This window comes from Camelina sativa, chromosome 4 (genome assembly GCF_030686135.1).
Source record: "Camelina sativa cultivar CO46 ecotype springtype chromosome 4, ASM3068613v1".
NCBI classification, from domain to species: Eukaryota; Viridiplantae; Streptophyta; class Magnoliopsida; order Brassicales; family Brassicaceae; genus Camelina; species Camelina sativa.
Window position 1 is genome coordinate 13493906 of NC_141883.1, and position 67519 is coordinate 13561424.

Consider the following 67519-nt stretch of genomic DNA (forward strand, 5'->3'; position numbering starts at 1 on the left):
GTATTAAACTTATGAAAGCTAAGGTAATCTCTCAACACCACTCTTCAGTTTGATTTTAAGTTTTTGGTATGAAAGCTATTGAAATTGTTGTTCTATGTTTTCAGTTCTCTTGTTTTGTTTGAAGGTAGTGTTGGAGACATGGGAACTGGAAAACGTGTTAGAGACTATAACTTGTATACTGGAGTTCTTGGGACGACGGCTTCTCTCTTGTTCAAGTCTTATCAATTCACAAGAAACGAAGATAATCTTAAGTTATGCTTATGAGAGATTGTTGAGGCTTGTGATGTAGCTTCAAGAAATTTTGACTAAAGTCCTCTCTTTTATTTAATAGCCATATGAAGAGATATTATGGGTAATTTGAGGATGATTGACGCATGATGAGTGTGATTTTTGTGTTCTCTTTTGGATTTAGGATTACCGGTGGCACAAAAATTAGTGGTTCCCACAATTTTAGTTAAGTTTTGGGGTTTTTAATGATTTAATTTAATTAATTTACTTACATAATATTAATTATTTTAATTGATTGATTATCCCATCGGAGTTCGATTCCACTAAATCGCGTTACTGTGCATGATAGGGATTGGCTATAAATTATGCCTTGTTAATTTAATGTTGACAAAAAAAAATATGATTGATAAATTAAAATGAGGGTAAATGAGTGAGAGGTTCACCCAAGAATTTGTTCTATCACAAATAACCTCAATTTATTGTGGACAATTCTTAGGTTCACCCCTATTGATGAACCTTTCTTATTCACCCCCTTTAAATTAAGGAAACAAATCTTAATTAAGGAAATAAATTATATAGATCAATAAATTTTAAAATTGTTAATTCTAATATTATATTACAATTTTTAATTATCACATCTAAATCCTAACCATTTTTTATAAACCCAAACCGACATATAATTTTGTTTAATTGTAAAATCTAAACCCTAACCACTCTTTTATAAATCCAAACTGACATATAATTTTATTTAATCGTATAATTTAAATCCTAACCACTCTTTTGTAAACCCAAACCGACATATCATTTTGTTTAATTATAAAATCTAAACTCTAACCACTCTTTTGTAAACCCAAACAAATATATAAATTTGTTTAATTGTAAAATCTAAACCCTAACCACTCTTTTGTAAACCCAAACCGATATATAATTTTGTTTAATTATAAAATCTAAATCCTAACCATTCTTTTATAAACCCAAACCGACATATAATTTTTAAAATTTTAAATTTAAACCCTAGTCCTTTTATTTTAATTTGTTTTGTCCTTTTATTTTAATTTTGATTTTTTAAAAAATATGATATGACATGGCATATTGTTGTATTATGATTGGTTAATTAAGAGATTTAGACTTTAGTCATGGGTGCAAGATGCCAACGTCGAAGTTTGTCCTCACTCCATTCGGAGCTAGAGGCTTTACTATGGGCTATGGAGTTTATTCTTCCCAGAGACATTGATTGTCAGAGTTTTGAAACGTATTTTGCAGAGCTTGTTGCGATGGTGCAAGATCCGGAAGAGTGGTCGGCCTTGTCTACGCTCCTTGATGAGTTCCATGCTCTTCGTGCCTCCTTGTCTTCTTTTACTCTTTCCAAGATCCCACGGGAGTCCAATGGGAAGACAGATTGTTTAGCTCGTTTTTCTAGAAAGTTCTTGTCAGACACCATTTTTGTAAACAATTTTCCTCCAGTTTGGGCAACCAACTTAGGAGTTTTATTTTAATTATTGTTAGGTTGACAAAAAAAAAATTAAGAGGGAGTGAATGAGAGTTGTTCACCCCCTAGAGGTGAACCAATAATTTTCATTTATTTTTGTGAGTCCTAGTGTATAGACTTTATTTTTAGGAGACCTCTAGTGTAGATACTTTTTTCTTTTTGGTGTATAGATGAGTTGTATGTATATATTTTTAACCTAAATTTAACAAAGTGAGACCTCCTAAAACTTAGAAAACTGAACTGTTTCTTATGTTTCTATAAGAAGCAGTTCTCATCGCCCAAAGAGGAAACAACCAAAAAAAAAGAAAAGAGGAGAAAGAGAAAGATCATCTGTGGATACAGTTAAGGTTGAAACCATTTGTAGAGAGATCATAAAGCCATCAACTCCAACTCCAAATGATCTCCGAACTCTTCAACTCTATTTTATGGATCAGATAATAGCTCTGCAAGCAACCTACTTCAAGTGTGGTGGCATGGCCATCGGAATCGACATCTACCATAAGCTCGGGAATGCAGCCGCTCTCTCGTATTTCATCTAATTTTGGGCTGCCACAGCAAAATTGACGAAACGGAAACCCAGTTTTACATTGATTGATGATGCAGGCATTCAAGTTTCTGGATGAAATGGGATAGTATGGAACTTAGTCTAAGTGACAGTATGAGTGACAGTCCGAGTGATAGTACGAGTGATAGTGAGTTAGGGACTGTCCGGAAATGGTCGCATCGGTGAACGATGGATCGGGCCGATGGGACAGCGTTGGACCGACATGACAATGGGCCAATGGATGGCCTGGGGATTCGGAAATCTTTGCGAAATATTTAGGCCGACCTATGGAAAAGAGAATTCAATAGAATGGAAACTCGCAGAAAAGGCAATTTAGTGGGATAAGGATAGTTGCGAAAAATAAGAGAACTTGGGGCATGATAGGGCTTATCGTTTTGGAAAGGTCAAGGCATTTTATACGACCCTATATATATGGTTAAACCCTTGCCTCTCGAGAGAGCAACGCATAAAATCCTTAAGTCGTAACGAAAAAGAGAGAGAAAAGAGAGAGAGTTCCGTCGAGCCTTGAACCGAGAGATCCTAAGTCATAGTCGAGAAAGAGATCGGTAAGTGATTCTCCAACCCTGGTCCGTCGATAGTTTTATGGTCTTAGCATCGGATGGTTATGATGGCCGATGTGTCTGTGTGTGTGAAGCCGAACCGAATTGAAAACCGTACGCTTAGGAGAAGGGGAAACCGAGAGTTTAGCACCTAGGAACAAATCCGAAGGTGAGTGCGTGACTGTGGCTGAGTTCTTTGGTCGATCTCTTGACCAATGGTTTATTTAGTCTTGATTGCTTGCTTGTCTTGGTTAATGTTTTTATTGCAATAAATCGATGGTTGGTTTAAACGACTTGGACAACTATCCTATGGGTTATTTGACATACATGACTTGATTGAATTAAACCTATGTTGGATTGAACTTAGCCTAGTGAGACGGGATGACCGCTCCACTAAGCAAACTTGTTTGCTTACGCCTCCTTTTATGGACGCAGGAAAGGAAAAGTCTGATGACCAGGATTTATGTGGCTGACCAGCTCGCATGATGAAGGCAAGGGAGGGAGAGGATGATGGCTTTGGGTAGTTTTATTTATGGTCTAGCATTTTAAACGATGTATTAGCCTATTGCATGACTTTCGTTGTACTAGAACCCCTTTGTTTAATTTGGATGCATGTTTTAAGGCTTAAATTAACCCGTTTACTTAACTGCTGTCGCATATTGTTGAACGAATGAGTTAAAAATCAATAGGCTCTAAATTTAATTAACGGACATGTACGGGATGGTACAAAATTTTAGGATCGGGGTCTTACAGCTCTCCTTGGACTTGCTGGACACGATCTGGTGTGTCCGCTACGTACCCATCGCTTCCTATGATTTCTGCTTCTGACATATTTTGATGTTGGACTTCTTTAAAAAGTACCCTTGTTTCAGCCCCATGGTGGATGCCAATTGTTGAACGAGTGAATGGACAAACTGAGAATGATATGAGGAAATGGCGAAACTAAGTACTTTTATTAAGACAGCCAAAGATCAGCAAGATTACAGTAGTTATTACTTAAAGCCGGTCGGCTCGTTACAAAACTATATCCTCGCAAATAATGACACTTAGCACTTATAACTAGAATCAGACTAAATCCAGACTCATGCTCCAGGTTAGTTGCCTTCTTTGCTTATCGATCCCACTATTCATAGTTGATAGGACATTTTACTTTTATACGTTGGGATCGATGTGATACCGCCTCAAATTTCAGCTGCCTAAATAGATTGAGTGTAAGTATGCTAAGGCCGGGTGAAACCTATACCCAACAAATATGTCATGATATCTTGATTTTGCATAAATTATTAGTATATGATTATTAATAATCGATTAAACAATCATGTTTTGTTTCACTATATTAATATATTTAATTAGAACACATTATCCTCACTATCATATAAAATGTAAAAATATATCGGTGGTTTTGATCTCTAGTAATTGATTAATTAAGAAAAACAGATCTCCGTGACAGAAAATTAACTGCCCTTGCATGTTACTAGATTTTCGATAAACTTAAGTCCATTTGTTTTCTTATATAATATAAATCAAATTAACTTGGAATCAAAATTAGTCTTGATTCCAAAAGATAAACAATAATAATCAATTAGATATTTGAAGAAGATTCGTTGTCTTCATCTTCTAAATTTTTCTATAATAAATCAAACATATAGAAAAATATTTTATTATAGAAAAATACGAGTGGGAAGGCCACACGTTCACGTCTCTTGAAGGCAGTGTTTACTCACGTTACCTTGCAAGACAATGAACCCAAATTACATTCATCAACAACAAGTTTAATCACAATCGTAAAATCAATTCATTGTCCAAATGATCCCATGATGATTATTTTGGGGATGGACCCTTTACCAGTGGATAAATTCACAGATAGATAACGGTAATTTCCCACGAAGGTGTTTCTTGTTATCGTACTTTTTATTCACGACTATCAAAATCACTACGATATTTTTGCACATTAATATTATATTTTCCAGCAAATAAGAAAAGTTTACAATACAACCTACAGAAACACCTTCACTCTTTGGGGCACTCACACATTACACCAAGGTTCTCCGTAGGGCCGGTCCAATAAAATCGGTAGTCGGAAAAGGAAAAAAAATGTGACTCTTTTTTATTTTTTGTTGTAATAATACTATATATATATATATATATATATATATATTTAAAAAAAATTAATTCAATTTAAAAACAAATAACTGAAAAAAACAAGTAACAAAAAAAAGATACATAAGATATAAGTATACAACTAAAAGAAAATAAAAATATGTGGCCATACAAATATTTTTAATAAATAATAGTACTATTTTAAAATTGATGTATGTATTTTTAAATTAAATAATACTATAAATAAATTATGTGATTTTGTACTACCTAAAACAATATATATATGTGGCCTTGAAAAACCAAAAAAAGATTGGTGGTCCTAAGCCCAGATTTAGCCCGTCTGTGCTATAGGTCAAACCTGCTTCTGCACCTGTTCATATAAATATCAAGGACGACTTCACATCTGAAATGCATCAGCACTATTTTATTCTTTTCTTTTTTCCACATTTTTATATCGATTTATAACCCCTTTCTATTATGTGGGATAATGTGATTTAGTAGAATCAAACTACAGTGGAAAAATCGTCGTGACCGTTAACCAGTTGACTAAAGGTACATCGTGACCGTTAACCAGTTGACTAAAGGTACATCCGTCAATAGCACTTTTATATATTATAAATGAGATCAAATTAGTCTTTATTTCAAAAAATAAACGACAATATTTAGTTAGATATTTTAAGAAGATTTGTTGTCATTCAACAGCCAATGCTTTTAAAATTGAAAACATCAACATGATATGACTCTAATTTTCTAGATTTTTTAACCTTATATTGTCAACTAAAATTTGATAGAACTAATAATTTTGAAGTTTTTGAGATAAATATAATTATTCTTCCCATTCAAGACATGTCATGTGCTAAGAGTGAAATCACTTTTGTTTTTCTAAACAACGTTTGGGCCCACATTTAAGTTTTTGTCGAGGACAATTTGACGCACTATGTATATATATATTTTTTGGAGACATTTATAAAATAAACTCTCAAGTTGGCACTTATTCACAGGCATGTCATTGTCAATAAATAATAAATTTAATAAACAAATTAACTCTACTTTTATTTGATTTTTTTATAGAAACTAATTGTTTTAAAAGGTAACAAACATAATTGTAAATGTATACAGATTTTATTTTCTTATTTTATAAGGAGGTGAGTGAAGATGTATTGTTTTTTAAAAATTTGAAAAACGGATTTGTGACTTTTAGCCTCACATACTATATTTTACTTTCATGGGTTTCATATAATGAGTTTTTGCAGATTAAAAATCTTTGAACATGTTGCTTGATCCGCATAGCATGGCGGGTTTGGACTATAAAACCAACACTAAAACTATTATTTTATTTCATATACTATAGATTTGTTTTCATATTTTGAAAAATTAACTTATAAATTATTTAGTATATGAACTACAAAATATTACACATACTACAACACAATCTTAATATTCAAAATATATATATATATATACACATAAAAATATATACTAACATACCATATAGGCATATACCTCTATTTAATTATAGAAAACAAAACTAATTGTTTTAAAATTTTATATTCTATCTAATAACAAATTTAATGTAATTAGGTTATAAACTGTATAAAAGGTAAGAAGAAGAAAAAACATTCTACAGAAAAGTATAAATTAATTAGATAAAATTTAATTAATTGGGAATTTAAAAACTAAAGAAATTAAAAATATTATTTAAAATATATTAATTTACAATTTAATTTCGCGGTGTACTGCAGGTGAAAACCTAGTTTAATTTAAGAATAAACATTTTATTTGGAAAATAAACCGACTAAAGAGAAAGGCTATGAAGATGTACCACTTTAATTTTTCTTGTTCTCCACTTTAATACAGCATTCTCAACCTAATAAGTCAACAAAAAAAAAACAAATCTTCCCAGCCAAAAAATAGGAAACTCACGAACCGAATTAGACTTCATCAACTGTTTCCCCAAGACTAATAAGGAATTCTCGAAAATCAAAACCATAAACAACTATATCATAAACTGCAATCCAAGTTTGTACAACCAAAGAGAAAGCTGAAGCTGGAAACGGAGGATGAATGGATAAAGAAAGAAGAAAAAAATAAAAAAACAGAGCAAAGCTAACACCGTCACAGAGAAAAAAGAAGAAGAAAATAATTAGAGAATAAAACAAAAAAATAAATAGAAAACATAAGTAGCAAAAAATCCCAATACTAAAAAAAAAATAGGACCATCAAATGAATAAAAAAACTTTCAATAATTGCCTAAGACATGACCCATTTTAACCAAATGGTAAATCAGACAAAATACTATCGTGTATAATTGTACAACAAAAAAAAACAATACAAAATTAACTTAAATACCACCTTCATGGGAACATGTAATCTCAAATAGATTTTCTAACCCCCTATTTATCATACACTTGATATATATAAAAAAAAGGGTGAATTAGCCTAATAACCAAAACAAAAAAACTATAGTAGTAAATAACATTATATTTAAAAAAATTAAAACATTATGATGAGGGCAATGCAAAATTACAATTGGTGGTGGCGGCAGTGGTGGAGGACAGTGGCCGGCGGCAGTGACCGGAGACCGGTGGCTGTAGGTTGTGGCCGGAGATGATGGCCGGAGGTGGTAACCGGAGATGGTGGCCGGAGGTGGTTGGCCGGCGGGTAGGCCGGAGATGGATGGCCAGCGGTGTCTGGCCGGCGGTGGCTGGCCGGCGGTGGCTGGTCGGCGGTGGCTGGCCGGCGGTGGCTGGCCGGCGGTGGCTGGCCGGTGGTGGTTGGCCGGAAGTAGCTGGCCGGAGGTGGTTGGCTGGAGGTAGCTGGTCGGAGGTGGTTGGCCGGCGGTGTTTGGCCAGCGGTGATTGGCCGGAAGTGGTTGGCCGGCGGTGGTTGGCCGGCGGTGGCTGGCCGGAACGATGGTCGGAGTGGTGGGCGGTGGTGGCTGATAGCTGGCCGGAGTGGTGGTTGGAGTGGTGGGTGGTGGCTGGTGATGGTGGTGTAAGGGTGATGGTAAGAAGGATAAAATTGGCAATAATACACAAAATACACTATATAATCTTTTGATGGTTATAATGATTACCAAATTAAATATAATTTTATTGTGTGTTAATTTTGCCAATTTCCCTAAAGAAAAACAAAACAAAAAAATACATAAAAACATACATTACCATTAGTGCCAACCCCTGTTTTAGAAATCGCTAGGCGCTAGTCAGGCGGTCGGGCTGGGCCTAGCGCCTAATGTAGAAAATCGGAGATTAAACGGGGATTAATCGGGGAATAGTTTTTGGGTTATTTTATTAAATTAATAGTAAATTAAAAATATATAGTACTAAATATATGTATAATTATGTTTATGTGAAAAAAATATCATATAAAATATAAAATTATAGTATTGTTTTTAAAATTACCGTAAAAACATAAAAACGTAATTTTAAGAAAAAAAGTTATGATTTTAATTAAAAGTTTGTACATTAGTTATTGTAAAACATCATAAACTCTTAATTTCAATGTTTAAATAATAAAAATATATATTTGGCTTCAAAAATAATTGGTATATACAAAATTATGCGGGAATTAATCGGATTAGACGGTATAATCGGATAATCGATGCTAGGCGGGGATTAGTCATTAATCGAAGCGGAAAGGGTGGATGTAGCGATTTTACGGAGCGTAATCGGTGCTACGTCTAAAAAAACATGTTAACTAAAATAATTTCATAAAATAGTATATATGTAGGTTTTTTATTAATGATATATCTCTAAGTCTACATAAAATTTAAATTATAATTGATTAACATAACCCCGCGCAACCAACTGGTTCTCATCCCTAGTATATTTAATTAGAACACATTATCCTCGCTTTCATATAAAATTTAAACATACAGTATGTAAAAATATATCGGTGGTTTTGATCTCTAGTAATTGATTAATTATGAAAAATAGATCTCCGTGACAGAAAATTAACTGCCCTTGCATGTTACTAGATTTTCGATAAACTAAGTCCATTTGTTTCTTATATAATATAAATCAAATTAACTTGGAATCAAAATTAGTCTTGATTCCGAAAGATAAACAATAATAATTAATTAGATATTTGAAGAAGATTCGTTGTCCATTGATAGATTCAGTAGCGTGTCTTCATCTTCTAAATTTTTCTATAATAAATCAAAACATATAGAAAAATATTTTATTATAGACGAAAAAGACGAGTGGGAAGGCCATACGTTCACGTCTCTTGAAGGCCATGTTTACTCACGTTACCTTGCAAGACAATGAACCCAAACTACATTCATCAGCAACAAGTTTAATCACAATCGTAAAATCAATTCCTTGTCCAAATGATCTCATGATGATTATTTTGGGGATGGACCCTTTACCAGTGGATAAATTCACAGATAGATAACGGTAATTTCCCACGAAGGTGTTTCTTGTTATCGTACTTTTTATTCACGACTATCAAAATCACTACGATATTTTTGCTCATTAATATTATATTTTCCAGCAAATAATTTTTTTTTATAATACAACCTACAGAAACACCTTCACTCTCTGGGCACTCACACATCACTCTCTGCGTACGGTCGAAAGGGGAAAACTAAATGTGATCCTTTTTTATTATTTGTTATAAGAATATTTTATATATATATATATATATATTGAAAAAAATAGACTTCTAATTCATTTTTAAAACAAATAACTGAAAAAAACAAGTAACAAAAAAATATACCTTTGATGTAAGTATACAACTAAAAGAAAATAAAAATATGTGGCCATACAAACATTTTTAATAAATAATAGTACTATTTTAAGAATGTTGTATCTATTTTCTAATTAAATAACACTACAAATAAATTATGTAATTTTGTATTACCCAAATATATATATATATATATGGTCTTGAAAAAACAAAAACAATTGGTGGTCCTAAGTTCAGGCTTAGCCCGTCTATGCTATAGGCCGGACCTGCTTCTGCGTCTGCTCATATAAATATCAAGGACGACTTCACATCTGAAACGCATCAGCACTGTTTTTATTCTTTTCTTTTCTTTCCACATCTTTATATCGATCTATATGTTGGGTATAATTTTATCTTTTTTATTGAATAAATAAATTTCGTGGTTAGTTAGACAAACCCGATAATTCAGGAGAAGGAGAAAGAATATTTACAAAGATATTGGATAGAGTCAACTCATATTCTACATGAAAAAGTCAACACAAGTCTGCCAATCTAATAAGAAAAAAGTCGTGCGAGTCTGCCAATGGGTTGAATGTCATGTGACTGACTTTGTCAATAGGCCGAGAATCTCGCGATTGACTTTGTTAATGGGCCGAAAGTCACATAACTGGATCTCTTAATAGACCAAGAGTCTAATGAACAACCCTATCATAGATAGAGTCGGCAAGCCCAAGACATATAAAAAAGAGAGCGGCCTCCACGAGAGACATGATCGAGGACAAAGCAAGAGACCTAAAACAAGAGACACACGACTCAAGTCTAAAACACGGCTAGAGTTTATAGATTGATTCATTGTGCCTTGAATTCTTGTATTTGAGCTCGAGACTTTGATCAATAAAAAAACTATTCAACTTTTATTTCTTGTTGTCCATAGTGTCTAAACGAATCGATTATTTTTTTCCAAATACTATAATTCCTCACTACTATGTAGGGTAATATGATTTAGTGGAATCAAACTACAGCGAAAAAATCGTTGTGGTGATCATTAACCACTTGACTAAAGACATCCTTCAATAGCACAATAGCACTTTTATATAGTATTATAAATGAGATTAACTTAATCTTTATTTCGAAAGATAAATGATAACATTTAATTAGACATTTTAAGAAGATTCGATGTCGATTCAACAGCTGATGCTTTTAAAATTGAAAACATCAACATGATATGACTCCAATTTTCTAGATTTTTTAACTTTATATAGTCAACTAAAATTTGATAGAACCAATACTTTTGAAGTTTTTGAGATGAATATAATTATTCTTTTCATTCAAGACATGTCATGTGCTAAGAGTGAAATCACAAGGCCAATAACTTTTGTTTTTCTAAACAACTTTAGGGCCGACATTTAAATTTTTGTTGAGGACAATTTGATGCATAGTTTAAGAATATAGCATTTTATTTGGAAAATAAACCGACTAAAGAGAAAGGCTACGAAGATGTACCACTTTAATTTTTCTTGTTCTCCTTTTATAATTTTTTTGGAGCAAATTTACTAAAAAATGATTCAAAATTAATAACATGTATCAGTATATAATTAATTAATTGATATATGTTTTAGTTCTGTTAATGAATTTTTTACGTATGTTAAATTTTTATGAGAAGATTCAAAATTTAATGTTCATTTTTAGGAGGTAAAAGAAAAAACATATATCATCGCATATGCATAAAATAAAATAAGATGTAGTTTCAACTAAGAATGCAGAGCCAGTTATATTTCCTACAATTAGCAATCATAAAGGTAGACCTGGACGAAAAAACCGGAAGCAGAACTGACTCAAAAATATGGACCCGAATCCGAATTTGGAATCGCTAAAATACCCAATTAAGTCCTATACTCCTAAACCTAAAGAACCGGTACAGAACCAAGGACCGAATCGAGAACCAAATGAATACCTGGCATATCCATAATAAATTAATATACATAAAATATTAGTTATAATTTATTTTCTTATAACATAATTATTCAAAATTACAACTTAAAATTCAAAAATATTAATTTTTTTCTAGATCAAAATAACCAAAATACTCAAAATAACCAAAACTATATGAAAATGTTTAGCTATTTTTCAAAATTTTAATCAATTTTTTAATATTTAGCATAAAGTTTAAAGGTAAAAGTCAGGTATTTCGGTTAATATTATGGATAATCGGGTACAAAATACCCGAACTCAAATGAAACCCAATTTTTCATGTATTTATAGGTTCTGAAATTTTTGATTCGATTAGATAAGATCCGAACCTAACCAGAACCGATATTTTTTATTTATCCTATTAGGTTCTAAACTCCTCTACCCAAAAAATCAAAATCCAATCGGTTCTTACCTGAACCTGATTCGAGTACCCGAATACTAGGCATGTCAATTAGAGCTAAAGCCCGCAGACTGGTCCGGCCCGGCCCTAAAAAACATCGGGCTCGGACTTAAATATATATGTCCAGAAAAAATCGGGCCTTTCGGGCTCAGCCCGTTTGGGTTATAGGGTTTTTCGGGCTCAGCCCGAAAAACCCTTTAACAAATATATTTGTACCTTTTTGTTAACATTTTTGTTTGATTGCAATATTTGATTAATAATTTATTGTAAATGAAGTTTTAAACTCAAATCCTAGTTTTCATATTTACTTAAATTTTTTATCTATGATATTTTATATGAATTATATATTGGTTTACTTGGTTAAAGTATCGAAATTTTATTTAGTTTTAAAATTTTTCTATTAAATTAAGTTGGTTGTAATGAATATAGATGAGTTATTAAATATTTGATTGATTCGGTTTATAGTGCACCTTCAAACACTACTTTTTAAGGCTTATAAGTTTAAATTTTTTGAACGGTAAGATAAGTCCGAAAAACCCGAAAAGCCCTGTAGTCTTGTTAGGACAGGGCTCGGGCTTTGAAAAAATATTTCGGACCGGACCGGGCCAGACTCAAACTAAACTTTCTTACATTGACCAACATTTGTTACATTTATTACCATAAAATCTTAACAACATCTATACATTCCAATTTTTCCAAAAACAACTCTACCCATTAAAGTTTTAACCCATTAAATCTCCAAAAATATTTTATGGATGCTAAAATCTCTCAAATTTAAATGATATACAACAAATTTTCCATAACAAAAGTTTACAATATCCATAATTATATTAACATTAATAAATTTCCTAAACCGAAAATCCAATTATAAAATGTCACATTAAATATGTTGATAACCCCCCCCTCCATATAATTAGGTTTATTTTTTATTTTTTGATGAATTACCAAAAATATTAAAATTCTATTAATTATCATAAACTATATATATTGACATGGAAAATTATAAACTATAAAAATATGCTAATTTGGTAAAACAATTAGCATAACTAAACTTGATAAAAAAAACTTATTTTGATTATTATTTTTTTTACGCAAAAACTTATTTTGATTTTGGTGAGACGGGTTGGCATTAATCCCATATAGGGAGTTAAGTGGAATTGTGTTTTTTAAACACTTTTAGATTTGTACCAGGAGATAAATGTATTACTACACTATACATATACCACACGGGTTAAAACCTTGAAAGACTACAAAAATCTTATACTTTGAATACTTATATCAAATACCTGTAAAATTTTATATTTTTAAAATTAATAAAACAATAATAAAATAATAAATAAATAAAATATAAATTTTACATTTTTAAAATTAAAAATATTGTCCTGCGGTGTATCGCGGGTTAAATCCTAGTACTAAAAACAAATCCCGAACATCTTATTATATAAAGTATATGTTTAAATCTTATACTGTAATGGATATTTTAAATGATAGCAAGGATAACGTGTTTCAATTAAATATAGTTAAATTAATTACTATTTATGAGTGGTTGTTTCAAATAATTATTAAATTATTGTATACTAACAAATTAGGTAAAACTAACATATCATGCCATATTGTAGACCTGTCACAATATGGATTTTTTAGGGACAGAAATTGTAAGAATTTTTCTTTTTTTGTAGATCTCTTTTTTAATATATATATTTTATTATTATTTCACTATTGTTCTCTTTTAATTTTAATGAACATTTTTGTTCTATTTGAAAACTTTTAAATCAATAAATGAAAAACTGAATTTTTTCCGCCAAAAAATTTCCAAATAAAATTTTCCAACAAAAAAGAGTTTCCCACAAAATATATTATGCAAAAAAAAAAACAGTGATTCCAAAATTTATGATTGATTAATTTAATGAGATAAATAAGAGAGAGATTATTCATCTCATGGATTCCAAAATATTTTTTTCTTTCAAAAATAACCCCTAAAATAACCCCTACGAAATCGTGCAAGTTTGTTAGGTCATTTGCAAAAATAAAATTTTCTATATATTTTTACAAAAATACACTTTCTTACAAAAATACTTTATCTTGTTATCTATTTTGATAATAAATAAAATGACTAAATTCTAAATCCTAAAATCTATCGTAAATATGAAATAGAGAATCCAAACCTAAAAAAAATTCTAAAAATTATTTTAACATATTGTAATTTTATAAAATAGGGCAAAAATGAAAATGGTTAAAAAAATAGTACCTTAAAAAAAAATATCTATAAAAGGTATTTCTAATAATTTCTCAAGTTTTGTGAGTCAGTATATATACTTCGTTTTTTTTTTACTGTATAGATGATTTATATTTAACCTAAACTTAATCAAGTGGCCTTTTTTTTTGTTTTCAAACTTAATCCTTAAACTTAGAAACTGACCAGATGTTTGTATAAGAAAATGTTCTCATCGTCCAAAGAGGAAACAACCATGGATACTGTGAAGGTTGAAACCATTGGTAGAGAGATCATAAAGCCATCAATTCCAACTCCAAATGATCTTCGAACTCTTCAACTCTCTTTTATGGATCAGATAATAGCTCCGGTTTACGCCGTTGCATTTCTTTTCTATACCAAAGATGATTTGATCTCTCAAGAACAAGCTTCCCAAACTCTCAAAACTTCCCTGTCCGAGACCTTGACAAAATTCCACCCTTTCGCTGGAAGAGTCAATGGATTCACCATCGACAGTAGCGACGAAGGCGCTGTCTTTGTGGACGCACGCGTTGACTGCACTCTCTCTAATTTTCTGAGAGACCCAGATATGAAATCTCTCCAAAAGTTGCTTCCTGTAGAGGCCGCCGAGACCAATTCGGCATGGCCATTACTTCTTGTGCAAGCAACCTACTTCAAGTGTGGTGGCATGGCCATCGGAATCGGCATCTGCCATAAGCTCGGCGATGCAGCCGCTCTCTCGTATTTCATCCAATTTTGGGCTGCCACAGCTCGAGGAGAGAGTGACTCGGTGGCCAATCCTGACTTTGTTTTCACAAAGCTTTACCCACCAGCAAATGAGATCATTAAAATTGCAGGGGAGGATCAGCTAGGTAAAAGAAAAAGTGTCACGAAGAGGTTTGTGTTTGTAGCATCTAAGATCGAAGAGCTCAAGAAGAAAGTCGCTAGTGATGCCGTGCCTCGACCTACGCGGGTCCAGAGTTTGACTTCACTTATATGGAAATGTGTTGTGGCTGCATCGACAGACACAATTCGTGAGAAAGTTCTGTACCAAGCGAATAACTTGCGGTCCAAGATACCCACCCTTTTGTCGGAAAACCTAATGGGTAACCCCTTGTACTCCACCCTGACCTTGAATGGAAAAGGCCAGATGGAGAGTGTAGAAATTGTTAAGGAACTGCAAAAAAGAAACGAGGAGTTATCCCATTTGATTCAACATAAGGAAGGGTCATCAGGTTTGACAGTAGGTTCGAAATTGCTTGGTGCAATGGCGGATACCAAGTTTAGCTACGAGCTTTATGACATGCACGTTGTAACTAGCTGGTGCAAGATTCCTCTTTATAAGACTTGTTTCGGGTGGGGATTTCCGGTTTGGTTCCCTGGAAATGTTTCTCCAATTCTAGAAAATGTGACTGTCTTAATCGACTCTAAGGACGGACAAGGAGTTGAAGCATGGGTGACACTGCCTCAAGAGGAGATGTTACGGTTCGAGCAGAGCACCGAGCTGCTTTACTTTGCCTCCCCAAATCCACGTTATCTCTTATCTAAGATGTAACTTTCTTTAAAATGCTATCCATCACAAGTGGGACCGACGTACTATTTCCCTCCAGAACTATCATATTGTGCCAGTTTCCCATCGATCTTTGCCTTTTTACTAGTTCTCCTTCGGACTTATAATCTCCACCTATTTCCCTCTGAATCCATACTTCTCCGCCTATTTCCTCATCGAACTGGGTTTACACGGTTTTGGGTCTAAACCGATAGAAATCCATGTCAAACCGGTATAAAATCAATTTAGAATCCTGGTAATAGATTTAACCCGACCCGACTTCTTCTTCTTCTATTTTAAACTCGATAACCCCAAAATTTGCTACTATGAACCCTAAAAATCAAAATTGAAAAGGAAATCCCTCTCTCTCAAAATCATGAGCAACTGTCCCTTGATCTTTTCTTTCAAGAAACAACCATCAACTCCTATCAGTGGTCTGCATGATTTTTTCCATGTTCTTCTAAGAACATCAAAGCAAACATAGAATCGCTTAAACACATCCTGTCCAGCATCGTTCTTCACCGTATCAATCTCTACAACAGAACCTTGATTTGCTTCCAATATCTCAGCTCCATAGTCTCTGAGCCGTTCAAACTGAGTGTCATATTCAAGCTCTATCCATCCCAAAGCCTTTCTCCTAGCAGCTTGACATTGACCCCTAGTAACTGATATCTTCCACTTTTCCATTATTGTCTGCTCCATCTTCAAAGGCATGTAATATTCTGGTTCTTCTCTAATCTTATCAAGAAATAACCTAGCTATGACTGGGACCTTAAACATTTCACACTCTCCATTAGGTACACAAATATGCTTGTTCGTGTAGAGTGTAATCCTCCACATCGAGTCATTGTGAAGAGATGCGGCATACACTTTCCACATGCATTTCCCCTTGCCAGTGAATAGTCGAGAACACACTCTTTAAAAGCGATTCCATTGTAGAAGCTTTGCCCTTTGTTCATCGAACCATCACCACGAACGATTCCACACCCCCTTCTCGCAGCATCACTATGAACACGTTCCTCAGCCTCATCCTCGCTTTCTGGGTACACGTTATGGCGAATCGATTCCTCCGTCTCCGTAAAATCTGTTGCCAACTTGTCCATATGAAATTCATCTCGATCCGCAGCTTCTTCGTCGAAATCTACTCCAATAAGCAGAGTCGTAATGGGAATTAACGCCATCGCAAGCGCCAAGAGAAAAGAATCGAGAAGAAGAAATCACAAAAAAATCTTAGGGTTCGTCGAGAGAGAAAAGGGGAAAATTGATTTGGGGATTTTTTGATTTTTAGGTTAAAGTTAGGTTTACTTATATAATCGGATTGTAATCGGTTAGTAATCCGGTTTAATAGGGTTTAATTTGGTTAATAAGGTTTGTGGTTGGTTAATCAAAACAGTAAACCGTTATAACCAAAACGATGGGAAATTTGAGGAGAAGTTTAAGTTCGATGGAGAAATAGGCGGAAAAATATGGATTCGGGGGGAAATAGGCGGAAGATATAAGTACGAAGGAGAACTAATGAGAATGCAAAGATCGATGGGAAACTGGCACAATATAATAGTTCCAAGGGGGAAATAGTACGTCGGTCTTCAGAAGTGACATTTATTTTTACATGTTTTAATATATAACAACTAAATAAATAAAAAAATTCCGATTGCATGGAATGGATCACCGGAGATATCGAAATGCTTAAAGTCAACAATTGTTTGCTTCTAGGCCTTGTTCATCTTCTCTTAAGTATTTTTTTTTTTTTTTTTTTTTTTTTTTTTTTTTTTTGAGAAAGATCTTCTCTTAAGCTATATTGACTTCAACATAAGATCTATATGTGTTTACTTAATATGCATCACTTAATTTTGCTAGAAGCTGTATTGGAAGATAACTTCAGTATATGGATGCAAGATTTGCGTTTGTGAATCGAGTTGAAAAAGATATATGTTAATGAAGGGCTGACAACATGGAATCAAAAGCTGGATCGAAGCTAGATCTAATTAAATTAACCGAAAATGAAACAAGTGTGTATTTTAATAATGATTTTTGTATCAATAAATAATAAAAGATGATCAAATACTTCAATTATTGGAGATGCAATATCAACTACTATTAACAATTATTTTTATTTTTTTGTCAATCTATTAACAATTATTATTATAGGAATGTTGCTGTTTTTTCACTAAAGAATAGCGAACATATAATAATTGTCAGTTTTATATTAGTTTTTATGGATAGGATACCACATAAGCATTTCTCAATTAATTCTTTTTTTTATCAAACCACTTGCATTCAATATTCAAAAGATAAGGTTCATACAAACAAAAATTATACTACAAGAAATAAGGGCATTCTCCAATGCCACAATAATGAAACAAAACAGAGATAAAGATAGTCGGTAATAGGTTTTTGAGAGCTTTGAGCCAGAACCTGGGAAGGATCTTGGTACATGTGAAATCAAAATTGTCGACAAACTCTTCCATGACCAAGTCAATGGATGAGAGATAGCCACTGTCATAAGACGTGTTGGCGTTAGAGAAGGGGTCAAGGCTGAGCTTCTCACCGGTTTGAGAAGGTCTACACGGAGTAGGAGCTTGACACAATTTTGAGCAAGGATTGGAATGCTCTATCGCTTAAGGATGTCTAGTGGAGTTGCCATAGGTTTAGAATGGTCTTGGAAATATCAAAACCGAAAATAACGCTCGGACAACTTGAGTTCTGGACCCAAACACCATAGACATTCAAGCGATACGATTCAAAGGGCAGAGTCAAACAGGTTACTATTACCAGGGTTCTCAGGAGGAGCAAGTGACGCCAAAGCAACAATGATGAATTACCTATAAGCTTTAATGTAGCATACATGGATTGAAATAGCTTTAGGGTTGGAGCCACCATTGTATGAACTTTTTCCCGGACAAAAATATAATGAACATGATTAAATGTAGAGATCACGGGGTATGGAGGCAGAGGAGTGAGGAATATTCGGTAACCAGCGCTTCGTGGAGGCATGGTCATAATGTCGTTCTTCATCACTCCACAGAGGTAATTAGAGGCCAGAAGCAAAGTTCCCGAGAGCCTAGAGCTTAGATGGAGAGTGCTCATCAATGGATTGCTTTGGATCAGGGATTGGAGATGGCATTCACGGACATCGAACAGAACTAACGAGATGAGATGTAGAAGGTGTCTTCTGCCCTTACAATCAAAAGGAGAGAGTGATACGATATGCCTTTGTAAATACTCGGATTTGTCAAAATTGGGTTTTATCCCTGAGGCTTTTACTGTTTAAACTGTTAATGGGCCGATGAAAGTGTCAAGGCCCACCAAAAGAAGCCCATTGTTCTTTTTGGTTGACCTAGTTGTATTGATAGCACGGCGGCGGTGGCTGGTCGGAGAAGGTGGGTAGATTCGCAGGATAATACGTATCTCCGATAAGCAAGGTTCCAGCAAAACCAAGCCAGAAGAAAGGTGAAAGGTTCGGACAAGGATCCACAAAGACATTTCAAAATTGTAAGGATGAGAGCTTGACCTGAAAATGGAGGTGCCGTGTGCCGTCGACGTCTCCACCGGGTGAGAAAGTAGCAGCTGATCCAAAGGAGGACTCACCTGCTAACCTCGGTGCCTCAGGGGAAGCTTTCTCAGGGCACTACAAGAAAACATGTCATAGCCGACTACATTTTACGACTATTATTCAGTCGCTAAATTTAGCGACTATTTGGTTACTCCGTTACGACTATTTTATGACTAAATAAAAACGATCGTACAGTAGTCGCTAAATTGCGACCAAATTCAGTAGTCGTCAAAATAGTCGCCATTTAACGACTACGTTACGACTAATATATAGAATTATAAATGCAGTCGTAACCTTGTCGTTATATAGTCCCTCAGTTACGACTATCTAGGTAGACGCATACAAGTCACCAAATTAGGCGACTATATTACGACAATATCGGCGGGTCGTACAGGTTGTCGCGTAGTAGTCGTTATTTAGCGACTATTATGCGACACTTTTGGTGGGTCGTAACGTAGTCGTAAAATATCGGTATTATAATTCACGTTTTTTTCGTTTGGGGGGGGGGGGGTTGGTGTACTTGTATTATGCGACTGAATTTTAATAGTCGCTTGGTAGTCGCCAAAATTGCCTATATATACCAGCTTCACCACTTCTTCTCTCTTCACTCACCATTTCTTCTCTTCTCACTCAATAAACACAAACACATTTCCGAAAATTAAAAAAAAAAATCTTCCAAAAAAAAAAAAAAAATTCTATTACTCTTGTATAATGTCTGGGAATTACAATTATAGTAATTCTCGAGAGTGGATGTATAAGAGGTTCGATGAAGTGACGGACAATTTTTCGGCGGAGTTTACAACGAGGATGGAGCAATTCATGGCATTTGCAAATAGTCAATCTCTAGCACAGAATAATGGGGGTATGTTCCATTGTCCTTGTAGTCGTTGTAAGAACGATAAATTTATGTCGGGAAAAAGAATTTGGAATCATCTTTTTAGCAATGGATTTATGCCTGATTATTATATTTGGTATAAACATGGGGAAGAAATCAATATGGATATAGGAACAAGTTATGTTGGTAGTGATCAAGAAGTAGATAATGTAGATGTGGGTAATGTAGTAGAAAATCCATATGTTGATATGGTGAATGATGCATTTCGTTATAATGTGGGGTTAGATGATAACTATCATGAGGGTAGTTCTCAAAATGTAGAAGAACCAATACGTAATCATTCAAAGAAATTCTACGACTTGTTAGAAGGCGCAAAAAATCCATTATATGATGGTTGCCATGAAGGTCACTCACAATTATCGTTAGCTGCTCGAGTCATGCAAAATAAGGCGGAATATAATATGAGTGAAAAGTTAGTGGATTCGGTGTGCGAAATGTTGAATGAGTATTTACTAGAAAGAAACCAGGCAACGGGTTCACATTACGAGACGGAAAAATTAATGCGCAATTTAGGTCTCCCATATTATACAATTGATGTTTGTATTAACAATTGTATGATATTCTGGAAAGATGACGAAAAGGAAAAGACTTGTCTGTTTTGTGGTGCCCAAATATGGAAGCCAAAGGATCCTCGACGTAGAACCAAAGTACCATACAGTCGTATGTGGTATCTACCTATTGCTGATAGATTGAAGAGGATGTACCAGAGCCACAAGACTGCGGCGGCGATGAGATGGCATGCTGAGCACAAATCTAAGGAGGGAGAAATGTGTCATCCTTAAGATGCGGCGGAGTGGAAATATTTTCAAGAACAAAATCCTCGATTTGCAGAAGAACCCCGTAACGTTTATCTTGGATTATGCACTGATGGGTTCAATCTGTTTGGCGTGTCTCGTAATCATTCATTGTGGCCTGTGATCTTAACTCCATACAATCTACCCCTTGGTATGTGCATGAACGAAGAGTTCTTGTTTCTTACAATTTTGAATTCTGGGCCAAATCATCCGCGAGCTAGTCTGGATATCTTCCTCCAACCTTTGATTGAGGAGTTAAAAGAGTTGTGGTCTACTGGAGTCGATGCATACGATATTTCCTTGAATGAAAATTTTAATCTAAAGGCAGCGCTAATGTGGACGATAAGTGACTTTCCGGCGTATGGCATGTTATCAGGATGGACAACCCATGGAAAATTGTCTTGTCCAGTTTGCATGGAAGATACAAAGTCGTTTTATCTCCCTAATGGAAGGAAGGTGTGTTGGTTTGATTGTCATCGAAGATTTCTTCCTCACGGTCATCCATTAAGGAGGAATAAGAAAGACTTCCTCAAGGGAAAAGATGCTTCGAGAGAGTATCCACCTCAGTCGTTGACCGGTGAGCAAGTTTATTATGAGCGGTTGGCTGAAGTAAAACCACCAAAAACCAAGGACGTTGGTGGAAATGGTCATGAAAAGAAGACTGCTGGCTATGGGAAGCAACACAACTGGCATAAGTTAAGCATCTTATGGGAGCTGCCTTACTGGAGGGACCTCAATCTTCGACACAATATTGATGTGATGCATACAGAGAAGAACGTTTTGGATAACATCATGTATACTCTTATGAGTGTGAAGGGTAAATCAAAAGACAACATCATGTCAAGATTGGATATACAAAAATTTTGTTCTCGGCTACAACTACATATTGATAGTGATGGTAAAGCTCCTTTCCCACCCTACACTTTGACAAAAGAAGCGAGAACAAGTTTACTAGAATGTGTCAAACATTCGGTGAGATTTCCTAATGGCTATTCATCAGACCTAGCTAGTTGTGTTGATAAGGAAAATGGAAAGTTTTCAGGCATGAAAAGTCATGACTGCCATGTTTTTATGGAACGACTACTTCCATTTATCTTTGCAGAACTCCTAGACCGGAAAGTCCACCTTGCATTATCAGGGATTAATTTCATATATATACCTATATTTTTTAAGTCATTTAATAGTAATTTCAAAGTAATTAACCCTAATATTTTGCATTGTATATTGTAGGGCTTGGAGCATTTTTCCGGGACTTATGTGCGAGAAATTTGCATAAAAGTCGCATTCAAATTCTAAAACAGAACATAATTCAGATCCTATGCAATTTGGAAAAGATCTTTCCACCATCATTTTTCGACGTGATGGAGCATCTGCCTATACATCTCCCTTACGAAGCTGAATTAGGAGGCCCTGTCCAATATAGGTGGATGTATCCTTTTGAAAGGTTTTTTAAAAAATTGAAAGGAAAAGCAAAGAACAAAAGATATGCATCCGGATCAATTGTTGAATCTTATATCAATGACGAGATTGCTTATTTCTTAGAGCACTACTTCGTCGCAAATATACAAACAAAATCAAGGTAAATTCTAAAATCAATCAAGGTAGATAAAACTGTTATCATTAATTTGAAAGTCATTTACTTTACTCATTTGGTCAGGTTAACACGTTTTGATCAAGGTGAAGCCCATGAATATCATGTCCCTGGAGTACCTCCTATATTTACTCACATCGGCCGTCCAAGTGGAGAAATGAATGAAGTATGGCTGTCTGAAAGAGACTATCAATGCGCACATGCATATGTATTACGAAATTGTGACTATTTTCAGCCAATTGAGAGGTATAATTAAGTTTATATCGATGAAGTAAAATAAATATTATATATATAATCCACACAAAAAAAATCTCATATATTTGTGTTGGTCTTGTATATATAGTATGTTCGAGGATTTTATTGGTGCAAAATATCCGGGACTCTCGGAAAAAGAACTCTCCACCAAAAGAGCTGACGAATATCATTTATGGGTTAAAGATTATGTATGTCTTTCTATAATCCTTATTAAAAATATTTTTATTATATATTATAAATAATTCTAATATAATATTGTGACTAAAATGCAGATTTCTTACTGGAACGCCACAAATCCATTTCCTACCTGGGTTCAAGAGCAAATCCAAATCCATTTACTGGACCTTTGAACAAGGTCAAAACATGGCCAATATATTTTACAAGAGGCTACTTATTTCATACACGTGATCATGGTGTTGGGCGAAAGACTTGTAACTATGGAGTCTGTGTTAAAGGTGAAAATTACACTGATGCATCCGATGCAGCGGATTTCTACGGGACTTTAACTGATATTATAGAACTCGAGTATGAGGGGATGGTCAATTTGAGAATCACACTTTTTAAGTGTAAGTGGTATGACCCTGTTATGGGTAGAGGCACTCGAATGAGCAATGGTGGCGTTGTAGACGTTCTATCACCGAGAAAATATAATAAATCCGAACCATTTATTCTAGGTACGTATATATATATATATATTTGTATATTATTTTTTAATGTCGATAATATATTTATGTGTAACTCATATTTGTGTTGATATTCCTAAACAGCCTCCCAGGCGCATCAAGTTTGCTATATTCCCTATCCATACACAAGGAAGGAATGGCTCAATGTTTTAAAAGTTAATCCGAGGGGAAACATTGCAGGAGAATATGAGAACAAAGAACCGACTCTTTTGCAAACAGAAAATGATGATGTTGTCTTGGTGACAACTATTGAAGATCTGGTTTTCGATAATTTAGAAGAAATAAATGAACCAATAAATCTTGATTATGATGTCGAAGATGCAGAACCAGAAGATGAATTTCAATGTAATTTATCATCTTCAGACGATGAAGTAGATGAAGACGAAGATCCTCCTAACTAATTATGCTTGTGTAAAATATTTGTATCAATTTGGATAATTATGCTTGTATCAAATATTATTAATAATTATGTTTCTATTAAAATAAATAATTATGTGTTTATATTAAATTGTAAATTATGACTAATTAGTTTCAAAATATTGAATTTTTAGTTTCAAAATATTAAACTTTTAGTTTAATTATGACTAATATTTAGTTTCTAAATATTAAACTTTTAGTTTAATTATTGTGACTAATTAGCGACTAATTAGGGACTAATTAGGGACTAATTAGCGACTAAATTAAAAAAATATGAATTAATTAATCTCAGCCCAAATAAACCTGGGAAACCAAAATAATTTCCCCCTAAACCAAAATTATTTCCCCCAAAACCAAAAAAAATTCGATTTTCCCCTTTACCTAAAACCTAATTTTTCCCCCAAAACCAAAACAAAAATCCCTAATCCGAAACTTTACTCTTCTCTTCTCTTCGATAACTCCGAAACTCTCCTCTTCGATAACTCTTCGAAACTCTCCTCTTCCCGATTTCTCTTCTGAATCCCGATTTGCTTTCTCTTCTCTGTCTGTCTTTCTCATCTGTCTCCCGGTTCTCTTCTTCACGATGGCTCCAACACAATCTGTAACGAAGTCTGCAACTAAGGCTCCGACCAAAGCTCCAGTTTAGCGAGGAAGAAAGAGGAAGATGGACCGTAATTTCTTCCAAAGAACCGAAGGGTCGACCCCCATCAAGGAAGCGAGAAGACCAAACCCTCTACCGCCACAATACAACTTTACGCCGGCAGCAGATTTGCCCCATCCTCAAACACCCCAAGAGCAAGACCACGTTTTCCCGAGACCCTCACCGTCAGGAGCACCACAGATCCGCAACTATCCACCGCCACAGACTCTTTTCCAGACCTCGGTGAACCAACAACGTCAAACTCAACAGCCTCTTTCGTCAGAGGAGGTACGAAACAATCCGCGACAGTCTCCAGCTGATCCTCCACTACAAGACGCTCCACCGTCTCCAGTTGATAACTCTCAAGCTCAGAGCCGTCCATCATCTCACGGTAACAACTACCATGAAGGCTCTGAGGCTTCAAATCCGGAGCTCCAGGAGGACACGATTGTCACTCTAAATGCCCTGCTTAGAGTTCCAAACCGTGAGAAGTTTACCACCGTCCTCTCCCCCACACCGATGCCAAAGACGACCTGGTATTAATACATTCTTCTAATGAGCTTGTCTGTTTTGATTGTTTGAGGTGGTTAGTTTGAGGATGGTTAGTTTTAGAACATTAATCCGGAGCTTGTCTGAGGATGGTTAGTTTTGATTGTCTGTGATGCTCTTTGATGGTTAGTTTTAGTACATTGATGTCTGTTTACATTGTTCTTAATAGGTTATGTTTTGTGTTGAGCCGGTTTGTTGGTATAAGTACTCAATCAAACAAACTATAACTGATTTGTTGGTATAAGTACTCAATCTTTGATGGTTCTTAATAGGTTCTGTTTTGTGCCTATATATATGTATAAGTACTCAATCTTTGACATCTGTTTTGTGTTGGACCTATATATATGTCTGTTTTGATTGTTCTTAATAGGTTCTGTTTTGCGTTGGTCCTATATATACATAAGTATAAGTATTCAATCTGTTTTGACATCTGTTTTGTGTTGGTCCTTATCTGTTTTAGAACATTGACATCTTTTTTGCTGTTTTGTGTTTGCAGGTTTACTCGTGACGAAAAATCGCGACTGGTAAGGAGCATTACTAAAAATTTTACAAATAAATTTGATGGTCCATACTACAGCTGGACATGTGTGCCTCGGGACAGACAACAGAGATGGTTCATCGAGTTTGCTGTACAGTTTTCTTCTCTCTTAACCTTTTCACATATAGGTTTACTTGTTGAGTTTCCACTAACATCATTATATTGTCTTTGCTATGTAGAAAACACACACATGGGATCCTTTGATTACTGGGACAGTTCAACAGTTTTTCGAGCTCATCTGCCAACGCCGGATGAAAGACATGGTTTGCAATGCCAAGACTAGTGGAGAGCGACCAAAATGGATCAGAGATACTATTTGGCAAACAATGGTTGATTATTGGGAGACTGAAGAAGCACAACAAAGGAGTCTCACCTACTCTAAAGCTCGTATGTCTGATCGTGGTGGTCTTGGTCCTCACGTCAACTTATCAGGGCCAAAGTCTTATCAACAAATCCATACCGAAATGGTTAGTAACTTTTATATACCCATAAATTTTGGAGCTTTAAATGATGTCATAACCCTTGATTCTTTTGTAACATTGCAGGAAAGGGAATTGGGAAGACCGGTTAGTCTTGGTGAGGTTTTTATTAAGACACATACCAAGCCAGATGGTACTTATGTTGACCGGAAGGCGGAGCAAATCTCTCTCAATTATGAGAAGAACTTGCAGCAGAAGTTGTCCGACCTTGGGGAACATACTTCACAGCCTCCAGAGCTCACAGCAGATGATTACACAAACATATTTATTCAGGTAAATATCACTTTTCACAACCCACATTGAATTATCTTTCGATTTCTACAGCCTCTTTATGTAGTGTTTTTCTCTTTGTTTTCTTGTAGTCTACTCAGAAAGATTCACGAGGAAACCTGTATGGAGTTGGAAGTCTTAAGCATACTCTTCAACCTCTTCTCAATGGCAAGGAAAACCAACAACAAGAGTATGCAATGTTTCAGTCATTGCAAGAGCAAATGAGGGAAACTCAACGTCAAATCGAAGAGCAGGCTGCTTATAATTCTCGTCGTGATGCAGAGGTTGCTGCTCGTGATGCAGAGCTTGCTGCCCGTGAAGCACTACATTTCCAAGCTGTGGCTGAGCAGAAGGACAAGTTAGAGCATTTGTCCTTAGTCGAGAAGTACCTGCGCAAAACTGACCCTGCCTTTATAGAGTTTATGAAGACTCAATCAGCTGAAGCAACCACAGAGCCACTCTCAACCACACTTCCTGCAACAGCTCCACCTTCAAATCCGGTTCCTTCTCCATCTTCAAACAGTGATGCTTTTAAGGTTAACTTCTCACCTACAATTTCATAGACCAAACTAATTAGCTTGTCTCTTTTGTTGAGCTTGTCTCTTTTGTTGAACTTGTCTCTTTTGTTGAGACACATGTATACTTGGTATGCATTTGTCTCTTTTGGTTTGTATATTTGTCTTGTGAGAAACTTGGTCTTTTGGTTTGTATTATAAATCATGGTTAATATGACTTTATTGTCTTAATCTTGTTTTTGTTCTATTTACAATATTGGTTTCATAATATTTTGAGAAACAGGTACCAATTTCAATTTAAAACATTTATAAATTTGTTTTCCACAAAACATTAGTCGCTAAACAAATTAAAATTACATTATTAATTTGTTTAGAATAGTAGCCAAATAGTCGTAAATCAATAAGCATGTTACGACAACGTTACGACTACAAGCAAAATTATTGTATATCATGATTAGTCGTAAATCCGTCGTAACCGAGTCTTCAAATGTTACAACTACACTACGACTCCTTTACAACTGCCTATATAACTGCTGGTTAATCGTAACTCTGTCGTATCGTAGTCGTAATTATTTACGACTCTGTTACGACTATGTTTACGACTACGGAATTTTGTCGTACAGTAGTCGTTAAATAACGACTATTTTTACGACTAATTCTTTTACCGACTAAGGATTTACGACTACACGTTTTAGCCGTAACTGAGTCGTAAACAGCAAATTAGCGACTACTTAACGACTCTTACTGTAGTCGGGAATGGGCTGTTTTCTTGTAGTGGGGGAGGATACACATCCAGATCTGATTGTACGCATGTCATTTGATTGTGGATCCGGTACACCGGCTGAAGCGTTCAGAGGAAAGAGGAGGGAGTTTACCGGAAACCACCTGCGCGTTTTAACTCTGTCTATTAATATTTCGCCAGGATCTGAGGTTTGTGGGGGGGGGATATGTAACCAAAAGAAAAACGGAGAAAAAAGTAAAGAAAAAATAGAGGAAACTTTAATAGCAAAGAAAGTAGATGGAGCGAGATCCCGATGCCGACGAGCAAAAGCTTCACGGACGTTGGAGGAGATTGATATATTTGAAGCCTCGGTAGTAGCACCTGAGAGAGAAAAGAGGTTTAAGAAGATTCACCTTTACAATGGAAAGACAGGTTTTTTATTTCTCAATTGATTCTATAATTTCTTTTTACAGTTTTATTATTAAATACTTCAATTATGGAGATGCAATATCAACTAATACTAACAATTATTATTATGTGAATGTTGCTATTTTTCACAAACAATAGCGAACATATAATAATTGGAATTTTTATATTTAAGGAGTACTTTTATGGATACCACATAATCATTTCTCAATTGTTTCTATAATTTATTTTTACAATTTTAGTTATGTACTCTCTAATGGAAAAAAAAATTTGGAAGTCTTTTAATTATTTATTTTATAACATTTTTATTGAGCAGACTATATTAAAGATCCTTTAAAACATATTTGATTAATATGTAGAAAAATAAGAAAGAAATTTTTTGGTTAATTTGGTTCTCGGTGTGGGATCTCTTTTTCATCATTACTATTACATAGGAGAATAAAATAATAAATATATATATACATATATATATATATATATGAATACAATTTGTCCTTATGCGAGTGCATTTATTTCAGTTTAACTAAAACAGGAATATACAATCCAAATAAACCGAAAATATTATAACCTGCAAATAAAACATTGGATACAAGCGACATATTGAAACATGGAATGTCGTTTGAAATTAAAAATATGTTTCCTCTGAAATTTTCAAACTGTTGAAATTGAACTGATCGAAAGTAACGATGGTCCCAATAAAAATCCAGAAAGAACATGTACAGTGCATATAAACTTAAATAAAAAAAAATTAAACCAATTAAATATTAATTTGTATGTATAGAGTCTCTCAAAAGATACTTAAAAGATCTCATTTGAGAACTAATTCTTAATTATCTTTGCTTATATATATCTATATATATATATATTAGTGAGTATTTTTTAAAAAAGGGAAAACGACTAAAATCAATCCCAACTATTTACCGAACACGTTTTCATACAAAAATTTCAACACCGTGCAAATAACAATTTGAACTGTATTAAAATTTAAACTTGTTATCTGAACTATATTAAATATTGTTAATTTCAACATCTGCTCAAACGGTGTTAAGTTATAATTTAACGGTGCTGAGTCAAATGACTATTAGCGTTCATGTGGCACCGAGACTGACTAAAACTAAGTCCTTTTGTATTGTGGCAAGAAAAAAAGTGTTTGACAAAAAAATAGGGTATTAAAGTCCATTTTCGGGTGTGTTGTGAGACTTCATTTTTGATCATTTATTGCCACAACACACTCAAAAATGACAAAATGACGTAGTTTTGGTAAGTCCCAATGCTATATGGATGTTACGGATCGTCTGACTCAATACCGTTAAACTCTGACTTAACATTATTCGAACAAACGTTGAAATTAACAACATTTTTATAGTTTAGATTGTAAATTTAAATTTTAATACAGTTTACGTTGTTATTTGGGAAGATGTTAAAGTTTGAGTATGGATAATTATTTGGCAAATAATTGGGATTGATTTTTATCGTTTTCCTCTTTTCAAAACTTCCTCGTGCGCTTATTTTTAGTTCTTGAAATTGATTCTAGTGGTTGACATTTAATATAAATCTAATAGTGGTTGGTTGTAGACACTCATCAAGATAAGACCATGAAATTTTATAGCAAGAAGGAAAAAGGGTATAAGTTTGACAAAAAAAAAATGATATAAAATCACAAATAATAACAACTTCGATTTTGTTTTTTTTTTTAATGTCAACTAAACAAGGTGAATTCAATTAAGAAAATATGACTGTAGCAAATATATCCCATATTCAAATTTGGCCACGAAAGCAATAAATTAAATTGGTTGGATGAGTAAAAAATCACCAAAGATCTAAACCAACAACCATCAACCAGCACTCGTCACCCCTAAGCCTGAGTCCTTTTCACTACACATTTTTCTAGATTTTACTCTAATATTACTTGTGATGACCCGACTATTAAATTGTGGGTTTCTAATTCAAAACAAATTGGCAATGAGTAGAGAGGTTCATATCTTATATATACCACTTAAGATCCTATTCAACTTCCAATGTGGGATATTGTATCCCTAATACGCCCCCTCGAGATGATGATTCTTCTAAGCATCAATCTCGGTATGTGCGGGCATGAATCAGCGGACCAAATATTTGGGCCGGACCGATTGTGCATTGGGTTGAGCATCTGCGGACCGGGCTTTGATACCATATTAGATTGTGGGCTTCCAACTCAAAACCAGTTGGCAATGAGTGGAAAGGCCCATATCTTATATATACTACTGAAGATCCTAATCAACTTCCAAAGTGGGATATTGTATCCCTAATACCGATTATATGCTTTCTTAATGGTTCCACGTCCTTTCTAGATTTGTGCGTCCACTTTTATTCGATGGTCTTTATGCAACGTCTAGGAGGCTAAGACCGCATGCTTTCTTAAATACTTATTTACTGATCTCTATAACTTATTACGCCATATTTTCCCTTATTTTGTTTTCATTCACACAGTTCCAACAATCATTTTTCAGAAAGTCACTTTTAAAATCGCTGCAGCTCAAACACGTTTAATTGTGGACTCTCTTAAGATGGTTGATCCAGCTCAAGCACGTTTAATTGTGGACTTCTCTTAAGACGCTTGACTGAAAAGATAATTTTACTTTTGTGACATAAGTGGCAAAATTAATATTTTAAACCTTCTTTGCATTCACCACAATATTTCCTGAAATCTAGGTGATACTATTCACCTCTACTAGCAGATTGTAACGTCCTTGTTGCTCACCAAGATCGTAACCTACTATCAGTGTGAATCTTCTTGGCTCCACACTAGTCTGAGTTTGTTCTGATACCACTTGCGACCTCCACCTTTCTTAATAGGTCCCACGTTTTTTTAGGCCAGTAAGCTTACCTTTATCCATGGCCAGTATGCTATGTGTGGAAAGTTTTCAATATTTTTTTCTATCGTTCGTACAAATTACTATGTGATCTTTTCCGATATTTTATCTTCAATCGTACAATTTTGACAATCACGTTCCAAAAGTCACTCATCTTGAAATCGCTTAAACTCAAATATACTTAATCGTGATGTTGTTTTTGAATAATTGACCGAAAATATAAATTCAATTTCGTGATTCAGATAACCAAATCAATTTTAAAAATATTTTTTTGCTTACATCACCGTATTTCCTGCAGGAAGATGGGGTAATTATCTAATTATTATTTAAGGGAAGTTTTGAAGTTTTGAACTGGTGACGTTATTAACTTAACTCTACACTGATAGGAAGCATTTTAATAATTTAATACAAAAATGCCATTAGAGACCTGTAAATCTTTAAATTTAAGCAACGGTTCAGGACATCACATATTAAATTTCTAATCGTTGATAATAATTCTTATTAGAAAAATTATATAATAACATCAGTAATTTAACTTTTACAGTAATTACCATTAGTGTATAATATAAAAAGTAATTTTAGGTTACACGCCAAACAACATCTAATAATTAAATAAATCAATACAACGTGATGTTTGACAATATAATATATATATATATATATATGTGTAAATCTGCTGAACTTGTAGTTATTTTCTTCTCTATATATATAATATAATAGAGAAGATCGGAACTTGTGACTCTTCAAACTTGAAAGACACAGTAAAATGAACATCATTTGGAACATTTCGATATGTGTTACAGCTTTAGTTGTTGTAGTGATCAGCAGATGGTGGTACCGATGGTCAAACCCCAAGTGCAATGGCAAGTTACCTCCGGGATCAATGGGTTTTCCAATCATCGGAGAGACAATAGCCTTCTTTAAATCTCATGGATTCTACGAGACCTCACCATTTCTCAAAAAGAGGATGTCCAGGTTAGAAGATCAAACTTATCATTTAGCGAGAAGATCCATTGAGTATTTGCATATATGTTTGTAACTGGGTGAACGTTTTAGGTACGGGACACTATTTCGGACCAACATTTTTGGATCCAACACCGTGGTAGTGACAGACCATGATGTGATGTACGAGATTTTACGGCAAGAAAACAAGTCTTTCATGTTTAGCCTTCCGGACGGGTTTTTCAAAGTCTTTGGAAAAGACAAGTCATTAGTCGATCATGGGAAGACCCACAAGCATGTCAAACAAATCACTCTGAACTTTCTTGGCACCGAGGGTTTGAAGTGGAAGTTGATTGGAGACATGGACCGAGCGACCTGCGAAGATCTTAAGTCAAAGGCTAGCTTGGGGAGCTTCGATATTAAGGAGACAGTTGCAAACGTATGTACATCAGGTTTTTTTTCTTTTTCTTTTTCTCTTTTTTGTTGATGAATTAAAATTTGTTAACAATAATTTTGTATGTTACTTTTGTAGTTGATAATAAAGCACTTGACCCCCAAGTTGATAAGTGACCTCAAATCAGAGGCTGAAGATAATCTAATGGACATCTTCATGGCCTTCAATCTTGACTGGTATAAGTCATCTTTTAGTCTTTCTACCTGGAAATCGTTTTACAAAGCTATTGTGGTAAGTACTTTGTCTCTGTTTTTAAGAATATCTTTTATACAGTAAAACTTTTAACAATTAATAACATTAGAATTCTGATATTTTATTAATTTTTAAAATTTAGATATATATTAGACCATCTGCACTAAAGCAACTCATATGAGTTGCTTATAATTAAATTAATTATATAATTAATATTAAACTAATCAAAGTAATCTACTAACAATTGTAAACAAAATCACTATTCCACTAGAGAACCATTATCAAGGTTGCGTATGCAATTCACCGTTATATAATTAATATTAAACTAATCAAAGTAATTTACTAACAATTGTAAATAAAATCACTATTCCACTAGAGAACCATTATCAAGATTGCGTATGCAATTCACCGTTTTGTCGAGAGAAGAAACAGAAATATATTAGTGAAAAGAAAGAAGAAAATAAGAAAAATAAAATAATTGTGTTTTATATTTAATTAATACACAATCAGAATTTGTCGCGTACTATTTCTTTACAGTTGCTTTCGCTTCTCTTTAGAGCAACGATTCTCACTTTTCAGCTTAGTGGCCCAATTTTTTATTTTTTTATTTTATTTTTGGCCAAAAAATTGTTTGAGCAATCCTTATAGAACACCGCTTACATGCTCTTAGGAGTAGATTTTTGCCGTCCGATCTAATAAAAATGCTTTAAAAATTAAAATGTTCATTACTTAGCTGCAATCGTGTTCTAGATATAAATTATCCATACCGTTGTTTTCCAATATCTAAATTAATTCATTGTACTTTTTGCACATGGACTGTATATTGTATGGAGTGTCAAATGTTTTTGACATAAGATATTTTAATTTATCTATAAGTTTGTTTGAAAAAATTGTAATAAAATACATTTTATTCTGTTGGACTAAAAGTCTAAAAATTGTTTCTATCAATTGCATCTAGGCACGCAAATCTGCGATGAAGGTAATAGCGAATGTTCTCTTATCAAGGAAAGAATCGGAAGAGAAGCAGGAAGACATCCTCAACACGATGCGAAAAGATGTCATCTTTGATGACCGAGCCGTTGTGGACAACATCTTTGCTATTCCTGTCGCCGCTAAAGATACTACATCTACAGTTGGTTCCATGGCAGTCAAATATGTTACCAATAACCATAAAGTTTTCTTAGAGTTGAAGGTAATATTTATATCGATATATAAGCTAACAAGTTTTCACTTATCTAAAGAAGACAAAAGAAGCATCGATTTGACATTATATGCTTATAATATGGCAGAGAGAGCATGATGCTATCCTTCAAAACAGAGTTGATAAGAAATCTGGATTAAGCTGGGAAGAGTACAAAAACAACATGACATTCACCAATATGGTAACTTTTAGATATCTTTTAGTAATTTCAATAATAATATGAGGAAGATTAAAGACGAAGCATATGTTGCAATGCAGGTGATCAATGAGACTCTTAGACTGGCAAATGTGACTCCAGTATTGTTTAGAAAAGCTTTAAGAGATGTTGAAATCCAAGGCAAGTATTACTATTAAAATGTGGCCACTTCTTCAAACGTATTCTCTAAATTAATAGTTTTGTGGTGCAAACATTTGTCACAGGATATACGATTCCAAAGGGTTGGATGGTGGTAGTTGCAAGTTCACTGATTCATTATGATCCTGCGATATATGAGAACCCTTACGAGTTTAATCCATGGAGATGGGAGGTATATACTAATTCTAGTCTTTCTAAAGCATTTTCGATATCTAATCAAAAATATCTTACAAAGAATATAAATTGATGAAAACGTGGAACAGGGCAAAGAACTGGTTCATGGTTCTAGGACGTTCATGGTATTTGGAGGTGGATTGAGATTGTGCCCTGGTGCAGAATTTGCAAGACTTCAGATTGCAATCCTCCTTCACCATCTTGTCATCAACTACGATTTCTCGATGGCACAAGACACCGAGGTCACTCGTACACCACTAGTTTCTTTCCCCAATGGCATCAATTTGAACATCTCTCATTCTCCCACCGATTGATTTGGAGATCTTAAGTCTATCTAAATGTACACATGGTAATGTAAGCTTCGTATTCACATGGAGGATAATTTAATCTCTATCCAAATATTATCAAACTTTGTTTAAAGTTAAATAAATTTGAAGACTTCGAATAAGAAGATATTTTTATTTTCCTAGATATAGAAACGTGTATTCAGATTTCGGTGAAGTATTCCACTAACTTTATGAGTGAGCACTACAAAACTCTTAGCGTAAATATTTAATGATGTCAAATGTTTTTCGCATCAAAAATTGTGTTAAATATATCTACATCAAAATTAAACGTAACTTCTCCAACTGTTGTGCTTGTTCGCACAGATGGCATGTTCAATAGGGGAAGCAAAAAAAAAAATCTAGCAAACTAATAACATATTTTAGTAGAAAGTTTAACATAAGAGACATGGGATTAGTAAATGTCATCCTATGAATCAAGTTCACTATAAATTTTGACGGAATCATCTTTTCTCAAACTGATTATATGGAAATGATATTTGAGAGATTATGAATTACTCAAGTAGGTCTATGAAAACTGAAATTATCATAATCTTCACTTGACAAAATTACTCAGGTAACGTAGTGTCACAAGTAGAGTATTGAGCTATAAATTTGCGGTATACTAAATATTATGAGTTGTACCATGGAAATGTAAAGCAATTTTTGAAGGCTCCGTGTCAATTGGGGATGTTAGACTTCAGATAGTCAAAGTTCACAAGATTCATCACATAACACAGAAGACAGAACCTATAGAGAACAGAATATCTGAAACCTCAATAGATTATATCTAGTCAGATGGGAAACTTGCAACATATCGTCTTAGTTATTTTTAAAGGTACTCACAATAAAAAATTTAAAAATAATAATAAATCAAATTAAAAAATGAGAAACTTTTTTCAGAAAGCATCTTAAAAATCTTTCCTTTTATATATGACAGTTTATAATTAATCAATTTTTTTTTCACATTTATTATTTAAATATATAATAATATTTTAAAAATGATTAAAATATATTATTTTGAGCAACCCTCATAATTGCTAGTTGCTACCAATGCTGATTGTCTTAGCTGGCCATTTCCTAAAGGTATGGCACGAGATCAAATGGTCAAATCATCGACAAAGGGGGGAAAAATAGTTTAAAGTCTACGAAGTTAGATGGTGCTTGATTGGAACCCTACCTACATCATAAAAAATCCCAAGACATATATTAAAGGAAAGAAAATTAAATCATTTTGTTATTTAATAATTTAGATCAGTTCCTAGTTCCTAGAATTCACTAGTGCTGCTACGTATACAAGTTGAAGTTAAGGCCATCTTTATCGACTTGTGCTGTGTTCTAAGGCTTTTTTTAAATGAAAGTATTGTAAAAGTGGCCTTAGAACATGTTGATGGATCTTAATTCAGAACTGTTTCTAGGCTTGTTCTACTGTGACGTGGCGTACTATGATTGGAAACAATTTTTTTGCAACCGAGAGATCGTTTCATTTTTCATTTTGTTCGATATCGTGGCTAGGGTTTTCGTGTTTCTCTCCCAAACGGCGATAGCTTGCATATGCACCATCTTCTCCGATTAAGGTGTATTTTCCGGCCATTAAAACACCAAAATCGAGAGGCAATTTCGCCTCTGTCTCCTCTATTGCAAGTCAAGTGATCTCCTCGTTTCCTCTGTCTCCTCTGTCTCGCCAAACTCAAGAGATCTCCTCGTCTCCTCTGTCTCCTCTGTCTCGCAAATCTCATCTCCGGCGATATAGACAAGATAATCTCATCTCCGTTGTTTCATCGATGTTTCATCGATTTAGGGTCTTGAAATCTCTGAATTAGGTTTCGATTTAGTATCATGTTATAGGGTTTCGTCTCATCTGTCAGTATAAGGTTTTGATTAATCAATATAGGATTTGTATGAGTGAATTTTGAGTGTCGTGTGTTGTATTTGAAATCAACCTTAATCGATTTGTATGAGTGATTTCAAATCGATTTTGCCCTGTATTTGAAATCAACCTTAATCGATTTTGCTTTAGCCTTACACTGATGAACAAAAATCGATTTTGCTTTGTTTATGAGGCTTGTAGGTGAGGTTAACCAGGACAAATTAAATCGGATATCCATCAACAAACCTGCATTACTCAAAAGTAAAAGGTAAGTCACAAGGTTGGTCTCGGATGATTTGAGTGGTGTTGTGGTTTAGGTAGTAGTGTAAGTGTATATTCACAAATTTTATTTGATTGTAGTGGCTTGTTAAGTGTTGTTTGATTGTGGCTTGTTAAGTGTAGTAATGTAATGAGTTTCTCAGAATTATTTTGTGATGGTCTCGGATGTTTGATTAGGTTTATTTCTTGTAATTGAGTTGTTGTGAATTTAGTGTCACTTAGTTTTGCTTTGTATGTCTCCGCATCTAACCTTTTATCATCTTGTCATGTTCTCGTATTAGTTGTGATTGTAGTTTTGCTATTTAGGTTTCAGTAGTCTTAAAACTTTAAAAACCGATTTGAAACTTTCGAAACTTTTAAAACTTTTGAAACTGAGTTGTCTATGAAAGCTTTGAAACTTCTAAAACTTGTATATATTATATGAATGGTTTAACAATAATAGTTTAGTAGGTAATGAATGTCTTGGTTTACATATAAAAAACACTCAATGACCTTTATTTACTTCTGATTTGACTGAAGTAGGTAATGGTTATTTAGAATTAAAAGTCTCTAACAACACCAAACTTTTGATTTAATGATCTTCTTAACTTCTCTATATTACATCCGACCCAAATAATCAATCTCTCTTATCTTTTACTTCTCTTCTATCATCCATCTTATTTGCTTCTTTCTTCCAATCTCTAGAACTTTCGAATAAGCTTCTTCCTTGTTTAATTCTGATTGCTATGGAATCAAACAATACTCCTAACAGTCAGTCTCAATCCTACTTTAGCCTTCTTAACTTCCCATATGACAGATTTGCTCCCAATGTAAACATTGGTTCCTCTCAAATCCCTGCTTTTATTTCACAAACTAGTTCACAGCCGAGTCAACCTCCTAGTCAATCAGAAGAGACAGCAGAACAGCGTAGGGAGAGACGGATATGGTCCACACAAGATGACTTAGTCCTAATAAGCGGTAGTTAAACACATCGAAGGATGCAATAGTTGGGAATGGCCAAAAGGCAGGGTCCTTTTGGATTCGTATAGGAGACTATTATGAAACCAGTAGTCATGTATGTGGTGGTGCTGAGCCTCGGCGCCCTGACCATTGTAGACAAAGATGGCAAAAAATCAGTAAGGAAGTGAGCAGGTTCTGTGGAGCTTTTGCAGAGGCAGAGGGTGAGAAAGCTAGTGGCATGAACGATTTAGATATTTTACAAAATGCTCACCAAATCTATACTAAGCTGTACAAGAAGAAGTTTGGTTTGGAGTGTGCTACGCTATGAACAGAAATGGGCAAACCTGGAGGCTATGAACCCCACTCTAAAGACAACCAGCTCTAACAAAAGAAAAGCTGATGATGCTGCAGGATCTACAGGTTCTGTTGTTGGTGAGCACGAGAGCAGGCCTCTGGGCATAAAGGCAACGAAAAAATTAAGGAACAAAGGCAAAGAGAAGGCTGCACCATCTGCAGAGTTTAGTCACATGTGGGAGATAAAACAGAAGGATTTGGAGGGCATGAAACAACTCCAAAAGATGTCCATTCTTGACACTCTCATTGCTAAGAATGAAACCCTAGAAAAGATGAAAAAGCGCTAAAGAAGAAGCTAATGGCTGAACTGTTTTGACTATGTTTGTCTTATGTTTTTAAGCGGATGTTTGTTCTCTATGTTTAACTATGTATGCTCTCTATGTTTTTAATGAATCTCGGATGTTTGTTCTCTATGTTTAACTATGTATGCTCTCTATGTTTTTAATGAATCTCGGATGTTTGTTCTCTATGTTTATCTATGCGTTGGGAACTTATATATGTGTTTTGGTTTCAGGTTTAAGAAGTCATGGACTCTTTATACGACTATGGTATAAACAGCCCATTAGACTATAGTTCCGATTCGGAAGAGGAGGCTGAGACCTGTTACTATCCTCCGCAACCATCAGCTGAGATTGGATTCACAAGTCTGTGGAGCCGTGAAGCTCAACCACTACCTGATTATGAGACACAACTGATCCAGCTCAAGGACCATCAAAACCAGTCAGATCAGAGGTTGGTGAATCTGGAGAGGCTCGTAACTGAAGGACAAGAGAAGAAACCATTCTTTCAAATGACCCCTCAATTGGTAGTTGTTGTTTGCTTCGGTATGATGGTTATGGTAGTGGTACTTTTCATGATCAGTAAGTAAATTTGTTTAGGCTTCGGTAGTTGTTGTTCGCTTCGGTATGATTGTAAGCTTTTTGGTATGTACCCATGTATTGTATGATTGTAGGAAGAGACTAGTGAACCCGTGATCGGCTTGTTTGGATTTTTGTTTAGGCTTGATTGTAAGCTCTGTTTAGGCTTCTTTGGTATGTACACGGGATGGTGAACCCGTGATCGGCTTGATTGTAAGCTTTGTTTAGGGTTGTTTGGATTTTAGTTTTAAAGTCAAATTTTAACAGAGTCACAAGAGTTTATCTAACACCAAACATTGATGTTTCACAAGAGTTGATGATCACTCTATATATATGAGAAGAACACAAGGTTTTAATTCAACAAAAACAAACATTTGTTTCTCTCAACAAACACAAACATTTCCTTCTCTTATCAAACACAAACATTTCCTTCTCTCACCAAAAAAAAACATTTCCTTCTCACCCAAAACAAATATTTCCTTCTCTTGTTCATCTTATGGCATCTTCTTCCAACAATTTTCACTACCATTATGATCCAAATAATGATAGTTTTAACCAATTTTTTTAAGAGAAATTTAATAATCAATTTGAAGCTGTTGAAGAGGCAATTCCGGCCGAAAGGAAAACACGTACATATATCGATAGAAAACGGGAAGATGGGCACGAACGTTTGTGGAACGATTATTTTTGTGATAATCCGACTTACAATGCTCACCAATTCCGCCGACAGTTTAGAATGAACAAGTCATTGTTTTTGCGTATTGTGAATCATCTCAGTGAAGAAGTTCCATATTTTAAGCCAAAAAAAGATGCAACCTTCCGGAATGGTCTATCACCGCTACAACAATGTACTGCAGCAATTCGACTATTAGCATATGGGACTGGGTCGGAGTCGGTTGACGAATATATACGTCTTTCTGAATGTACTGCTTGTAAATGTTTGGAACATTTCGTCGTCGGAATAGTTGACTTGTTTGGCATTGAATACCTACGCCGACCCACAACAGAGGATCTTCAAAGGCCACTCTTTTATGGAGAACAGCGGGGTTTTCCCGGGATGGTTGGAAGCATCGATGTATGCATTGGAAGTGGAAAAATTGCCCAACCGCTTGGAAAGGAATGTATTCACGAGGCACCGGTAAACCAACAATTGTTTTGTAGGCAGTAGCTTCACAAGATCTCTGGATATGGCACAATATTTTTTGGAGCTCCAGGTACTTGTAACGATTTAAATGTTCTTGATCAATCACCAGTATTTAATGACATTATTTATGGTCAAGCTCCCGAAGTTACGTACTATGTCAACAGAAATGAGTATAATTTGGCTTACTATCTGACGGATGGTATTTTCCTCGAATGGGCAACATTTGTTAAATCCATCCCACAACCACAACACCTGAAACATCGTTTGTTTGCAGAACATCAAGAAGGTGCACAAAAAGATGTTAAGCGTGCATTTGGAGTCCTGCAATCTATATTCGCCATGATTAAAAATCTATCTCTTTTATGGTCAAAGGGTAAAATTGCATATATTATGAGAGCATGTCTCATACTCCATAATATGATTGTCAAAGATGAACGAGATTCATATACACTCTATGACGAACAAGAATTCCAACAAGAAGATGGAACTGAAACTACTCTGGATCTTACGTTTTCAGTAAATATGCCTTCAAATCTTGAGGGTTTAGGTGATGGCCAAACAATAATTCGTGATATACAAGCACATCACAAATTAAAGGAAGATTTGATTGAGAATATATGGAATAAATTTGGACATTCATCTATGTATTAATTAAATAAAATGTTTGTATGCTTTCATTAATTAAGTAATATGTTTGTTTGGTTTTGTTTTAAATTTTATTTACAATGTTTTTTTTGTTTCATAAAAATTTGGTATTGTATTTTGAATTTTTGTAAAAGTTTTATAAGATTGCAATTTAAATGTTATTTTAAAAGTTTTTATAAATGTAATATGTTTAAAAATATTATATTATTAAATCTTATGATCTTAAACATGTTCTCCCAATAACTAACTTTTTAATAAAAGATCTTAACTAATGATTTTACATTATTTTCAAAATATTTATACTCTAAGAACACCCTAAAGTGTTCCCTATAAAGATACCCTAAGTGTGTATTTTAATGTTTCCAATGGCTTGAAATAATACTTTAAAACAAACAAAAGAACTTGAGGTCTTAATCATTTGTAAAAAAATATAAACTGAGGCTGCCTTCTACAAGTTTAATCATGAATAATGAGACTAAAAAGAACGCAATGAGTAAACCTCAACTAGAAAAAATAACGCCGAACAGCTGAGTACGAGTTTTAAAAATTAAAATATGACATCTCGATTTCAGGAACACTCAGATGCGGAGAAGTTTAACATGAACTAATTTAGTCACCTATGTTATTAAAGTTCATTTATTTTTTTAGTAAAAGATTCTCAGAAAACTCTATAATTAAGTATGTTTATGCTGAAGTAATCTTATGATGGGAAGATAAAACACAAGTAAAGATCATCTGATGATTTGTATGAACAGTAACAAGTTTTTAAAGCCTCCCGAACGTAACAAATCAACTATCGGATATGGATAGGCTCACGGACCTAGTGAAAGGACATGAGGCCCATTAAAAAATGTAGGCATATGGATTCGAAGTAGACTTAGGCTCACTGAAATTTAGCGGTCGGGGCGTTACAACATAACTTAAACTCATTTAAATTATTAATATCTTAATTTTATAATCAACTAATGACTCATATATTTATTATATAGTCTTCCAAAAAAAAATCATATATTTTCAAGTATTATATTTTATAACTAACTAATGACCCAAATCCAATTTTAATAATATATTTGTTAATATAAAATATTCCTTAGATTTTAGTCTATTTCTTTAGCCGCCTAACAGTGTATATTGTTGTGTAAATATACTCTATCAGGCGTGTTTAATAGAGAAAGATTTTGTTAAAGATTTGTTTTTATTGTTTCATTTTTCTATATATTTTTTTCTTTAAGTTGTATTATTCTTTGGAATATTTTCTTTAAATGTATTTATTGCTAGTAATTAATAATAATGCCGGTAAAGTAATTATTTTAACCCCTAAAATTCGGTATGACTAAGGAAGCCACCCATATAACCTATTTTGTTTTGGAATATTTTCTTTAAATGTATTTATTGCTAGTAATTAATAATAATGCAGGTAAAGTAATTAATTTAACCCCTAAAACTCTGTATGACTAACGAAGCCAACCCATATAACCTATTTTGTAACCAACTAATGAGTCAAATAGTAACTATAACTTTATAATTTATAACTATTATATTGTCTACCCAAAAAAAGTTGTGTACTTCCAAAATATTAAATAGGGGATATCCTAACCCTTTTGTATTCTGTTTAGATCATCTCTATTAGTTACTATTTTTAATTTCTTTTGGTAGAATAATTATTTTATTGTGAGTGGCTTAAGATTTTTAATCATTAATATTATGTTATTTTATGATGAGTGTTGTTAGAGTATGTAAATATGTTTTTTAAGTAGTCTAAAACTAGCTCCAATGTATATTCCTATTTTTTACTCTAAATTAGAATAACTATAAAATAAAGCATTTTTAAAAAAGTAACACTATTTTGTTAAATAGAGTTAGTGTAAAAATTAGAATTACTCTATATAGAGTAATCATTTTATTTCCTCTATTTTAGAGGAATATATAAAGTAGGGTTGGAGTAAATATTACTTTGATTTTAAAGTAAATTAAGGTTAAAGATTTCCTAAAGATATGTTTTTTTATTCTAAATATCAATATAAAATAACATTAAAATTAATAATTAAATATATTTTTTAAGAAACCTAAAAAATGTGGAATGGAGATACTCTCAAAGTAAGAAATACAATATCTGTTAGTCATCTCAAAATAATAGAGATACAGTATCTGTTAGCCATCTCAGAGTGAATGAGATATAGTATCTTAATCATCTCAAATTAAGTAGTAGAGATACAGTATCTGTTACTCAACGAGTCATCAATAATTAAAATATGTGAGTTGGAGGATCAGCGCATACGTATGACAAGATTTGCCATCGCCATCAACAATATATTGGGTGGTTGAATTTTGTATTTTATCGACGCGTTAACGTTTGAACGTTTGATAAATTACTTCGTTTTTATAAGGAAACGAAAGTTAGCTATACTACACTTAAAACATGACCACATAATTTAAATTGGGAATTTATAAATGCTTATCTATAACCATAGTTAAGACTCCTGAAATTTTCCACGATGTCCAAAAACATGACAACATAATTTAAATTAAAAAATGCTTATCTATTACCATAGTGAAATTTTCCATTCAGATGAAATCGTGGAAGGAGATTAATCCGTGAGAAATTGTGGTCGAGTGGTACAAGACATTCGAGTTTGAGTTCACAACTTTGAAGTTCGCGAGTTTTTGTTTTGCTAATTAGATGTAGTTTTGAACCGAGACGGATACATTTTCTTTATTTTCCAATTGAGTTATCGACTTCTATTCAGTTATCCAAATAACCATTTTCGATAGAATTTCCGTCAACTGAAACAGATTGAGGTTAGCCTTGTCTCGGAGAATTTTAATGGTTGCCAGAAATGGAGGTTGTGTGTTAAGTTTGAGTTAGGGAGTTGTTAGGTTGGGGAATCATCAATAGGGAGGAGCCGGTTTGTCGAAGGCTCTATCTTTCCGAAAGACATGTTGCGGGTTCGATAGCCTCTCGTTTTGAATCGAAAACTTTGGTTGAGGATTTCGGAACAAGTTAATCTGCAGCAAACACTACAAGAAATATGCGTATTCTTAGCACACGAAAAACACTATTTTATCGTTTTGATAGCGATTTCGTAAATGCTATCTTTGCCGCTGCTATCTTAGAATGGGCACATATAATATCGTTTTTTCTCTATGCTATTAATTTTCTCTCTATAATAGTATTATATTATCACTATATTAATATTGTTAGTAGCGCTTTTTATTTGTCATATTATAATTAATAATAACAAAAAATTTGTACTATGGTTTTATCAACTGTAGCTATATATTGTTGTTATAATATATTTTCCACCCAGCTTGATTATGCTCAATATCTATGATTTTTATATATTAATATACATATTTTGCAAAAAAAAAATCAATATATAATAAAAACTTTATAAAAACCTCAAAATACAGTACATCTCATCTTAACCTTAACTACAATACATTAAAAGTCTTAACCTAATATTAGAAGTGCTACAACCAACAAAAACATGAACCTAGAGACTGTTCTTGTTGTCTTCAATTGCCTTAGCCAAGTTAATAAATCTTACACTGACATATTCCCCGCTGAGTATCTCTCAATGAGCTCCATCACTTATGCTCTCACAATCTCTGCTCTTGTTGCTCTGTCCATCTCTCTTCATGCCAACAAACTCCATTGTTGATTGTGCATCTCCATGGTCTGCTTGCTTGCTGCAATGCAAACACCAAATAAGTATGAAATGATGCAGAGAAGATAAATCAATTAGTACACAAATTAATATATTATCTGACTAACCTGCACACCACTATCTGTTTGAGATGCTCCACTAATCATATTAAGTTCGTAACTCTTGTGTCCTATAAGTAATAAAAAGGGAACGTGAATGTTGTGTGATATTAAGTTCGTAACTCTTGTGTTCGTAACTCTGAGTTTAAAAGTGACACCTTCCAAATTCAACTGTTTTACCCTGTCAAGTGTAGTAAATTAGCCATAGCTGCTAACATAAAATCAATAACCTTGATGGGATTTCCATACACTAGTTAACTCAGACGCATTGTTAGCAAAAATATAAAAACTGGCTAAAAACAAATGAAGTACCTTGAGGCAAAGGATACCAACGAGATAAACAATAGATGAGACCAGCTTATGAAGACATAAAGTCTAATAATTGATAGATGGGATCTGCAACTCTGTTCTTCACAACAAATCTGATATCCTTCCTTCAAAATCAATCGGAGTCTAGAGGAAAGACAAAAGCATATGTTATGATATCATACTCACCGCTAAAGCAAATAAAGATTCAACCTGTTATAGTACCAAAACAAAAAAAATCCAAGTGAATATACCTTGTAAGCACCAGCATAGAACTCATTTTCGAGCATGGCATGTATCTTTATTTTCAAGTTGCAGATTGACACCACCACCACCACCATCATAAGGGTCAACAGAGGAGACAACACATAAACCTTTTCTTGAAAGAGCAAACACAGTGGCTTAACCAAGTCTCGAAGTAGCCTGCAATGGATACAACACGAGACAAATATAAAACAAAAACAGAAAACGTAAGACTAATTGGTATAGTGTAGTCACTAGATTACATAATCTGAAGCAACAAATCAAAGAAGTTCCTTGTGACTGAATCAATTAGACTTAATCAATAAATCTATCCCAGGAAAAGAATTCAGAAGGTAGAAGAGTTGCATTGGTCATAAAAAGCTACTACCGTAGCACCAAGAGCTCCAACCTTGTCAGCAAATCACTAGAATAGAGGCGTGATTACCAACTTAAACTGTTGCAAACATGGAAAATACACAAACAAATTACCAACAACACACTCATGCTTTCAGAAAATGTACCAGAAACTATATGACTTTGAACCCAAACGCTGAGAAATCACAGTTCCAGCCCAGAAATTTCCATCGGAGCAAGGACCGAACTGAACAGGTTGCTCGACGAATCCAATTAGGTTGATCCAATTCGAAATTTCTGGCTTGTACTCAATCTTGCCAAAATCGCATAACTGCAGAAATCTTCAACATAATAAGAAATCTATGAGCTGCAGAAGAGGAGGAACTTATAAAAACCTTAGATCTTAAACTCAAATCAACCAAAATTAGAATAAAACCCTAGATCCCCTTTCATAAACTTACTCGGCGAGACTAAGAGAAAAAGACGCCTCCGCCGTGCCTTTACTCTTCTTCACACTCCTTTCACCAGATCTTCAAACGAGTGTTTGTTGTCGACAAGAAGACTTCATCACAGCTTCAATTCATTCTCTCCCTGTTCATTACGTCGTTGCAATGTATATCTCGTCTCACTCATGGCTGCTTAGCCAAAACCTTGGCTTCTCCCTACTCTTAACCCTAGAGAGGAAGAAGAAGTGCGAAGGAGATGAGGAAGAGAAAAGAAGAAAATTAAACGATTTAGGTTCGTTGGTTTAGAAAAAAAAGGAGCTTTAAGTGTAGCGGGGGAGAGACTGGTTTTTAGTCAATTTTTAGTAAGTGTCGGCGGAAAGAGTCATTTTTGGTTCTCGCATACATATTTTTAGGTGTAGCATTTTAAAAATGCTATTATAGACTCATTTTTTAAATTTTATCAACGATAATACTTGTGAAAACTGCGTGAAAGTAGTGAAAGTACATATTTTCTGCTATCATATTTTCTGCTATCAATGTCCATATTTCTTATAGTGAAAGTAGTCTAACCGTTAAATAGGACATACTCCTTTTGTTAGCCGTTTTGGATCAAACTTTTTATTTTTATTTTAAAAATCGATCGAAAATGACTATTTTCGGAGATGAATGCAGCTACATTTTATATCTTTTGTGGATACAAGAAAAATACCTTTTTCTCTTCTACATTTGCAAGAACGATATGGCTGAACACTAGAGATGCCTTAACTCTCTGACAACCTAACATACCTTGGCACTTGGCCAATATTTTCGCTTTACACAATAACATACAATAATGTTATGCTTCTCAAATCTCAATTTTTTACTAGTTTGCATTTCTTATAAATTTCTTAGAAAATGTTATAAATTTTCAAGAAAATTTTATTTTGATGATTAATGTAATTTCTTTTTTATTTGATAGGTTCAAATTTGATGGAATTTTCGGCATGTAGTTTTTTCTTCAAAAATAATTTGGTCTTGGGCTGTCACACCAAACAACATTTAACATGTTTAAACCTCGTAGATTATCATTTTCAAATTAAACTTGTTTTTTTATAAAACTAAAGAAATAAAATACAATAACATTTAACACAGACGTCTTTCATGGTTGGATAACTTTTTATACATAATTAAAATGTTGATTGGTTCTCCGGCAATTATTTACAAATACAACATTTGCAATCAGTTGCGGTTGGTAACAATTGGAAAAAAATTAAGAAATTATTTTCTATCTCCCAATACCTGAAATCACTATATTCCAAAAAACATTTCATGCAAGTGTTTGCGTTAGCGGATAGTTTAAAAAGGAAAGAAAAAAAATCACATAAGCAACAAATTAAAAATATACTAATTTTTTATATATATCCACATTAATTATCAAACACTACAAATCAATTCTCTAAACTTAAGTTTACCAATGTATGAATAATTATTTGTGTTACATAATAATTTTTTTTGTTTGACTAATTATTTAGTAAAAATCTACAGTTTTTCTTTAGTAATTATGTTCAATTATTTTTCATGAATTTCATTTTGGTGTTTTTATTTCTTTTTTTGGTTATTATAACTATATTTATTTGATAACTTTTGTTTAACCATGATAGCATCTAGTGATCAATTAGTCATAAATTTCTCTCAAACGCATTTGTTTTTAACTGCTAAATTTAACCAAAACTGTAACGCCCCGACCATCACCTCTTACTAGGCTCATGTCCACTTCCAATCTATAGGACCACTTTTTTTAATGGACCTCATGTCCTCTCACTATGCCCGTGAATCTATCCATATCTCACAGTCGGTTTACTACGTCTGGGAGACTTTAAAGACTTGTTTACCATCTCTACAAATCATCACATGATCTTTTCCTGTGTTTTTATCCTCATTCGCATAGTTCCGACAATCACTTCCTGGAAGATAACCCATCCTGAAACTACTCCAGCTCAAACATGTTTAACTTTATAGTTCTCTCAGGACCATTGACCGAAAAGATAAGTGTCATTTGGTGACATAGGTGGCCAAATCAATTTCTTTAAACCTCTCTGATTGTCTTTGAAATCGGGGTGTCACAATGTAACATCCGCGAACCTGAATCCCGGTTTGGGATGTGCATCGATTGATGTAGGTGTTGCATCGGTCGATGCAAGGCCAGTTTTGGATTAGGAAACCCTTAAGTCGCGTATTTAAAGAGAAGTTCGTGGTTTTAGCCGTTTTTAGAGAGAAAAGAAAGAGTGAAGGTGTTCTTGAGGTGTTGGTGAGTTTTTGAGGGATTTGTGGCTGTTCTTGTAGAGATCTGTAGCTGGGATCGTTGTGTGAGCTTGCTAGGGTGTAGATATGTCGTTTTAGAGTCAGAATCTTCCTTGGCAAAGGTGAGTACAGGACCATGGCTTATCTAAACTTAAGATTTCACTGATTTTCGTGTTTATGTGTTATGTGGTTGATTCCTTAGCTTGTTAGATTGATTATGAGTCGTTTAAGGCTTTGTGAGGCTTTTTTTGGCTTTGGATCGTGTTTTGATGGTTTAGGAACGGAGATCCGGCGAGAAGCTTCAGGGAAGATCGATGCTCGGCATGTGCGTATTATATAATGTATACTAAATAAAAGTAGGAGCTATAAGCTTCTTAAGCTGTCCACCTAAGATTTTAAACCACCAATAGGGATTAGACACCTCACTAATAAACTTTTTAAATATTTCCAGAATTTTCTATATTAAGAATTTTTTTAAACAATCTATCAGGATTTGACATCTTATTCATTAACATTTTTTAAATTTCCAGAATTTTTTAGAAAAAGGAAAATTATAAATTTATGGAAATAAAAAAAACTATATACAATATCCCACATCGGCTAGAAAATTTTAGACAATGGTTCAAAACCAGTTTAAATAAGATTAATATGCTTCCAACAAGAATGAGCAGGAAAGCTTGATTTATCAGGCGTCCAAGTTTAAAAGTTTTATTCGATTTGATCGAGTTTTTTATTTGATCAAATTAAAAATTTAAAAAATTTCAAAAAAATATATTATAAATCATCGATATATGCTAAATCGTTCAAATTAAAAGAGGAACTTTAAGCTCAAAACAAAAAGAGAAGAATTCTACTTAGCATAAAAAAAAGGGAAAGCTTACAAATTCTACTTTAGGTTTTATGTATAAATAGTCATAAATAGAGAATAGAACAAGCTCAATATCATTGGAAATAATAGCTCTACCTAAACATATTGTTCCTCGAGATCTTACAATGGCACCTGCAACTTCTCCTACTTCAGCTCAATTACTTCCTTCCTTGGTTTTTGATGAGTTATCAAAAGGTTTTTTCATTATTTTTAAAAGTAAACACTCTCAAAGTTGAAAATTTACTGTAAAGTCAACTTCGATCCAAGAATTCATTATGGCAAACCGAATAGCCTACTACGAGGAAAATCTCAAACCTGGAGTTGTCTACACAATTAAAAATTTCTTCGTCGCTAACAACAAAAAAAGCTACAGAGTGTCCCCACACAAGTTTCTGACCCAGTTTACCCAACAAACAAGTTTGAATGAGGTTGTTGATGTTGGGGAACTGATCGAAAGACGAAAGTTTAGGATTCGTTCTTTTGCAGATTTTGAAGAAGCTATTGACATGAACAAAGACCTATTTGTTAAATATATTTTGCTTATATGTTTGTAATAACATCACCATGTTTTAACTCTAAATTTGATCCATATAGATGCTATTGGAAAACTGGTCCTCATCAATGATCACAGCTTTAGCAACATAACTGATGAGCAACCAAGCGTTATGATTAAGGCAAAATAAAAGTTCACCTAGAACTAAGGGAGTAAGCGACTTCTTCCCTAAACTCTAGCAACTGAAAATCTTTCTATGTTATCCTAACTACCCTATGTCTTTCTATGATTTCAAAGAGTGGACCAGTAGTTCGGCTGACCCTTTGGGACAATGTTGCCTTGAATTTCCGGAAAAGATTGACGAAACATGTCACTAAACCTGTTGTGTTCCTCACTACTAATGTGAACCCAAGAACAATTGAAGGTTTGTAATCTCAATTCTATAACTACCATTGCTTATTCTGATATCTATCTGTCCAAGTTTAATCTTGCTATGTGAAAATATTATAATTTTCAACTCGTATATTGTGTTTTAACACAATTAATAAAAATATGTTTTTTTTTCTCTTCCACCTCTTCCACAAGGATTTTTATTGACAATGATGTTGACCCAACTATTGAATATTTGACATGGTATATACGCTCACTCACATACTTATAATGTGGTCAATTTGTATAGTATACAATATACATATCTTTACTAAGATGCATGTCTTTATTTTCCAAGGTTGGGGGAAAAAGGAAAGAACTCATAGGTAGTCGTCAACAACTTCACCTCAGAAGTTGTAAAGCCTGAACCAGTCACCATTAGCGGTCTCTATCAATTTCTGAAAAACGACACTCCACAAGTATTTTCATTCTTAATTTTACTGATTAATTTACAGGTTCGTTCTTAATTTTGAAGAATTATTTTCTTACAAATATACCATGTAGCAGAGAGCCATTTTTCCTGCATTGCTACGATCGTAGAAATATCACCTCACTATGGCTCGCATTACATTGCTAAATGTGCATATAAACTTGAGCGAGGAGACACAACCTTGGAAATTGGAATGTAAGACGTGCAACAACAAAAAAGTTGTTGGTGTTGTCAGGTTTGCAAATTTTTTTATGATATGGTTTTTATCGATGCACAAAAATTAACAGATAAAAATAATTAACAGCCAACATAAACAATTAAATGGATTACCAACAGGTATAAAGTCGAGCTATCTGTCTGTGACAACGACAATGTTGCAACTTTTGTGTGTTTTCGACTGTGATGCTACTAAATTAACTGGTATGGGACTATGAGAGTTGCAAATATATTGGAAGCCTTTATGCAGGTACCCTTTATTCATCAAATAGTTATCTTTCTACATTCCTTTATACAGTAATTAATCACTATTTTCTTTGTAGGGTGATGATAATGGTGTCATAGACATCATACTTCAATACCACAATGTTTGTTAGATGTTGTAGGCCACACTTATAAATTTCAGGTAACACTTATGCCCGATAATTTCAATACACACATGTACTTATATTTGTAGTTTAGTAGTTTCTTTTTTTTTGGTATAAAGTATAGTAGTTATTTGACTTATTTCTAATGTTTTGTCAAAATATTTTTATAACTGCTTTACTAATAGGCTAATAAGAAAATCTAACATTTTTAAACTTGATATTTCTAATAGCAAGCAAGAAAAAATGACACATCATATTTCTAAAACTTTTTTTATACAATTGTACTATTAATTTTATCCTAAAATAACTTTATAAAAAAAAATTACATGAATAAATGTTAATAAAATTTTATAAAAAACTTATGTAAAATTGAATAAAATAAAACATTATAATAATTTATTTTATTATTAAATATCAATGTATAGCTATTAAACAAAAATACGTTAAAAATATTTTTAAATAAATTATATAAACATATCCGTGCATAACGCGGATTCAAAACCTAGTAATTAAATTATGATGGCCTGAATTAAATTAATATATAATACTGTGCCTGATTGATTCACGTGAAGACGAGATTTCCTTTATATATTAACAGAATATTTTATCAATCGATATATGTACTTATTTACTTAATATATATATAATGTAAGAAGAAGACGAGATTTTCTTGGTCGTCAATACTTATTTAATTAATATATATATAATATAAAAAAGAATTAAACACATGTTGTAGCGTTATAATATTTAAACATTTTATGTTGATGTGGCTCAAAACTCGTCTTACTATATAAATTGTTTTGTGATATTTAAAATTTTTAAATGTTATTAGTATCTCAAACTAAAATTTAGAACTTATTATTGAATAATTTTCCTAAATACCATTCTGACATCCCCGTTTCAATAATATGCCGAGAGGTTTCAAAGTGAACAAATTAATTTGACTACATATGTTACGAAAGTATAATTATCTTTTTGGTCAATTATCGTGAGAGAAAACTCTACAATTAAGCGTGTTTGAGCTGTGAAAGTTTTAGAATGGGTGACCTTTCGGGAATAATTGGCGGAACTGGGTGAGTGAATAAAAACCACATAGAAATATCATAGGAGGATTTGTAAGATTGGTAAACAAACTTTAAAACCTCCCGGACCTATCAAACCGTCAACCGAATATGAGTTGGTCCATAGGCCATGAGTGAATGTAGAGCCCACTAAGCAAGAAGGGTCCATGAGTCGGGCTAAGTGAGTTGACGGTCGGGGAGTTACAACACTAATAAATTTTTTTTCAAGACATATCACTTTTAGTTGTATTTTTAAAAAATACCGCTAAAGTAATATTTTTTCCAAAAATAGCTCAAAATAAAACTAAAGTTTTAATAATCAAAATAAAATCCTAAATTCTAAACACTAAATCCTACCTTCTAAAAACTATACCCTAATCTAAAATTGTCATCCCAAATCTAGAAAAATAATTTGACATCCTTGAATATCAATTTTTTGTGTTTGTGTTATTTTTGGGAAAAAAAAACTTTTGTGATATTTTTGGAAAGAAAACTTAAAGTGTGGTATTTGGAAAAATAAAAATTTAAATGATGGTATTTTGAAGATTATATACAGTATAATTAAATACTTCAACTAAAGAACCAAATTAAACTAAATTATAAAAATTTAAAATTTGGAAGTTAAGGTTACTGCTAAATAATTGAATTCATTTTGGTTTTTGGAAATTAATTGAGTCCATCCAGATATTATAATTCATAATCTGACTATAAATATTTAGACAATTATTTATAGTCATCGTATGCAGTCAAGTCTGTGTATCATACGACAAGACAAACGGATCCATATATTTCTAATAACGGAGTTTAATGTCTGGATATAGTACAGTTATAGGGTATTATATGGAAAGTCTACAAAAAATACAATACTTTATGTGGCAAGTATTGACTGGATATATATCAGTCGAGACTAATTTAAATCGAAGGGTATAAATTTTAACTGATTTTAATTGTTTCTCATATAAGCTGATCTTTTGTTGTAAAAAAAAAAAATTGTGATTTGGATTGCGCCAGATGTAGGGCACAAAGAGGAAACAATTAAAAATGTAATCTTTAACTGCCCACCACCGGGGTAGACTTAGGCTTTAATATTATCAACCATCAGGACGAAGGTCTTTTCTAACGGATTCCTTGTAAGAGAACATAGACTTTTTTTTCTAGAGAACGCTCCATGGCACTCAAAGTTCATCTTTCCCTTATATACATGGTATATATGGAAAGATAAAAATGCTAAAAATTTAAAATATGGATGAGAATTCCTTAGAGATTATCGGATTGGCAGAAAGTCAGGTGACAGCAGACTCAAGCAGAGGTATTATAATCACCTCCAAGCCCTCCAGATATATATTATAGCCTAGATTGGCAAAGCCTTTGTAGGAGCGTTACGTAGGAAACGCTATGAGTCAACACCAATCAAGATTTTTTTTTACTCCTTTCACACGTGTAAGAAAAACTGGTAACTGCTCTAAAAACTTAAGGGTTATCACGTTGGATATGGGAGAGTTTGACTATTATTTTTAAACAATTAACACTTAAATATATTAATTTTGAAACCAAAATATTTTGGTAAAAAAATATTTAACTTGAGTCCAAATAAGAAACAATATATTGGAATATGCTTTCAATATTCCCTAATTCAAATTTAAAATTAATATTTTCAAAATATATATTTAATTTTAATTTATAAAATTGCTAATTTTCGTTATTTGTTTTTTTGCTTTCGTAGATATTTTTTATAATTTTATTTTTTAATAAAATTAGTTCTAAATAAATTTGTTTCAAAACAAAGAATTTTTATTTATAAAAAAAATAAATATATATTTTAGATTTTACTCCCAGCCCCCGCTCACAGCTCCCTTCTCCCCGCCCCTGCTTCAGCTGCTTACCGTTGTTGCTCCCCTCTCCGCTTTGCCAATCTAGCCTTATGTATCCCTTAAGGGTAAGATATGGCTCTCTTATTCTCAATTTTGTGGGCCACCATTGTGATTTGGATGGTTCCTAGAATGAGAGTGACAATTTTTCAGGTATGTAATGAATATGCTCGCTACCTTATGATCCAACAACGCCAACCATGGAAGCTGGTAATCTCTGACGAAATCTGTCTAATCTACATACCAAAGTGGAAGTCTTAAAGGGGTGTATTCAACTTGACATTTTAAGTGATTTATGTAAAATTTACAAATCTTATATTATTCAATCATAGATTTTAAAAAGTCTCCTCGAATCCAGTATAATTTACAAATCCTATGTTATTCAATCATAGATTTTAAAAAGTTTCCTGAAATCCACTGTTATTGAACTAATGATTTAAAAATCTATCTTAAAATCTACTGTTATTCAAAACAATTTGTGGATTTGGATTTTAATGATTTTTAGAGATTTTGGAGGATTTGAGAGGATTTCTTTTGTTAAAAATACAGAAATCCAAATCTCATGGTTTTAGGTGAGATTTGAAATTTTTTTACACTAAATCATATCAACTTCCTTCAAATCATCACAAACATTTAAAATCTAATAAAAACTAAATCACTTGGAATATTAGATTGAATACACTCCCCTTAATATAAGCAATGAAATGTATGCTTGGAGGCGATAAACAAGATGTAGTTTTTTTTTTTGCCTAACTGATCAAATTTGGTGAAATGGTGTCTTTCCATCTATTTTATTCTCTCTTTGTGTCATTTTGACACATTTCACACAAACTAAGAAAAGTTTGATTTATACATGTTTGCCCCTATTTAATAAGTGGTTAATAATTTAAATTCAATGAAAAGAGCTTTGGGTTTAGGGGTAAAAAAAGAAAATGTAGCATTAAAAAGTACATTAGAAATGTAGAATGATACTTTTTGTGTAACAAATTTTTTTTTCTCTAAAATGACACTCTTTGTGAAACATAGGGAGTATTATATTTTGGCTGACTGCTCGGATTTATTGTTTATATATATATATATATATATATCTATATGTAACATCCGCGAACCAAAACTCTGGGTTTTGGGGATGGGTGTCGATCGACACCAAGAGTGGTGTCGGTCGACACCAGTTATTTCTGGTTCGACCAGTTTGACTTAATTGTCGATTTTGGTCGGTTTGACAAAACGACCTAGGTCGTGTTTTTGTTTTGTTTCACGCCGTTTTTGAGAAAACACAGAGAGAAAAGGAGAGAAACAGTTTCTTAAGGTTTTGGAGAGAGTTTTGAAACATCCGCAAACCAGAATCCCGGTTTGGGATGTGCATCGAGCGGTGCTGGAGGAGCATCGGTCGATGCTAACTCAATTTCCTGCGTTTTGACTTAAGTTAAACGCTGCGTTTTGGGCAAAAGGAAAAGGAAAACCCTTAAGTCGTTCCTTTTGTCTCATTAGACGACTTTAGCCGTTTTTGAGAGAAAAGAGAAGAGAGAAAGTGTTCTTGAGTGTTCTTGAGGTTTTTGGGAGATTTCAAGTTGTTCCTGTAGAGATCTGTAGCTGGGATCGTTGTAGGGGCTTCCTAGGAGCGTGTTCTTGATTGTTTGAGGTTCAGATTCTTCTGTGGCAAAGGTAAGTGCATGACCATGGCTTATCTAAGCTGGGGATTACTCTGATCTGTTTGTTTCTGTGTTGTTAGGCTTGCTAGTATGTTATTTGAGGCATTAAGAAGCTTTCTTGTAGCTTGGGATCGATTCTTGTGGTTACAGGAACGAAGATCCGGCAAGAAGCTTCGGGGAAAAAATGCTCGGCATGAGCATTGGTCGATGCACTATGTGCGTCGGTCGATACTAGTGCGAGGACGACGCGATTAGACCTAGGAGCATCGGTCGATGCCATGTAGAGGCATCGGTCGATGCGATTAGGGTTTCCGCGTGATGTCGAGCATGTGTCGATCGATGCAGGTGGAAGCATCGGTCGATGCAAGTGAACCTGGTATCGATCGATGCATATCTTGTATCGGTCGATGCTGGTCCTTGATGGTGTCGGTCGATGAAATCTTGTGTCGGTTGATGCAGAGCCTGGATTGTTTGTTGATTGTTCTTTGATGGTTAGAGTATCTCTATTGCTTGTGTGTATAACCCAGTAGATGAGAGGATTGCCTTACTGAGTGTTTATAAAATACTCATGCATTGCAATGTGTGTTTGTGATGCAGGTAAAGGTAAAATGTGATCGTGGAATCAAGACAATGAAGAGGAGGATGTTCTAGGGACTCGATTGGTTGTTGTCTCATTATGCTAGGTTGTTAGAGTTGGGTCTGTAGAACATTGCTAGGTTACTGGTTCTACGTCTTTTGTTATTTGATTATGGATTATTGAAATATCCAGAATATTGGTTATTATTTATTGGATTAATTATTTGGATATTGGTATTGGTTATTTCCGTTGTTGATTGTGATTGTGGTTAGGTGGCTAGTGGGTATGGGACCACTAGCTGTAGTTATTTCTTATTTATTATTTTTTAAAAAAAAATGGGTCAGGTCGTTTCAAGTTTGATATGACTGTATTTTATAGGATTTTAACCATAGTTTTTACACTTGTTTTGAGTCTTTTGTTAGGTCCAAGTGTGCTTTAGAATCTTTTTAGTCTTGTGTGAGTTTTTACAGGTTCTAGGTGAGTTTGGAAGGAATCTGAGCGCTTTGGGGATGAAAATATGCATTTGGAGCTAGCAAGCAGATGGAGTGAGAGCAGAAAAACATTCCGGATCGGCCGATCCACATTCGGATTGACCGATCCTGTACCCGAAGTAACTTTTCCTTTTTCGTTTTAAACCGACTTTTAGGGTTTTATTTTAGTATTTAAGCACTTTTTAATTCTTTGGAGAAGAATTCTGAACCCTATTAATTTCTTTTGCAATTCAAACATGTCTTTTCATATTTGATTTGTGGTTGCTCTTGTTCGATGTCCGAGTAGTCTTTCTGTTGGGTTTCAGGTTTCAAAAAGGGGTTTTATGATTCTTTAAACTTAAGTTGTTAGATTTGGGATTGATCTTTTGTGTTCTTCATCTATAGTTGTGTTTAATGCTTAAACTAGATTAGCTACCTAGTTTATGATAGTAGGTTTAATTCATCTACGCATCAAAAGTGTTGTTGGATTGCTTGAAAAGACCATAGGTGAGCAAGGTGATCCTTAGCCAACGAAAGTTGAAGTTAAGGCAACTTGTGAACAAAATCAACCTTGAACTTATTGCTTGCTAGGATTGCTAGATTCAAACGACGGTTTAGAGTTTATTCAACTCCTTGCACAGATAACTAATGCTGCGACAGTAGGTTAGTTTTACATTCGAGATTTGAGTTCAAGAACGGTATCTATTGCTTTCCCAATCTATCATCTAAATTTGTGGTTGTAACCCCTGATTGATTCCCAACTCCCAATATCTTCCCTTGATTTCGAAACTTTTATTTATTTTCTGTTTATTAATCGGTTACTTGAAAAAAAATCTTTCTCATTGTCTTAGTTATATTTGATCTATACAATTTCATAGTGCATCGCTTGGTCTCTGTGGATTCGACCTCGAAGTGTTACGACGACACCACTAGATCGTGGTTGAGTGCACATTAGGTTTTAATTGACCTTTGATCAATTTGGCGCCGTTGCCGCGGACCAAAACGCTGTCTTTGAAATTTTAGATTCATATTTAGTCTAAGGTTATTTTATTTTAGTTTACTAACTAGTTCTTGCAATCTTTTTCCTCCGTTTCAGGTGTATGCATACAAGGAGCAACAAACAAGCCGATTTGCGTATACTGGGAAACAAGGAGTTAGCACAACTTGAATGCGAAAACCGGAAAGCAAGAGCCCAAACCAACCCTATGGCTAACGGAGAAGAAGCAGAGGTTCGTCCACCAAACCCTCCGCTGGGTATCATCCAACAACAGCAGAGGGAGGACTAGCAAGAGCAAGCCGCACCAAATCCTCTAGCAAGGCAAACCACTTTGAGGGATGAAGATGCTCAAAACAGGCTGTTCGCAAATCGATCTGCGATTCAACCACCAGCTCATGCGAGGCAAGACTATGAGATTAAGCAAAGTCTAATTAATTTGGTTCAGAATCGTGTGTTCCACGGGTTGCCATCGGAGAGTCCTCTAGATCACATCGAGGCTTTCGAAAGGCTGACTAGCACCTACGACTAACTCATGCTGACTCTGTTCCAGTTCTCTTTGGCGGATAAGGCACTTAGACGGCTGAATCTACTGGATCCTGGATCACTCACCACTTGGGCACAATGTAGAGCAGCTATCCTGAACTATTTCTACACCAAGTCACGCTCAGCCAAACTGCAAAGCAAGATCACTACTTTCTCTCAAGGAGGCATGAATTCATTTTGTGAAGCAAGGGAAAGGTTCAAAGAGTATCTCAGAGACTGTCCTCACCACGGCTACACCCAAGAGAACCTTATGAACATCTTCTATGGGGGTATCGAACAGAAGTACCAGATGGCGTTAGACACAACTAGCAAGGTGATTTCTCCACCAACACCGCAAATGAGGCCAATGCACTGATAGAAAATCTTGCGGGAAGCAATAGCAATCACGGCACAGACTATGATCACACGGTGCGAGTCAATTCTGTCGAGACTGATGCTATTAAGGATCTCACATCCAAGGTGAATCTCCTACTGAAAAGAGATCACCAAACCGTTAACTTGTGTGAAGAACAAGCCGTGGGATATGCAGATTTCAGAGCTTAGACATACCTTAAGGTTACGGAGGAGATGAACTACATAGGAGGACAAAGAAATTTCCAGAATCGAGGTTTTAACCAGAATTTTAGAAATCATCCTAACCTGTCCTATAGGAGTAACAATGTCGAGAATCCTCAGGATCAGATCTATCCACCGCGACCTCAACAGAGCAATTTCACACAAGGCTTCCAGAACAAGGGAACAGGTTTTGTAGGATCGAATTTTCAGCCCAAACCTCAAGTCAACAACTTCTCACAAGGTTATCAAGCATCTGCACCGCAGGACGCTGCCCCGCAAGAGAGCAAATTGAAAAACATGATGCATGCTTTGATGGAGAATCAAAACAAGAACGCCACCAAGGTGAATGTCAAGATCGACATCATGTATTCTGAGCTGAATGGGAGAATAGAGTCGTTAAACTCTCACATGAGGGTGTTGGAGAACCAAGTGGCACAGTCTGCAGCAAGAGTCAAGGCACCCCCAGGAACACTTCCAGGGAAAAACGAGGCTAACCCAAAAGAATTTGTGAACGTCATCACCCTTTGGAGCGGCAGGGAGCTTCCACAACCACAATAAAAAGAAGGGATTGACCGATCCAACAACAAGACTGGCCAATCCAAAACACAGAATCAGGAAAGCAACCCTGATGAGGTTCCCAACCAAGCTTGTGATGATATTGATATCTCTGGTTCAGTTATTGCTGGAGGAGATCAACCCTGCAGACCCCAACAACCTTATGTACCCAAACTACCTTTCCCTACACGTCGCAAGTCCAAGATACAGGAGCGAGAGTATGAAAAGCTGAAATCAGTGGTAGGAGAGCTTCAAGTCAGACTACCTTTCATCGAAGCAGTAAGGATGGTTCCATCTCTCAAGAAATACATGAAGGAGATCCTCACCGATAAGCTCAGTTTGGAGAAAGGGGGTAATGTATCTCACGCAAGAATGCAGTTCAATGCTCCAAAATCGAATGCCAGAAAAATGTGGAGATCCAGGACCATTTACTCTGCCTTGCACAATAGGAGATCTCAAGTTCAACAAATGTCTCTGCGATTTAGGAGCAAGTGTGAGCCTAATGCCGCTCAGCGTTGCAACGCGACTTGGTCTCTACACCTTCAAACCAACCCAGGTCACTTTAGTCCTTGCTGATCGCTCTACCCGACGTCCAGAAGGGGTTTTGGAGAACTTACCGGTGCAGACTGGGAACTGCTACATACCCACGGACTTCATTGTTTTGAAACTCGATGAGGAATCCCAAGAACCCATTCTACTCGGAAGACCCTTTTTAGCCACGGCTGGTGCAATGATCAACGTCCGGGAGGGAAAAATTGATTTGCACATGGATGACTTGGTCCTGAGATTCAACCTGGAGAAAGTGGCCAAGAAACCCACAATCGATGGCCAAACCTTTTGGGTTGACACAATAGGGGAAATAGATGATGAGATCTATGAAGAAGTGTGTACAAGTGATCACCTGGCCATGGCATAAACGAAGGAGGAACCAGAGCTGGGATACCTGTCTGAGGAAACAGCAAAAATGGCGAGGACACTCGATGCTGCAGCAGTTCTGGAACATGAAGTCCTATTCGTAAATTTGCAAACTGGATTGACTAATCCGGAAACTGGACTGACTGATCCGGCTCCTCCTGAGGAAATAACCGATAAAAGCGATGGATTGACCATTCCAAGCGATGGATCAACCGATCCCGAGACCTGCTCTGGGAACAAGGCGAATCAGGAGGACTGGAGGGAACTCAAAGCTCCAAAGTTGGACTTAAAACCACTCCCTGAAGGGCTAAGGTACGCTTATCTTGGACCCAACTCCACATATCCTGTTATTATCAATTCTAACCTGAATAATGTTGAGACCGCACTCTTGCTCTGCGAGTTAAGAAAATATAGGAAGACTTTGGGCTATTTCTTAGATGACATTTCAGGTATATCATCGGATTTATGCTCACATCGGATTCACCTTTAAGACCCTTCTAAGTCGTCCATTGAACACCAAAGGAGGCTAAATCCAAACCTCAAAGAAGTGGTAAAGAAGGAGATCCTAAAACTATTGGGAGCTGGAGTTATTTTCCTAATCTCTGACAGCAGTTGTGTGAGCCCACTCCACCTAGTGCCAAAGAAAGGAGGGGTGACAGTAGTTGCAAACGAGAAGAACGAGTTGATCCCCACCAGTACAGTAACAGGGCATCGAATGTGCATCGACTGCCGCAAGCTCAATGCAGCCACCAGGAAGGACCACTTTCCCCTTCCATTCATTGACCAAATGCTTGAGCGATTAGCGAACCACCCCTATTACTGCTTCCTGGATGGTTACTCCGGCTTCTTTCAAATTCCGATTCACCCGGATGATCAGGAGAAAACTACCTTCACCTGCCCTTATGGCACATTCGCTTACCGACGGATGCCTTTTGGGTTATGTAATGCCCCAACCACTTTTCAGCGCTACATGATGTCGATTTTCTCCGACTTGATAGAAGATATTATGGAGGTGTTTATGGATGATTTTTTGGTGTATGGCTCTTCAACGTTGTGTGGATAAACACCTTGTTCTGAATTGGGTGAAATGCCATTTCATGGTCCCCGATGGGATTGTACTTGGTCATCGAATTTCTGAGAAGGGGATAGAAGTCGATAAGGCCAAGATTAAGGTGATGTCCAGTCTACAACCACCTAAAACAGTGAAAGATGTTCGCAGTTTCCTTGGTCAAGCTGGCTTTTATCGAAGACTTATAAAAGATTTCTCCAAGATAGCTAGACCACTCACCCATCTGCTATGCAAGGACATCTCCTTCGAATTTACTGCAGACTGCTTGGAAGCTTTCCTAACGATCAAGCAGGCTCTGATATCAGCTCCTATAGTCCAGCCACCCGATTGGAACTTGCCATTTGAAGTTATGTGCGATGCAAGCAATTTTGCTGTTGGAGTAGTCTTGGGACAACGCAAGGATGGTAAGTTACATGTTGTTTACTACGCTAGCAGGACACTCGATGGGGCACAGACTAAGTATGCCACGACAGAAAAAGAACTACTTGCCATAATTTTTTACGTTTGAAAATTTTAAATCCTATCTGGCCGGTTCAAAGATCAATGTGCATACTGATCACGCCGCACTACATTACTTTGTTAACCAAAAAAGATGCTAAACCGAGGCTGTTGCGGTGGATTCTGCTTTTGCAAGAGTTCGACATTGAGATACGGGACAAGAAAGGGGTAGAGAATGGTGTGGCAGACCACCTTTCTAGGCTGAAAATCAATGAAGAGATCCCCATAGATGACCGACTACCTGAGGAGAATGTGTATGTGGTTGCAGCTTTCATGGATGCTATAAGGAGAAGGCCGATGCCAAGGTTCTTCAACAGATAGGTAACGATTCCCCATGGTATGCCGATATCGCAAACTACTTGTGTGCTGCAGAAGAACCTCCGAATTTCACTGGATACACTAAGAAGAAGTTCCTACGAGATGTGCGACGCTACTTTTGGGATGAACCTTATCTTTATAAGCATTGTGCTGACGGCCTCTACAGAAGATGTGTTCTACAATCAGAAGTGCAAGGCATCCTTTTTCACTGTCACGGTTCCAACTATGCAGGACATTTCGCCACCTTCAAAACCGCGACAAAAGTGCTCCAAGCCGGCCTCTGGTGGCCCACCTTATTCCGAGATGCACATGAATTTATCTCCCGATGCGACTCCTGCCAGCGACGTGGGAATATAAGCAAGCGGAACGAGATGCCACATAACTTTATTTTGGAGATCGAGGTGTTTTCCACCTTCTTATGGAAATTTCTACATACTTGTGGCAGTGGATTACGTTTCCAAATGGGTTGAGGTTGTAGCAAGTCCTACCAATGATTCGAAAGTAGTCCTCAAGATGTTCAAGCACATAATTTTCCCACGGTTTGGTGTTTCTAGAGTGTTTATAAGCGATGGGGGGACTCACTTTATCAACAAGCTCTTTGCGAACCTGTTGAGGAAACATGGCGTGACACACAAGGTTGCCACTCCTTACCATCCACAGACCAGTGGGCAGGTCGAGATTTCAAATCGGAAAATCAAAAGCATTCTGGAGAAGACGGTCAACTCAACCAGGAAGGACTGGTCCATGAAGCTCGATGATGTATTATGGGCGTATCGGACAGCTTATAAAACGCCTATCGGGACTGCTCCTTTCAAGCTAGTTTATGGGAAGTCATGCCACTTACCTGTCGAGTTCGAGTATAATTCCTTATGGGCGACTAAGCAGATGAACTTCAATGTCAAGACGGCTGCAGAGAGACGCCTTATCCAGCTGAATGAGCTTGATGAAATTCGCATGGATGCTTATGAGAATGCTAAGATATACAAGGAGCGGACCAAGGCTCGATACGATAAGAAAATTATTCCCAGGGACTTTGCTGCAAATGATTTGGTTCTTCTCTTCAACTCAAGGCTGAAGATTTTTCCTGGGAAGTTGTGTTCTCGTTGGTCCGGACCTTTTCGAATCAAGGAAGTCATGCCTTATGGTGCTGTTGTGCTTTGGGAACAAGAGGGAAAAGAATTTATTGTTAATGGTCAACGCCTTAAGCCGTACCTAGTGGATTATGATCCGATAGAAACCTCCCTTCTTTTGGAGGAATCCCAAGCTGCTTAGGCAGCAAGAACAGTCAGGCTCGAGACTATAAACAAGTGCTAATGGGAGGCAACCCATGGGGTTTGTGCTGGCTTACCATTTTCTTTTTATTTGTCTTAGGATTTTGGTTTTGTTTTTAGGATTTATTACGGTGAAATCACGTCCGGTGTTAAGTGTTTTCAGGAAAAGGTTCCAAACGCAGAATATGCGAATTTTCTTTTTGTTCTAGGAGCTTCGGATCGATCGATCCTCCTTACAGATCGGGTTATCCCGTTGGTTTGCTGCGGGTATCTCCAAGTTCAATAATGTTTCAGATCAGTTGATCCCATTCCGAGACCGATTGATCCCCACCCTTGCCAACACCACTCCAACACCTGATGCGAGATAACAGGTTTTTGTTTCTTTTCCTTTCTTTTTCATTTTCATCTTTTCTTATTTTCTTTGTGGGATTCGTTCTTTTCTTGGTTTTGCTTTCACACCGGGACGGTGTGAAGTAAGTCCGGGGGAGGGATGTCTCCAAGTTATTGATGTCGTTTTCTTTGGTTGTTTCCTTTTGATTTTTTCGAGTCTTTGAGTCATTTTCTTATTTTTATCGAGTCTAAAAAATATGGGGAACTATGATCATTTCTAGGAATCTTTTGCTTTGAACTAACACTCTTATGATTGCTTTAGTAGTTTTAATTTTTGAATGAAGCTTGGAAATAACATGAGCAGTCTCCACACGCCCCAAAAGACACTCACCAAGGAGAACAATTAATTGAACCAGAAGTTGTCTCTAGCTTTGAAAGGACTTAACCGGATTTAACTTCTTGCCTTGGGACTTGGTATACATCGTACAAGACTCCTCCCTTCAAGCCTCATGACATATGCATCTCCTTGCAAAGTATGTTTCCCCTCTCTCTTCCATTCAGTACTCAGTAAAAAGAAAGTGAAAGAAAGAAAAAACAAAAAAGGAAAAAAAAAGGATCTAGGTAATAAAGAAGTGAACCGAGGGTTGTGCGTAAACCCGTGCAGCCTTCAGAACTCATGGAAACCTGTCCCAAAGAAAAGAGCAAAGGATCGATAAAAAAATACAATGATACCCTAGAAAATTAGGGAAAATCGATCCTTTGGAAGTGAGAAAAGAGAGAGGAAAGGGAGCATATGAAGAAGGTCTTAGGCGATAAAAGGTTGAAGGAGTCAAAAAGTTCAATGATCGATACTCCCATGGTAAGACCGCACCTTTTTACTAATCTGATGTAGAGAGACAACAATGGTGATGCTGAAGGTTCTTTAAGGTTGTGGAGTTCTGAGTAGGGAGTGTTGATCCTAATCATGGGCAAAGTACAAAAAGTAGTTCTTAATTTGATTTGATGAGGAGCGCAAAGAAGAGGTTCCCAAGAATATGTGAGTTTCCACTTTCAAACCTTTTCTTTGTTCTTGAGTTTTTGTCTGTTCTTGCTTGAGGACAAGCAAAGATTCAAGTCCGGGGGAATTGATGTGTCTGTATTTTATAGGATTTTAACCATAGTTTTTACACTTGTTTTGAGTCTTTTGTTAGGTCCAAGTGTGCTTTAGACTCTTTTTAGTCTTGTGTGAGTCTTTACAGGTTCTAGATGACTTTGGAAGGAATCTGAGCGCTTTGGTGATGAAAATATGCATCTGGAGCTAGATTGGTTGAAGACTGATCGGGCTAGCAAGCAGATGGAGTGAGAGCAGAAAAACATTCCAGATCGGCTGATCCACATTCGGATCGACCGATCCGGCCCGTACCCGAAGCAACTTTTCTTTTTTCGTTTTAAACCGACTTTTAGGGTTTTACTTTAGTATTTAAGCACGAGGCTCGACCTCTAGAAAGACAAGTTTTATTCTACACAGATTTTGAGCACTTGTAAGCTTTTGGAGAAGATCTCTTATCCTTTCTAATCCTTTGGAGAAGAATTCTGAACCCTATTAATTTCTTTGGCAATTCAAACATGTCTTTTTTATATTTGATTTGTGGTTGCTCTTGTTCGATGTCCGAGTAGTCTCTCTGTTGGGTTTCGGGTTTCAAAAAGGGGTTTTATGATTCTTTAAACTTAGGTTGTTAGATTTGGGATTGATCTTTTGTGTTCTTCATCTATAGTTGTGTTTAATGCTTAAACTAGATTAGCTACCTAGTTTATGATAGTAGGTTTAATTCATCTAGGCATCAAAAAGTGTTGTTGGATTGCTTGAAAAGAACATAGGTGAGCAAGGTGATCCTTATCCAACGAAAGTTGAAGTTAAGGCACCTTGTGAACAAAATCAAACTTGAACTTATTGCTTGCTAGGATTGCTAGATTCAAACGACGGTTTAGAGTTTATTCAATTCCTTGCATAGATAACTAATGATGCGACAGTAGGTTAGTTTTATATTCGAGATTTGAGTTCAAGAACGGTATCTATTGCTTTCCCAATCTATCATCTAAATTTGTGGTTGTAACCCCTGATTGATTCCCAACTCCCAATATCTTCCCTTGATTTCGAAACTCTTATTTATTTTCTGTTTATTAATCGGTTACTTGAAAAACAATATTTCTCATTGCCTTAGCTATATTTGATCTATACAACTTCATAGTGGATCACTTGGTCTCTGTGGATTCGACCCTGAAGTGTTACGACGACAACACTAGATCGTGGTTGAGTGCACATTAGGTTTTAATTGACCTTTGATCAGAGTTTGTGAGATTTGAAGGCGTTTTTGGAGAGATCTTGCTGTGTGAGTGAAGATCCAGGGCTAGAGACGTGTGAGAAGGTTGCTAGGAGGGTTGGATTCGTTGCTGTTGGGCTGAATCTTCCTGCAAAGAGGTGAGTGCATGACCATGGCTGATCTAAGTCTGTGATTCCTTGTTCTTGCTTGTTCGTTGCTGTTTTTTTTTGTGTGTTTTTCTTGCTGGGATTGATTGCTACAGGTTTCTAAGGACGTATTTGGCTTGGATTTTGAGTATTGGGTGATTTGGTGGAGTTTGGGAGCGAGATTCGACTCTCGGCTTCGTGCGGATCGCAGTAGCAGAGGTAGTTTTGATCGACACCACTTGCTGTCAGTCGACACCAGTGAAGCGGCATCGATCGACACTGTAGGGTAGTGTCGGTCGACACCTCCCTTCCAGCAAGATGATTTTTGTTTTCCTGGTTTATATGTTTGTTTGTGTTGATTGTTTGGGCACTGGGATTACAGTTGCTTGTGTTTATATCCCAGTAGATGGAAGGATTGCCTCATTGAGTGTTTATCAAATACTCATGCATCTCAATTTGTGTTTATGGTGCAGGTAAAGGCAAAGTGTGATCGTGGAATCAAGGCAATGAAGAGAAGGATGTTCTAGGGACTCGATTAGATGTTGTCTGACATTGTTAGGTTGCTAGAGTTGGGTCATTAGAAACATTGTTAGTTTGCTGGTTTGGTGTTTCCTGTTGTTTGGTATTTGGATATTGTTTATGTTATAACATTGGTTTATCATTGCTTATTTATTGGTTATTGGTATTGGTTATTTTCCGCTTTTGCTTGTGATTGTGGTTAGGTGGTTAGTGGGTATGGGACCACTAATTGTAATTTAGTTATTATTTTATTTATTATTATTATTTATTATTTAAAAAAAGCGGGTCAGGTCGTTTCACTATATATATATATATATCCATCTAATAAATCTTTGCTCTAGTTAAGAATTTTATTCCTATCTTTGTGTCCTTTTTATTTTTCTTTTTTCATTTTTTTCACTTGAATATTTATTTTCCGAGAAATTTGTATTTATATTTTATCTTTCCTACCCTAGATTATCATTTCCAAAATCAATTTTTTGGTATTTTGTTATTTAGAGTGGTTTTTCTTCTCTTATTTAGTTTTTTTCTTAAATGTACTTTTAGGAGGGTTAATTGGAGATTTTGACAGTTTTTAAAACTTTATTTGGTTTATAGACAACAGATAAAAGGTGTATGGGAGTGAGAGAGAAATTTGTTTATATCTTTTTCATTTTCTTCTTTATTTATTTATTTTCTCTCTTCTTCTAAATCTTTGAATTTGATTTTATTATAAGTTCTTCATCCAAAAAATTAGTACAATATGATTTTAATTTTTGAAAATTTTTGCACAGCTAATAAGAACAATTTTGTTATGTTTTGTGAGTCTGTAACCAATATCATATATATCGCGTATACTCTCTCTATTTTTCGTATTCGTTTTGATGTGTACGTACTCTTTAATAATATGTCTAACAATTATTCAAGTATTAGCACGTTACAGTTTTAAACAATACATTCACTATGCAAAGTGTTTATACTCTTGGGTGTTATTTTTAGCAATCAAACACCTCGTTAGCAAATAAACTGCTTCAATAATCACCAATCAAATGAACTGCTTCAATAA

General features: G+C 35.0%; 5 protein-coding genes, 1 non-coding gene and 1 pseudogene across 15 annotated transcripts; 5 read left to right on the plus strand and 2 right to left on the minus strand.

Annotated features, from left to right (window-relative positions):
- The first annotated feature begins 14306 nt into the window (after positions 1 to 14306).
- On the plus strand, positions 14307 to 15832 carry LOC104780145 (BAHD acyltransferase BIA1). The gene has a single exon (XM_087510152.1). The coding sequence runs from the start codon at positions 14402 to 14404 to the stop codon at positions 15728 to 15730; it is 1329 nt and encodes a 442-aa protein (XP_087366278.1). The 5' UTR covers positions 14307 to 14401; the 3' UTR covers positions 15731 to 15832.
- A 4840-nt stretch (positions 15833 to 20672) lies between these two features.
- LOC147945713 (uncharacterized) lies at positions 20673 to 23896 on the plus strand (annotated as a pseudogene).
- A 680-nt stretch (positions 23897 to 24576) lies between these two features.
- LOC147945714 (uncharacterized) lies at positions 24577 to 26951 on the plus strand. The gene is made up of 6 exons (XM_087509336.1): positions 24577 to 25088; positions 25598 to 25730; positions 25819 to 26106; positions 26185 to 26391; positions 26481 to 26658; positions 26692 to 26951. Exons 1-6 carry the CDS (start codon positions 24577 to 24579, stop codon positions 26949 to 26951), a joined length of 1578 nt encoding a protein of 525 aa, XP_087365462.1.
- A 4625-nt stretch (positions 26952 to 31576) lies between these two features.
- Positions 31577 to 34691, plus strand: LOC104780144 (cytochrome P450 708A2-like). The gene is made up of 8 exons (XM_010504618.3): positions 31577 to 31877; positions 31959 to 32283; positions 32377 to 32529; positions 33449 to 33682; positions 33780 to 33872; positions 33950 to 34028; positions 34112 to 34218; positions 34310 to 34691. Exons 1-8 carry the CDS (start codon positions 31669 to 31671, stop codon positions 34532 to 34534), a joined length of 1425 nt encoding a protein of 474 aa, XP_010502920.2. The 5' UTR covers positions 31577 to 31668; the 3' UTR covers positions 34535 to 34691.
- A 9294-nt stretch (positions 34692 to 43985) lies between these two features.
- On the minus strand, positions 43986 to 46153 carry LOC104780143 (uncharacterized). 10 transcript variants are annotated; one of them, XR_766655.3, is made up of 7 exons: positions 45762 to 46149; positions 45468 to 45641; positions 44958 to 45126; positions 44710 to 44850; positions 44556 to 44605; positions 44407 to 44468; positions 43986 to 44321 (listed from the first exon to the last, which is right to left on the minus strand). XR_766655.3 is itself a non-coding variant. In XM_010504614.3 (7 exons), exons 3-7 carry the CDS (start codon positions 44996 to 44998, stop codon positions 44232 to 44234), a joined length of 357 nt encoding a protein of 118 aa, XP_010502916.1. In that variant the 5' UTR covers positions 44999 to 45126; positions 45468 to 45641; positions 45762 to 46149; the 3' UTR covers positions 43986 to 44231. The 10 variants fall into 10 exon arrangements, 2 of the variants coding, with proteins under 2 accessions (XP_010502916.1, XP_010502917.1); XR_766654.3 differs by having other exon boundaries at positions 44556 to 44627; XR_015596713.1 differs by having other exon boundaries at positions 45468 to 45667; positions 45762 to 46130.
- An 11972-nt stretch (positions 46154 to 58125) lies between these two features.
- On the minus strand, positions 58126 to 58232 carry LOC147945715 (small nucleolar RNA R71). Its single transcript, XR_015597927.1, has one exon. It is a non-coding gene; the product is annotated as a small nucleolar RNA R71 (small nucleolar RNA).
- A 2888-nt stretch (positions 58233 to 61120) lies between these two features.
- Positions 61121 to 63180, plus strand: LOC104783696 (uncharacterized). Its single transcript, XM_087509337.1, has 3 exons — positions 61121 to 61551; positions 61859 to 62124; positions 62354 to 63180. Exons 1-3 carry the CDS (start codon positions 61121 to 61123, stop codon positions 63178 to 63180), a joined length of 1524 nt encoding a protein of 507 aa, XP_087365463.1.
- Positions 63181 to 67519: the final 4339 nt, after the last annotated feature.

Bases quoted from the DNA above. Each gene is read 5' to 3' on its own strand.
- LOC104783696 (XM_087509337.1), top strand. From the start codon at position 61,121: ATGGTCCCCGATGGGATTGTACTTGGTCATCGAATTTCTGAGAAGGGG. The intron at 61,552-61,858 runs GTATGCCACGAC...ATGTGGTTGCAG, and splicing joins CTCGATGGGGCACAGACTAA to CTTTCATGGATGCTATAAGG. The intron at 62,125-62,353 runs GTTCCAACTATG...TACTTGTGGCAG, and splicing joins CATCCTTTTTCACTGTCACG to TGGATTACGTTTCCAAATGG.
- LOC104780143 (XM_010504614.3), bottom strand. From the start codon at position 44,998: ATGCCATGCTCGAAAATGAGTTCTATGCTGGTGCTTACAAG. The intron at 44,851-44,957 runs GTATATTCACTT...TCTTTCCTCTAG, and splicing joins TCTATGCTGGTGCTTACAAG to ACTCCGATTGATTTTGAAGG. The intron at 44,322-44,406 runs GTTAGTCAGATA...TTTGCATTGCAG, and splicing joins AAACAGATAGTGGTGTGCAG to CAAGCAAGCAGACCATGGAG.
- LOC147945714 (XM_087509336.1), top strand. From the start codon at position 24,577: ATGGACCGTAATTTCTTCCAAAGAACCGAAGGGTCGACCCCCATCAAG. The intron at 25,089-25,597 runs GTATTAATACAT...TTGTGTTTGCAG, and splicing joins CCGATGCCAAAGACGACCTG to GTTTACTCGTGACGAAAAAT. The intron at 25,731-25,818 runs GTACAGTTTTCT...TTTGCTATGTAG, and splicing joins GATGGTTCATCGAGTTTGCT to AAAACACACACATGGGATCC.
- LOC104780144 (XM_010504618.3), top strand. From the start codon at position 31,669: ATGAACATCATTTGGAACATTTCGATATGTGTTACAGCTTTAGTTGTT. The intron at 31,878-31,958 runs GTTAGAAGATCA...TGAACGTTTTAG, and splicing joins CTCAAAAAGAGGATGTCCAG to GTACGGGACACTATTTCGGA. The intron at 32,530-33,448 runs GTAAGTACTTTG...AATTGCATCTAG, and splicing joins CGTTTTACAAAGCTATTGTG to GCACGCAAATCTGCGATGAA.
- LOC104780145 (XM_087510152.1), top strand. From the start codon at position 14,402: ATGTTCTCATCGTCCAAAGAGGAAACAACCATGGATACTGTGAAGGTT.